This window comes from Perca fluviatilis, chromosome 5 (genome assembly GCF_010015445.1).
Source record: "Perca fluviatilis chromosome 5, GENO_Pfluv_1.0, whole genome shotgun sequence".
Lineage (NCBI taxonomy): Eukaryota > Metazoa > Chordata > Actinopteri > Perciformes > Percidae > Perca > Perca fluviatilis.
Window position 1 is genome coordinate 35255133 of NC_053116.1, and position 69489 is coordinate 35324621.

General features: G+C 41.0%; 8 protein-coding genes across 16 annotated transcripts in view; 2 read left to right on the forward strand and 6 right to left on the reverse strand.

Moving 5' to 3' along the window:
• Positions 1-7831: 7831 nt before the first annotated feature.
• Positions 7832-10941, reverse strand: crebzf (CREB/ATF bZIP transcription factor). 2 transcript variants are annotated; one of them, XM_039800689.1, is made up of 4 exons: positions 10763-10941; positions 8884-9721; positions 8621-8695; positions 7832-8233 (listed from the first exon to the last, which is right to left on the reverse strand). In XM_039800689.1, exons 2-3 carry the CDS (start codon positions 9663-9665, stop codon positions 8686-8688), a joined length of 792 nt encoding a protein of 263 aa, XP_039656623.1. In that variant the 5' UTR covers positions 9666-9721; positions 10763-10941; the 3' UTR covers positions 7832-8233; positions 8621-8685. The 2 variants fall into 2 exon arrangements, with proteins under 2 accessions (XP_039656623.1, XP_039656624.1); XM_039800690.1 differs by having other exon boundaries at positions 8621-9721.
• A 627-nt stretch (positions 10942-11568) lies between these two features.
• las1l (LAS1 like ribosome biogenesis factor) lies at positions 11569-14297 on the reverse strand. Its single transcript, XM_039800657.1, has one exon. It carries the CDS (start codon positions 14088-14090, stop codon positions 12384-12386), a length of 1707 nt encoding a protein of 568 aa, XP_039656591.1. The 5' UTR covers positions 14091-14297; the 3' UTR covers positions 11569-12383.
• A 466-nt stretch (positions 14298-14763) lies between these two features.
• Positions 14764-22722, reverse strand: LOC120559165 (tumor necrosis factor receptor superfamily member 14-like). Of its 8 annotated transcripts, none has more exons than XR_005639223.1 (9): positions 22562-22722; positions 22325-22417; positions 19236-19361; positions 17995-18153; positions 16658-16742; positions 16146-16291; positions 15984-16003; positions 15440-15543; positions 14766-15225 (listed from the first exon to the last, which is right to left on the reverse strand). XR_005639223.1 is itself a non-coding variant. In XM_039800699.1 (8 exons), exons 1-7 carry the CDS (start codon positions 22584-22586, stop codon positions 15449-15451), a joined length of 729 nt encoding a protein of 242 aa, XP_039656633.1. In that variant the 5' UTR covers positions 22587-22722; the 3' UTR covers positions 14764-15225; positions 15440-15448. The 8 variants fall into 8 exon arrangements, 5 of the variants coding, with proteins under 5 accessions (XP_039656633.1, XP_039656634.1, XP_039656632.1 ...); XR_005639224.1 differs by having other exon boundaries at positions 14768-15118; positions 15444-15543; XR_005639222.1 differs by having other exon boundaries at positions 14768-15225; positions 15444-15543.
• Positions 22723-23524: 802 nt separating this feature from the next.
• On the forward strand, positions 23525-30080 carry haus7 (HAUS augmin-like complex, subunit 7). Its single transcript, XM_039800675.1, has 10 exons — positions 23525-23541; positions 24450-24628; positions 26376-26491; positions 26592-26662; positions 26853-26914; positions 27030-27220; positions 27961-28072; positions 28376-28588; positions 28703-28814; positions 29308-30080. The coding sequence occupies exons 2-10, from the start codon at positions 24479-24481 to the stop codon at positions 29367-29369; spliced, it is 1089 nt and encodes a 362-aa protein (XP_039656609.1). The 5' UTR covers positions 23525-23541; positions 24450-24478; the 3' UTR covers positions 29370-30080.
• Positions 30081-31227: 1147 nt separating this feature from the next.
• Positions 31228-32078, reverse strand: mrpl49 (mitochondrial ribosomal protein L49). The gene has a single exon (XM_039800711.1). The coding sequence runs from the start codon at positions 32041-32043 to the stop codon at positions 31501-31503; it is 543 nt and encodes a 180-aa protein (XP_039656645.1). The 5' UTR covers positions 32044-32078; the 3' UTR covers positions 31228-31500.
• A 2774-nt stretch (positions 32079-34852) lies between these two features.
• si:dkey-93l1.9 (uncharacterized protein LOC562339 homolog) lies at positions 34853-41458 on the forward strand. Its single transcript, XM_039800712.1, has 4 exons — positions 34853-35022; positions 38884-39145; positions 39647-39782; positions 39861-41458. The coding sequence occupies exons 1-4, from the start codon at positions 34966-34968 to the stop codon at positions 39937-39939; spliced, it is 534 nt and encodes a 177-aa protein (XP_039656646.1). The 5' UTR covers positions 34853-34965; the 3' UTR covers positions 39940-41458.
• A 1905-nt stretch (positions 41459-43363) lies between these two features.
• Positions 43364-48883, reverse strand: emd (emerin (Emery-Dreifuss muscular dystrophy)). Its single transcript, XM_039800713.1, has 7 exons — positions 48587-48883; positions 47785-47863; positions 46176-46271; positions 44060-44100; positions 43936-43958; positions 43805-43864; positions 43364-43718 (listed from the first exon to the last, which is right to left on the reverse strand). Exons 2-7 carry the CDS (start codon positions 47861-47863, stop codon positions 43526-43528), a joined length of 492 nt encoding a protein of 163 aa, XP_039656647.1. The 5' UTR covers positions 48587-48883; the 3' UTR covers positions 43364-43525.
• A 7178-nt stretch (positions 48884-56061) lies between these two features.
• flna (filamin A, alpha (actin binding protein 280)) overlaps positions 56062-69489 on the reverse strand; it is a 73036-nt gene continuing 59608 nt past the window's right edge. Inside the window, exons 35-46 of the mRNA XM_039800461.1 lie at positions 68684-68824; positions 68458-68586; positions 67820-67998; positions 65988-66135; positions 64590-64856; positions 64222-64359; positions 63163-63278; positions 61520-61652; positions 60113-60289; positions 58853-59071; positions 58543-58740; positions 56062-57814 (exon numbers count right to left, since the gene is read on the reverse strand). Of these exons, the coding sequence (XP_039656395.1) occupies positions 57630-57814; positions 58543-58740; positions 58853-59071; positions 60113-60289; positions 61520-61652; positions 63163-63278; positions 64222-64359; positions 64590-64856; positions 65988-66135; positions 67820-67998; positions 68458-68586; positions 68684-68824 (2030 nt within the window). The 3' untranslated portion in view covers positions 56062-57629. The remainder of the gene's footprint in view (positions 57815-58542; positions 58741-58852; positions 59072-60112; positions 60290-61519; positions 61653-63162; positions 63279-64221; positions 64360-64589; positions 64857-65987; positions 66136-67819; positions 67999-68457; positions 68587-68683; positions 68825-69489) is intronic.

The window sequence follows — 69489 nt, forward strand, 5'->3', positions numbered from 1 at the left end:
TAGCGATTGGTTATGGCAGATCCAGAGTGGCTCTGGGCAGATCCAATAGTTTTAAACTTCAACAGAGTGCCCGCCTTCAAGGAAGTTACAGTTTTTTCCGATTGCTAAACGACAGTGGGCACAACTGGAGTCACGTGTGCAGAACTCTAACTACAGTCTGCACAGCAGCAGTTCATGTGGACCAAACTCTAGTTCATTTTTCATTGCTTGAACACATTTTTCAAAACTCTACACACTTATCCCATGACTTTAACCACAACGTGCACAACACTGTAGATTTACAGCACTTTGTTCAAATGCTAACACACTGCTGTCAAAACTGTTAACCACACATTCAAAACAGAATAGATTTCAGTCTGGTGCCTATCAAACACTGCTGATTGCAATTTTAGCTGAAAGCCTAAACAGGTGTCTTGTTTTAGACTAGTTAGTGAACATATATGGTATTTATACAGAGAAAGCTCAGAAAGTCTTTTTTTGTATACAAACACCAAATAAGAATGAAACAATTCTACACTGTACTGTTTGAGAGAAACAGGTAAAAGAGCAAAGATACCAACATGTCCAGGTAAGATGTCTGAGGTTATGTACACAGCTATAAAAAAAAGTGAAAAACACAATATCTTTACGATAGTAAAACTGCATTCTTACTGTTTTTCAGAATGTAATGGAGGTGAAAGCAATAGAAACACCACATTCATTTGTAGTTAGAGATGATGCAGATATCCAATGTGATGAAGAAAACTTGCCACATGATGCTAGAGAGAGGCAGGATTAGTCACACTATTCGTTGGTACTGTTATGTACCTTTAGTTTTTTTTCCCCAGTAATTCCCTAAATTACTAGAGACAAAATACTTTATTGAAGAAAACTGCTGATTTTCATTCCTTCTTGTTTACCTTATGTAAAAATTGGTATGCTATACAATCTATATTTTTTCCTTAAATAAACTGTTGAGTAGTGTCAAGTCACTCAAATTGTTCAAACTGTAAAGATGAGAAAGTTTGTAATTTCTGTATTGGTGTTTGATGCTAGTGTTTTTACCCTCAGTGTGTTCTGAGTGACAGTGTGTGTTATCTCAGTGAGGCCTGTGCATAGTGTTTGAGACGTGTGTTAAGAGTTGTGTTGCTTTGAATGAGTTTTGCAGGTGATGTGAACTGTTCAGCTCAGGTGACTGGTGGTAGTGCAGACTGTAGTTTGAGTTTTGCACATGTGACTCCAGTTGTGCCCACTGTCGTTTAGCAATTGAAAAAAACTGTAACACTTGTTAATGGAGAGTGGCCAGACTCTCTGAACAAATGAAATGGACCAGAGTCTGGTAGGACCAGGCTAATGGACCAGAGTCTGGTAGGACCAGGCTAATGTACCAGTCTGGTAGGACCAGGTTAGTGTACCAGAGTCTGGTAGGACCAGGCTAGTGTACCAGAGTCTGGTAGGACCAGGCTAATGGACCAGAGTATGGTAGGACCAGGCTAATGTACCAGAGTCTGGTAGGACCAGGCTAATGGACCAGAGTCTGGTAGGACCAGGCTAGTGTACCAGAGTCTGGTAGGACCAGGCTAATGGACCAGAGTCTGGTAGGACCAGGCTAACGCTCCACCACTCATAAGGCCCGTACGCACAGCTGTGGGTATTTATATATCACATGTAGGATATCTGCAAACCATCATCGCGATAACATTTCAATTAAAGTAATTTCTGTCAGAAGGATGAATGATTAATTTTTAGCACTCAGAAACAGACCTTGTAAAAGTGCTTCACAATTCAGAATAAAACCCAACGATCATAAACAGGCAGGTGACGCTCAAATATAAATAAAAACAAAATTATATATTCATCACTCAAGTAATTCAAAATTAAGTTTATAAATGCCTCATTGAAGTTTTACAGAACGATGTACACAAAAACCATACAATCAGTGAAATTGTCCAACAACGTTTTACGATAAGGTTAAATCTCTCACCTTAGAGTTTACGTTCACCGTACGTCACCCGCAGCCATCTCTTGAAAACCGGGTCTGAAGTCTTCTGCCTGAGACGCGCACAATCTTTCTAAAAATGTGTAACTATTTTATTAAGTTTGTGTTTATGGTGTATGCACATAGACATTTTTTGGGTTTCCGGGTATGCAAGTTTTATAGTTTTTACACAATGGACATTTTGACTTATAGCAAACGATGGCTCTGTATTGAAATGTCCCAGTGAGGAGTTATGGATCCCACGCAGCTTCCAGGCAAGTCCCGCCCTACGAAGCTGCCCAAAGTTGCGTGGGTTCCATAGTAACGCTGCAGGGAGCCATGACCCTGAGACAGCTAAATGGAACTCAGCCATATTGGTATTGCTTAAACCTGCGATAACATGCAACGGTGTTACAGTAGCAGGCAGTGGCACCCCCAGACAGTTCTTATAAGAGAGGCCACTGAAAATCTTGGTGTGGCACACCAAAACCCATAACTGAATTTCAGGAATTACATTACATCATTTAGCTGATGCTTTTATCCAAAGCTACTTACAATTACTACATACAGCAGAGGCCACACGCCTCTGGAGAAACTAGGGGTTAAGTGTCTTGCTCAGGGACACATTGGTTGATGTATCGCAGTGGAAATCGAACCAAGCGCTCCCACACCAAAGGCATGCGTCATATCCACTGCGCCATCACCACCCACGTTTGTGTATATGTCATAATCAGGGTTCAAAGTTAACCTTTTCGTCCACCAGCCAAATGGCTAGTGAATATTCACTTTTTATCAGCCACTTAATAGATTACCATTGTTTTTTGGCTGGTTAATGAAGCAAATCTACTAGCCAATTGGATATTTTACCACCATTTGACTGGTAAATGGTGCTAATTTTGAACACTGGTCATAATATGCAATATATGTTGAAAACAATATCAATATGAGAGTTAAGGAATCGCATACTGATATACTTTGGTCTCTTAATTTACAGTTATAAGAGAAATCTGCCACTTTTTATGTGGACGTCCAATCAGCGTTGATGGTAAACGTAGTTGGTTGAAGCATTATACCGCGTTTCGGAACTGCAAAATCGGTTCCTCTTCCTGCATCCAGCGACGTAGTTGGAGGCAAGAAAGAACTACAGGGTATTCAGTTAGATAGATGCCACTCAAAAACAGAACTTCCTTGTTCTCTTTACTTGTAATGCAAACTAGCTATGTTTCCAACGGCAGAAATGGCATCCCAAAATATGAGTGCAGAGGACGTTATGGACAAGGATACATTTCAGTGTTTGGGCTGACTCTGATCTATTCGAGCCAGAGTATACAACTGAAGAAATGCAGCAGAGAGAGAGCGAGGCAGTGGCGGGAAGGAAACAGCCGAAGAGGAGCCTCCATCCCTCACGCCCTCATCTCCAACACCAATATTTTGATTTTTAATATGCATGAAAGTTTTACTCCTCACTTGGACAGGTGTGCTGGAGACCTTTTCAGGATCCCCAAGATAAACTGTAAAAGAACAACCAAGACCGACCAGCAGGGCCGAGACGGCAGATGAGTATTTTTGTCGCCCAACGCTATTTTTGTCGAGTTGCTGGTTAGCAAAATACTTGGCAAATTTAAACTGGGAATTTATCGTGAAACGTAGGACACCAGAGGTGACAAAAGCCTAAGCGTGTTTCCAAAATTTTTATTTTGTACCTTACACACAACTACTGTGTACTAAAGGGGATCACTGCTGGACTTCACCTGCCTCATTTTATACCAATGGCCTTAACCATCGGCAACGTGAAGACCAGTGCAGCTACAGCTACAGTCAGGACTAATGCCGCACACAACAACCAATTCACTTTTCATGATAATATACATGCAGCGTGTTTGTCAAGTGGCGATGTATGATATACCTTTTAGGCTTACTGTAGTAGTTAGGCCTCCTGCACACTGGCTGCGTGGCGTGTCCGTTTTTATTTCGGCTCCTATGTTAACAGGTTAGAGCTTTCACGCTGCCTCCGTGACACTCACGTCTCAGGCGCGGCGCCGACACGCAAGCGTGTTGGAAGCGTTTCCAGGCAAAATAGAATAGGAAAAGATATATATGTCATTTTGACACAAATACATTTAATAAATGACATTTTGATGTTTGAAAGTCTCTAGGTTTTGACATAAATGTAATTAAAAAAAATAATTATCGATTTTCAAACATTGCACCTGTCAATACAGAACGAAATATCCTGGAGCCTATTTTGCCGTCAATACTGCCGACGTTGTCTTTGCTGTAATCAAATCAGAATATATTTATGTTTAACGTGGTATTTCATTTTATCAATGGGAAACATACATGTGTACAGACAAGGCTAGCAGCAGCGGCGCCGCGTCAGACATGTTTCTGGTGCGTAAAGACAGAAAAATCCATGCAGCCGTCACGCGACACAAACGCCACGCAGCCAGTGTGAAGCCGGCCTTACAGTGTTTGGGCACACACAAACACTTTTCTTGTCCACTGACTTTTTAAAATAGAAATGAAAATCCATTTAGTTCATTTTTGCGTATCGGCGCCACATATAAGTGTTTGCTCCGCTCCACAGAGTAGCAGGAGTCATTCGCTGAGTAGACCGCCAAGACGATGGCGGAGGATTTGGTGTCAAAGTTAAAAGCAAAAGTGCAGAATCCCATCATTTATATTTATAAAACAGCCCAATTTGTTGAAGTGCTCCTATTATGTTAATTTTCAGGTTCATAATTGTATTTAGAGGTTATATCAGAACAGGTTTACATGGTTTAATTTTCAAAAAACACGATATTTTTGTTGTACTGCACATTGCTGCAGCTCCTCTTTTCACCCGGTGTGTCGAGCTCTCTGTTTCAGCAGAGTATGAGGGCGTGCCACGCTAGTAGCTAGGCGAGCATTTTAACGTGCGTTACAAATTGACCCACGTCCGTCTCTGAAGTAAAGGCTGGACTACAGTAGAGCTGTTTGGAGCAGTTGGTGAACAGTGTTTTCTGTTGGAGATGGTAAGTCCCTTTGGGGCGGACTTTGGGGCTTTTTCCCTTTGTAAACCTATAACATGCACAAAAATATATATATATAACACAATAAAGGAAAGAGGAAAAGCCAAAAAGCATAATATGAGCACTTATTTATATACAGTGTGTGATTAACATGGATGCCTAAGGGAAGCGGGCAGCGCTTCAGGGCACTTTCCACCTCCTGGCTCAACCCAGCAGGTTACCAAAATGACCTGCGGAGCAAAAGCTCGACTGGAGGCCAGGCACGGCCGTGGTTTATGGAGTAATCAACACCGGTCTTGTCACAAGTTTATTACCAAGTGGGAAAATGTCCTCACCGTGGCATCCCTAGTACTTAGACGGTCGGCACGCATGCAGCTAAGCAATGTACCGATGTGGACGGGGTAAACAGCCAATTGTATTTTAGCCACCTAAATAAATATATTAGCTTAAAGCTGGAGTAGGCATTTTACAGTTAGCGCCGTTGAGCAAAAATTCCATAATCTTTCAGCATATTGTAATTCAAGTGGTCTGAGAGAAGACTAGACTGCTGCATCTCCTCCGGTCCGTTCTCAGCTTTAGTTAATCTAGCCGCCACAGGACACTTTGGCCAATCACAGGTCATTTCAGAGACACGTTCCTATCGACTGTTCTGAGAATCCAGACGCGCACGCACGTTCCGTCCATGAACGTTCCGTTTACCGTAGCCAAAGGCTCACGGTCGCAGCTTATTCATGGCAAAACTGTTAGATACGGATATTTGCTGTGAAAACCGTATGGAGAGCTGGTCTGAGGGGTTAGCCTTTAACCCAGCGCTAACACCAGCTCGTTGGTCGCGTTTCCGTTTCCTTTCACACGGCCTCCGACGTCTCCTCGTTCAGATGGCAGCAGCAGCCTTCTAAAAGGACCCGAAGCTGAGGCAGCCACCTGAACCAAGGACACAACGGACGCTGCGGGAGAGGAAAAACGCGGTAGACCAGCCAGATGTTTAGCCTTCTGCTAACCCTAGCTCACAGCTGCAGCTAAGTTCATGTTAATGTAGCTAGACTAGAGCCTCAAATCACAGTAGGTCATCTTAAAAAGGTTACTTTAAAAGATGAAAAGTTTTAAGCCGGGGCAATAAGCCTGTTCTCGCCTGATGGGGGGGGGGGGTGGAGGTGGGCTAGATAGAGCTGCAAAAAGAGATCTCACATTATTTGAAATTCTGCCATTTGTTTTTTTTAATTTTAACTCCTGCAACTTTAAGTGTGATATATTTAGAACATTATCCACTGCTTTGCCTAGCTGTCGACAGCCCTTTCCAACAGGGAACTGAAATATCTATGCTCTCTTCGAAATCCTCTCCTCTAAAATTACGGTTTTGTCGAAGGCGTCTGGCGGCACTGACGAGAGCAAAGTTGGGTAGACCGGCTTTAGTTCCTTGTCCAAAAAGGCTATAATTTAAATTTAGAGTGCACTTATGCTAATAATGATTTTATATAATTTTTTTTTGGTGTCTAAAATAGGTTTAGCTGCTGCCTCCGTCCACAGCAGTACATTGCTTAGCTTCCGATTTGGTACTCATGTGTGCTTCTCCGAACTTGGGGTGAGGCAATTGTCATCTACTGTAGCCAATACACCGACTGTGGATAAGTACCTCATACAACCCCCACTTCAAAATATCCAAACTATCCCTCTAAGCAGTCTGACCCAGGCCCATGAAAAACACCCACCCAATATTAATAGTAGACATTTTTCACTGCACACATTTTGTCTCGTCATAGTAGTAAACACACAGGTGCATTTAATAACACTGATGGCTGTATTCGTCTTAAAAAGGAACACGCCGACTTATTGGGATTTTAGCTTATTCACCGTATCCCCCAGAGTTAGGTAAGTCCATACACACCCTTCTCATTTCCGTTTGTGTCGTAACTCTGACGCCCCCACCGCTAGCCTAGCTTAGCACAGATCCTGGAGGTAACCGGCTCCATCTAGCCTACTGCTCCCAATAAGTGACAAAATAATGCCAAAATTTTCCTATTTACATGTTGTGATTTGTACAGTCACAGCGGGAACAAATAAAGTCACATGAGACACAGCCATCTTCTAACCGTAGACATACTGGGAACTATATTCTCAGAAGGCGAAGCACTGCTACTTCTGCTATTTGGGCGGAGTGATTTGCTCGCCTTCTGAGAATATAGTTCCCAGTATGTCTACGGTTAGAAGATGGCTGGGTCTCATGTGACCTTGTTATTTGTTCCCGCTGTGACTATACAAATCGTTATTTTGTCACTTGCTGGGAGCAGTAGGCTAGATGGAGCCGGTTACCTCCAGGATCTGTGCTGTGCTAGGCTAGCGGTGGGGGCGTCAGACAGAGTTACAACGAGATGAGAAGGGTGTGTATGGACTTACCTAACTCTGGGGGATACGGGGAATAAGCTAAAGTCCCAATAAGTTGGCGTGTTCCTTTAAGGGAGGTCCTGGAACTGTTCATGTTGGCTTCCTGAAATAGCTTACTGGGACACTTAATGGAACTGAGCCATCGTTAATGTTAAATTTCACCTGTGCTTTTCCTACCACGACATGTCAAAATGTCTGCTGTGAAAAAGGTCTATCATAAAATTTAAAAACAAAAAAGCTATGTGGTCTATGGTTTGAAGTAAATGGGCTAAAACATGGGCAGGATGATTAATCCCTGTGGGCAGGCTGCGTGCTTTGTACTTCCATCAATTGAGGCCTCGGTCATTTTGTTTAGACAACCTTTACCAGACTTGACCCAACTGTTCAGGAAAAGTAAGACCATTATCGGCAGAGCTTGCTGTTTAGAAAGAGAAAAAGAGATGCATTAATATCAACAGTACAGAACAAGACACAGTAAATATTTGTAACTCAAACATAATGAAAATATGATTTATTTGTCCAACATCAAGGCCATTTGCCTCAAACAAAATGTATTCAAAGTTATATACAAATTTACATTTAATTACACAAAACTGGCAATTTCACCACTTATTCAGATAACTTTGGATGCATTTAAAGAATACATTCCAATATATCAAGACATGATGAGACTATTAAGCCTCCGATAGCATCTCTAGTAATGGAGCAGTAGCAGTCAAGCACAACAATGCATGAGTTACACTGACAAGAGCTACAGATGTTGTGGAGTATTGGTAAAATATAATTACGTATACCATTTGTTACCGATACTACCTTTAAAAAAATACCAGGCCACGTTGGCAGCAGCTTGTCCAGCCTCTTCCCCTTCCACCAGCAGAATCCACTTTAGCATAAAGAAAAATAGGTGGCGCTAAATGAAAGCATTCTTTTGTACAATGGTGCTGGTTCACAAAGAGATCAACTCTAACCCAGTCTTATCTTTAGCTTTTTAGCATTTCCAATTTGACTGCTGAGTCAAGATCAATCTTTGTGGAGCTTCACCTTCATCTTAACATCGTAGAATTTAGGATACTTTGATTGAACTCTTTGTAAAATGTTAACTAAAATCAAATCATTTCCTATAACAAACTATTAACAGAAAAAATTGACAAAGTTCTCAAAATCCACTAACTGGGATTTTCTTTTTTAAATAAAAAAATAAAGTTACTAAGGTCGCTGCTGAATGCCTCAAGCCTGTAAAAAAAAAAGTCTTTTCTTGTCTGATCCTTACCATGGAGTCAAGCGGGTAAAGATGTTCAGAAAGCCACTCATCCCGCATGGTGGATCAACCATTACCTAGAAGAAACTGTCAACAAGGTTTAGCAGTAACGTGTATTCAATCCATCATTTCACAAAATACACATGCACATTGAGCAGTTCTTAGGTAATCTTAACTAATTCAACAGTGTTCATCCAACCCTCAAGAAGTTCAGTACAGAGTCATAGCAAGTTCAGTCTCAAAATCTGAAAACAGAGATAAGTACTTGACCCTACATTTTGAGTGATGTGCTTGCACTCTCTGCACACTTGGTGCAGAACTCCACTGAGACGTGGTTCTTGTCCACATGCAGACACACGCCACCGGCTGTCTCTTTCTCCTCCACTTTCACACGCTTCCTGGGTAAGGCATAGTCATGGTCGTTCGAGTGGGGCCCCTGGAAAAGCGAAGAAGATAATTTCATCCCATTCACACCGCTCAGCCTGGACAAGAGCTGGGCTAACATGCTCTCATTGGCCAGCACAGCTCTCAGGTACCTGGTCTCATCTTCCAACTCTTCCACTCTCTTAGTCAGCTGAGAATTTTCCTGTTTGAGCACGTTGTTTTCCGACGACAGGACGCCAACTTTCTTCTCCAAGCTGTCTACATATTCTTTCTTCCTGAGACGATTCAATCTGGCAGCGATGGCATTTTTGTTGATCATGTGACTTGACTGGTTTTTCCTGTTGTTAATCTTCGAGTCGGATGACATTCTCTCTGGAGATGAGGCTGTTGAAACATCGATCTCGGAATCTTGGTCTTTGGCATCGCACACGCCAAGATCCGCCAACTCAATACCGAAGAGCGAGGAGGTAGCATCCCTTTCAAGTGTCCATTTTAAGTCTTCAATTCCAAACAGGTCATCTAGCTCAATTCCAGCGGTGTTAATATCGTCAGCTGGAAACCCCTCATATGGACATGGGAGATCTTCGACAGTTTCCACAGCATCTACCACTTCAACCTCCTGAGGATGCAACTCTGCGTTATTCACAACGCGCCCTCTTCTTCTGGTAATCATCGTGGCTTGACAGTGGGGTAAGTAAGCTGTCCCGAAGACTACTTTTGATTCCTCACCTGTTAAGACAACAAATATATGTTGTTAGTTTGAAATCTCGCAGCAATTAACTACTTCATTTTTCAAGGAAATGTTAGTCCCTTTAGTACAGTAAAGGTTTTTAACTACAAACCTAAGTGCTTTTCACCATTTCATAACTAACTAAGCAAGAAGCTATACATTTTCACTGTGGACTCCAGACAAATCAATAGCTCAGTGTGGACAGAGGGGTATAAGTATGTGCCATACTTGACACTTAATGATTGTTACGTTAAACATTTCTGCAATAAAGCAGGCTCTTTTGATTTGGTATAGTTAAACTTTGTAACCAGTTAGCTAGACACAGTTGGTGTAAAGTTTTCAATGCAGTAAACGTGTAACAATATCCAAAATGCCAGAGTTATTGAAAAAAAAAAACACACACACACTTTATACCGTGCAATCTATTTAGTTTGCTCCTAACATCCTCCATTTTCTTAAGGCGCAGAAGGTGTGTGTTGGCTAAACGTATTACCAACGTAACTGACTTCTTGTTGAAGCCAGGTCCAATAGCGTTAGCTTAACATTACCTACGTTAGCACTAGCTAGCTATACGATGCTTTACAATGAATGCTCTATAATGCGCCCTGTCACACATGTACCTAAAGAAACATAATTCCCCCCACTGTTGCAATACTTAGCAAATGTATTAGTCCAATCGACAAAGGATGACATCTGATATTCGGCACATTAGCTTTACTCACAAGGCCTTGATTGTCTAAGCAGCACATCTGCTTTAGCATCCAGCTAGTTTAGCGATTTGTCTAACGTTAATTTAAGTCAATCTGCTGGGTGTTGTGGTGCATCCAAACAAAAAGTCGAACATCTAGCTAACTCACCCACGGCGGCATTGTTAATCTTATTCAGCTGGGTAACGTTACCTATTTAGCTAACTAGCAAGTGCGCGCTCTGTTTGGGTTAAAGCTAACCCAGCTAACGTTGACTAAAGCCATGAGGCGTTAAACCAGAACCAAGAAATGACGCAGCATCTTTTAACGGCACTTCTTCAACCAACAACTTACCGTCGTGTTTGAAAAATAAATGCAATAAAAAAAAATAAAGCAACAGCGTCACACGATGAAACTGTGCTGGTTACTGAATCCTTGTTCAACCGCGTACAGCTAGAAAATGAAAAGACAATGGCGCGGTGTACTGAAGGCGACTGCGAGACGAAGAACCATAGAGAACAAGGACGACCTGCGTAGACACTTCCGGACACAATATTCAAAATAAAAGTCCTACTCAACATTGCTCAGGGGACAACTTCTTTTCAATATGGCGCACTTATTTTTACAGTCTATATAGCGCAGTCATAATGACCAGACAAATCAACACCACTCTGACACAGTCTCAAAAGAAATTACAAATTTTAAGCTTCATAATAGGGTTTTAATTCTTACATGACGTGTTACATTTTATACAGGTGTTTCTATTTTTAGGTCACTGTGTAAATATTCTAAGAAGCTATACGGTTATATTGTGCTTTATGATTGTATTTTTTTCATTTGTACTCTGTCCTAATCCCACTAAGTTGGCTAAAGTGATATAAGTAGAAAGGTTATCTTATTTTTGTATGTTACGTTCTCTTTTACCGTTCAGGTGAAGTCTGTAAATGTGGATTCATTATGCTTTCCTGCTGAATTGGCTTAGCAGGCACTAACAGAACAAACACTTGTGCTGCCTTGAGTCCGAACGCCCTCGTGAACAGTGTCTGCTCAACATGCCACAATTAGCCAGTCTCCACATTAGACATCCTTTCCAAACAAATATGCTGCCATTCAGCTCCATAAACCTTACAATAAAAAATAAAAGAATACAAACGCATTCCTTCAGTAGAAAAATGTTTTATTGAACATAAGTGCGCAAAAGCAAATGTGTAACTCAAAACCACCTTGTGCTTACAACAATATCCTCTCTGCAAAGGTTTTCAACTGAAAGGCACCTACTCCAATACACTTTGTAGGGACCTGACGACAGTAATAACGGTGCAAGTTCACTTGCATAACAGGTGAAAGAAATGAAAAATGTACACCATCATAATGAATCAACCATATCCAAATTCTATCCAATTTTTCCCTTGTCATGTGCAGTATATGAGGTTTCATAGGATGTGTTAAATCTCAGCACATGTTCCACCAATTGGAAATATTGTAGACAGCATACAACATGAAGGGTTTTACAAATAAATGCTTTACATTAGGGCTGCAACTAACAATTGTTTTCTATATCAATAATTCTTCTGATTCTTTTTTCAAATTAATTTATGAATTGTTTTGTCTGCAAAATGTCAGAAACTTGTGAATTATTATTAATTTTTTTTTAAAGGTCACCTTGCGCTCTGGGAAATTATAATGGGCATTTTTCAGTAGTTACTGACCTTTTATGAATCGAGAAAATAATTTGTAATAAAAAATAAGTATTAGTTGCTATCCTAAATTATATGAAACGGAAAAATCAGCAAATCCTCACATTAAAGATGCTGGAACCAGTTATGTTTGGCATTCTTGCCTGATAAATGTAAGCTGCTTGACACATTTGTTATATCCTGCAACAAACTGTTAAGAATTGAAGTTTACATATTTTGTTTCTGTTTTTCAATGAGTTCAACAATGTGCCAGAGGCTAAAGGACTATATTTCACAACTCAAAAAAGTTGCAGTCCAGATTTAAGCTTATTAACATCGCTGTGGTTCCAAAGAAGGCCATCAGCTGTTCTCACTGGTGCTCCTGGGACATTGTGTGTTGCGTTACTCTCCAACTCCACCGGCTGGTCAAAGACAGTCATTGTTGAGTAGTTCTCCACCATGAGACACGAAGGGTCATCGGACTGACCGGGGACTTTACCAAGAGGGTAGTTCTTCCACAAAACCTTATCGCTGCACAGCTGCCACGGAGAACCTCGAAGCAATCTGGCTTTTTCGGCGTGAGCATCTGCCCAACTGTACTCCTGGGAGGACTCGCTCCTCTCCGCTACAGCCGTGGGACGGCGCCGTGAATGCTGCAGCTTCTCATGCAAACTCTCCAGCGTGTATATGGGCTGCTGTTTCTGCGCCGGTGAAGTATCACATTCTGAATGTGAAGACTGTGTGTAGATGGAGCAGAGCTGGAACAGCCTCTGTCGGGTTTCCAGAGGGAGAGGATGCTCCATGTCATCCAGGATTAACTGGAGCAAGTGAGGCGTGCTGATACAGGGAGCATCCAGGCATGCCGAGAGAAGCTGCTGCCACCTCAGCTGGATGCGGTTCACAAAGATCCTGTCCTTCATCCTGGCCTTCTTCTGTCCCTTTGTTTCAAAATGGTATTCAAATTTGTTGCCGTTACAGAGGATGAGCTCTGCGATCCAACCAGAAAGGTAGAAAGCCCTGTGATTATTCTGCTCTTTGGCGAGCACTTTCAGTTCACCAAACAGCTTCTCCAGAAGGAGATGGATAAAGGCAGGCGAGTTGAGCATCTTCAGCAGGGGAAGCCAGAAACGCAGGAAGGTTTGAGCGAGTCTGGGTTCGGTGGGACTGGCGTTGTCAGAAGTATCGCAGCCTAACGTTTCCAGTTGTTCAACGGTAGGAACTAGAAATCCATCCTCCAGCAACACATCAACCAGCAGATTACTGGACTGCAGAGCGAACTGCTTGATCTCCCCTAGTAGCCAGCTCATGTCTGCAAAGGGGGCTGGCCACAAGTTCTTCTCTTTGTCTTCAGGAATCCCATCAAAAGCCTGGTACTGCTCCTTCTCAAAAGATATCAGGAGTTCCCGTGCATTCTTGTAGGCCTCCATTTCTTTTTGCCTGGCAAGGAGCTCGTCCCCTTGGCGTTTTAGGTCACTCTCTTCGTCCTCTCCATCCGACTCGGATTCCCAGTCCTCATTAGGCCCACCTCCCAACTGCCTGGACCAGTACTCCTGCTGGAGCCACTCTAGGACCACCTTGCATCCCTTTCGACACCATTTTAAGGTAGGAAGCTTCCTGTGTGTGAAATCGTGCCTCAGGTCCACGACCCACTCTGGGATGTTTAACTTCCCAGCCAGCCGCCTCAGTGGGCGGGCTGTTCTGCCCTGTTGCCGCTCGGTGATCAGATTGACGAACCTCACCAGCCCTGCTCCATAAAGCAAGACCAGATCATCTCCGTCCAGCTGCCCGGACCGGTCCAGCACCTGGCACCTCACCAGGTCCGCTGTGCAGTCCACTGCCACAGGAGTGCTGTTGGCGTACCTGCCTCTCCAAGCCGATATCCTCTGCAGCGCGTACCTCTGTAAGGCCGAGTCCTTCGAGTAAAGATACTCCAGAACTTGGTCCCACTCAGCTTTGTTGGCCCACGCCACCACATGGCGTTTTTTCTCGGAGCTCTTTTTCTTCATTTTAACGGCGCAAGAGGCGTACGGTCGACTCGACGTTAACACCGTGTACACATAACGCTGTTAAATAAAACGCCGATAAATTACTCTCTCTCTTCTGACACGCACTCAATTCAAACTGGAACTAAAATAGCTTTATGTCGCAGCGTTTGGAGCCACCCAAAAACCCTCTACCGATGGTATCGCATCCCGGAAATGACGTTGACGTCCTTCTTCTTCTCTTTAAGGTACATCGGCAGCTGGCCGCCTTAGTGTTACTTTACTGCCCTCTTCTGGAGTCAGTTACCTCCTACAGCGTCTGCACAGTTTCAGAATCAGTCCTGTTGTCATTCGGAAACTACTGAAGAGGAATAGGGCCACTGGTGAAAAATGTATTTGAGTTCAGAAGTCTATGTTTAAATTCAGAATTCTGAGAATTAAGTCAGAACTGAAATATATTTTTCACCAGTGGCCCTAATCCTCTTCCATAGGAAACTGACCATGTCAGGGGTTTCCAAACTTTGAAGTGAAGGACCCCTTCATTTACACCTATGAGGCCAAGGACCCCCCTTTGATAAGATGTCATCCCAGCCCCCAGAAAATGTTTCAAACTTCAGAATCAGAATAAGGTTTTATTGCCACAATATAAGTACACTTACGGTATTTGACTTGGTGAAAGGTGCATACATAAACAAATGTATTAAACATTAATATTAAGTAAACAACACATACAGAAAAACAAATATATACATACAAAGTAACTGTTGCATAAGAAAAAAAAGGTTAAATGGGTTGAATGTAAAATTTGCAAAGAATATATGGGCAGTTGTAACAGTCCAGGATGAAGGTTAGTGCAAAGTGGAGTGACTAGGGATGGGGGGGTTAAGAGTCAGTGGGGGCCAGGGGCCTTGTTGGTGAGTCTTACTGCTGGGGGGAAGAAACTGTTTTTCGGTGTGAGCTTTTGGTCCTGATGGAGCGCAGCCTCCTGCCAGAGGGGGGAGGTTGTGGGGTGAGAGGGATCAGCTAAAATCTTTCCTGGAGGCATACAGGTCCTGGAAAGATGGCAGATTGCAGCCAATCACCCTCTCAGCAGAGTGGATGATGCGCTGCAGTCTGCCCTTGTCCTTAACTTTTTGATGACAATGCAAGGTAACTTCAACTGTTCGAATACAGAGGCAATTCAAAGTGTTACACAAAGGGAACACATACATTAGAAAAGTCAAAAACACTAAAATATTAAAATTAGATTTTACAAGATGTGTGTAGCCTAGATTAGGCTCAGCTGCCTGGGTAGTTGTAAACTTTTGTTAATAATATTTTTATTTAATGTTAAAACATACAACACACAACATGAAAAAATCCCTCTACCTCACTTACTTGATCTAGCAGTATCGGTTAACTATACGGTAATCTCCACAAGCAAGCAATGTCAGACCACGAGCCTCTTTTATGCGCTGATACGGTTGTGGGTGTAGTTCTGTAGAAAAAAAATACTTCCTTTAAAAAACTGTTCCCAACCAGGTCTGTGGATTATCTCTATTAATGAGGTCATGATTTCTGGAAAGAGGCAGAGCTGTTGATTTTTGCAGCACAAGCAGAGTGCCATCTAGTTCAATTATATTGGAGAGAAGGCAGACATTTCTACGGCCGATGTCTCCAACACTAAGCAACTTGCACCAAAACAATCTAGATTGATAAATACCACAGTACAGGTACAGGAGGAAAAATATGTATTTTTAGATTTTGGTGTGAACTGTTGGGATAAATGGAATTTAAATTTCAAGCACAAACTGAGTCACCTATCTACAGTACTGGAGTCTATGTAGGTGGAGAAAAAGAAATTAAAATGACATTAACACGTTTGTATGTAGAATTTCATGGAGTGCAAAATTTGACAAACAGATATGGAGAACTTACTGTTATTTTAGTTAGTCTGCCTGAAATCCAAAAGCAAGAAAAAAAAGTATTAGCTAAAAAGTATTAGCTAAAAACCATTAGCGGCCCTCCACTGGAGGCAATGGAGAGGAAAAGATGTTTTATATTTGGCAGTTAAATTAGGTATGCAAAACAAGCACTAACCTGTGATCACAAGCACAGCGAGTATTAATGCGGATGTGAATAATGATAAAGGTATATAAAGGCAATAACGCTGTCTTGAAGCAGTTCCACAGACAACATCAGTGCTCGTGCTTCCTTCTGTGACCTGTACTTGGGTATCTAAGCAACTGTTGGAAAAGAGTAACGAAAGACAGATTAAGTACTTTGTGTGTTTCATATGACAACATTGAAGTGTCATCATAATCTTAAAAGTACAAAGTGGGTAATGTCTAACTAATTAAAAACAAATCAACATTAAAAGTAACACTTTCAAAACACCTCTATTGTAAGTTACTTATGTTTTGTGAAATTTGGTTAAAATGAGACTCGGGGATTGGAAATGTTTGGACTCTCCCGCCGATGGGAAGGATCGGTTCAATCACAGAGGACATTTGAAACCATAAAACTCAACTACTTATCAACAACTCAATTTCATGCTACACGGCAGGAAAAACACTTTTTTACAACTAATTCCTCAATAAACAATGTCTTACATAGTCCAATCGGTGCAATTCACACCATCCTTTGAAAAATAGCCTGGCTGACACTGTTCACACACTGTGTCCTTTGTCCTGGTTCCTAAGAGAAACAGACACAAGAGAGAGTCATTACACAGGAACCCAACATCTAGTGATCCATCATTAATCACACTCCAATCAGTGCCTTCATTTAGCGTTGTTACACGCACAACAGTATCTCAGTTATCATCAGGGTGTGTGTTTATCAAGCTGGTCAGTGCAGGAAATGGAATGGAAATTGATTTGAAACACACAAATGAACGCACAAATAAACATCAAACTTGTAATGCAAGAGAATATGTCTTGGGCCAGGTTATAGCAACAATTGCTAATTTCCACCTGTAGTCCCTGGGCAGGTATGACAATTATAAAAATAACAATTTTTAAAAGAAATTTAACAGGACTATAGATGACGTGGTGTCCATAGTAATTAAAAAAAAAAGCTGTTTAGCAAAAACTGGGGCACCAGCAGCCCACTCGCCCGCCCCCCCCCCATCAGTCCTAACGGGCCCAAACTAGATCTCAACTCCTTTTGAGTTGAGATATAAGTAAATGTAGTTAACTTTCAGGAGGGTTAATTAGACGTTGATAAGTATGGGCCCAGGTGGGCGCCGGGATGGCTCAGTTGGTAGAGCGGGCGCCCATATACAGAGGTTTACTCATGGACGCAACGGGCCCAGGTTTAACTCTGACCTGCGGCCCTTTGCTGCATATCATTCCCCCCCCTCTCCCCTTTCATGTCTTCAGCTGTCCTGTTAAAAATAAAGGCTGAAAATGCCCCATAAAATAATCTTAAAAAAAAAAAAAAGTACGGGCCCAGGTCACCATGTCCTGGTTTCAGAAACCTGAATATGCTAGCTGGAGAACTCAAACAGAAACTGGAAGAGGTTTCTGTTCATGTGTGCTGATGCAACTCAAGTTATAGAGTAGTAAGAAAAAATCTGATACTTGATGTGATAATGGTCTGTGTGCTGAAAAAAAGAAAAAGTCAAAATCTGACAGATAATAAACTCAATTGTCACTCTCGTCTTACATTTCTGATGATCAGATGGAAAGGCTAAAAGCAACAGAGTCCAGGCCACCGGAAATGAAACTGGCACAGAAATGACTAATCTGCTGGATTTGGAGGAGTCAAAGACGTGCGTGAGAAACCAGGATACTGTTAGCACCATGTATACACAGAGCTGAATAACCAGACTACAGTGTGTGCCATTTAAATGCCGTACCCTGAATGTGATCAAACTCAAGATAAGACTCCAAACCAGGATAGTAGTGTGCATGTAAACTTACTATCAGACGTGAATCTTTCTTACCAAGTTCTTTTATCCTCTCACCAGGTGTACACTGTGTATGTTTTTGTGCCAAACTACATCCTGTATCATCCATCAACTCTTTGCAGAAACACCCACTTGAAACATCACAGACTGTGTTCGTTGTTGCTGTGCACTCCTGTTTGACAAAGAGACCATGACCTAAGAGCAAACAGAAATAAAGTAATTATACTATTGTTATTCATACATTTAAACATTTCATGCACGCTTAAATATTATTTGAAATAATGTGATTATGTGCTTCTCGGTTGACTGCAATTAAGGGAAAAATTCCAGATACATAAGACATTTTTAGCATACATGTGAATATGCATAAGCAACTGCCAGGGCAGAATACATAAGCAGGTAAATCCATTATATAAACACATTCAACACAGTATGACACAGACTTTAAGCAACCACAACAACTGGTGATATGAAGTTAACTCAGCCTTTGCTTTTTCTTGGCCAAAGTTCAGTTAGGATAACAATGAACCATACTGCTTCAAAAGCCTAAACTGAAGCAACTTGAACTGGGGGGGTGGCAGCAGCTCAGTCCGTACGGAGTTGGGTGGGGAACTGGAGGGTCGCAGGTTCTGTACGGACCAAAGTATGGAGTGTGGACTGGTAGCTTGAGAGATGCCAGCTCACCTCCTGGGCACTGCCCATGTGCTCTTGGGCAAGACCTGCCCCCACTGCTAAAAATAAATCCTAAAGGAAAAACTGTACCCACCGCTAAAAATCCAGCACACAAGACTTGGACCTTAGATAAGATAAAAATTTGGGTGTTGCCACAGCACAAGACAGATAGAGAAGAACATGACAAAGTAAAAGAAAAATAAGAATGAAATAAGATAAGTGTCCTATGTCTGTTCTCCTTTAGTGTTTTATCTTTTGTTTATTTGACTGTATTAGATTTTATTTCTTTGACTGTGAAGCACTTTGTGACTGGTGTCTGGGAAAGGTGCTATATAAATAAACTTAGCTTGCTTTAATCATACTCTAAGAACCAATACAAGAACTAACCTTAAAAATAATCCAGTAATTACTCCTTTAGAACAGGTTCCCAACCTTAACTGGTATTGGATTTGGGAAGCATCCCTATTTGTAACATTTGGTAAAATGTTGTCATATATCCTAATTCCTTTAAACCTTGTCCACGTTACTGCAACTTACTTGTCAAAATTAAACTCGATTTGGAGATTGTCAATAAGAAAGAAAGAATGAATTCATTATGGACATACCTTGGTCACAGACGATGCAGGGGATACAGTTACTCAGGCCGTTGGGTTTGTTCATAAAAGTCCCATTTACACAGGAGCTGCACCGTGTGCCTGACTTTAGTGTACAGTCTCTTCTAACAACTGTACCTGATTGGAAATAACAAACACAAAAAAGAAGTTAAGAGACTGTAACAATCTTGTTTCCGGTGTTTATTGTGCTAGTGTATAACAATGCCCACATCACGGACGAGAGGGCAGCTTAATATTCACTTTATGATCAGTTTAGCTAATGATTTGAGGGGGTGAAAGAATGATAATATAGGGTATTTCACACTGTTAAGGTCTCCTAATAGGGTATGTAACATTGGTTGGGCTGAAAATGTCCCAGTTGCTATTCTTTGGGACCTTATGCATCCCTGTGGAATGTCTCTATTTGGAAGGACAGCTTTTCTTCCAAATATGGTATGCTCGTGAATATTTAGATAAGCTGTGCGCCGATTGGTTGAGGAACCACATACATTGGAGACAAGACAGCAGGTCTCATATTTCAGACACTGCAACTTTATACATTGTTTGTCTGCAATTTCTTTATTAAATTCACTTCTGAGACTGTTTTATGTGAGAAATCAACTATATAAAGCTAAAAAATAGGCCGTTTTACAAAAATGTATGGCTAATTGCACATTTGGTAAGACGTGTTTGACTTCAAGAGCTCCAGACAGTCTGATGAGAAAGCTGGAGACTGCTGGGCTCCATACCCAGGGGAAAGTCACCGTTTCTGGGTTACTGGACTACCGAGGCTCAGGGCGCCGCAGAGCTGGTCGGCTGCTAGCTGCCGGCATAACTATTGTATATTTACAGTTTGAATTTTGTCACGGCATGTATATCACAGCTACCCTAAAGGTCTTAACAAAGCTAACACTTGTCTGATTTCAATTTAAGGCATTTTTGTGAATTTGAGGGGTCTCCTTAGGAGGAGTTGCTAGCTAGGCTATGTGTCCCATTTAATCCTATGAGAAAAGATCGCCGCTACACTTTGGGAATAACTATAGTATATTTACAATTTCGTCACACAGTCAGACAAAATTTGCAATTAGCCATCAATTTTCGTAAAACGGCCAATATTTGACCTCTACATAGTTGATTTCTCGCATAAAAAAGTCTCAGTAGTGAATTTAGTAATAAAATAGCAGATGAACAATGTATACAATTTCTGAGATCTGCGCAACCTAGATTCAGAAGACTAACTGATCTCAGGTCAGTTGTGTAGCCTATGTAAATGTTGGGGCGTGACAAATATATAGACTACAGCCAAATAAAGAGGAGCTGCCGAGTTGACGTCAACTCGGTGGTTCGTTGAGATTTGCCTGTTTTCAGAGGCCGTTTTAAATAGTGAGATTTGCAGAGGAAAGAGGTGTCAATGGGATTTTGAAGTTTTATGTATGTCCTATTTACCCACCAATCTGTCGTTATTCAACTATGACAGGGTAAAATCAGTTTTGCATTCTATCACCCCTTTAACATGCTCTCACTGACTTCAGCTGTTTAAATACGTTCCCATCCAGCCCAGTATCTAAATACAGTAACTACAACACTATCCAAGTGACTGCATTTGGTTCAATTTAAAGACTTTTGTATGCAAAAAGAAAGAGCATATCACATCATTGTACTAAGAAGGAATCAAAGGGATGATGATGAATAATTTTATTTTGGTTAACATACATAAAGGAAATAATTATTGCCACCGTAGCTAATGCGAAAGATATGTTGCCTATCCTATAATACCCAGAAAATCACCCAGAAATCCAACAAAACTAAATGAAACTAAATACTTGAGTACAATCCTAGTAATTAACCAATGACTTCATAACCCTGAATTATTTTAGATTTTAAAGATTTTTTGAAACTCAACAGAGACGTATACACAGTTTCAACTCATCATTAAGTTCAATCCATAATTTAACCCCAAAAACTGAAACACATCTAAATTTTACATTAGTCCTCACTGAACCAGTTTCAAAGACAGAGAACCGTCTTAAATTATAATTACTAGGGGTGCACGATTCAGAAAATGTCCCAATTCAATTTGATATAAATTTTTAGGCTCAAGATTCGATTCAAAATTGATTTTCGATTTAAAAACGATTCTCGATTTAAAAAAACGATTCACAGTATGTAAATGTAGTTACTTTTCCCATGTGATTGCACTAGACATACAGTTTAAAATAAAAAATATGAATTGAGTTTTGGAATTCTATGAATCGATTTTGAATCGGTAGAGCTTGAATCGCGATTCGAATGTGAATCAATTTTTTTGCACACCCCTAATAATTACCTTCTCTTAATTAAAAATAAATTAATTAATGAATACAGACAGAAAGGCCATTGTTCACAACTCGAAAAAATATTTCTAAAGTTTTTTTTTAAATTGACAAGATCTTGAAATTTCAAGATGCTGGAACTTGTAAAAAATGACACCCAGTCCGAAGAGATGTGGTATTTACCCAGGCCCTGGTATAATGTTGGTTAAAAGGGAAATGTTAACGTTACTTTAAGTCAAGTCAAATATATTTATAAAGCACATTTTAAATATTTCATATATAACACCTGAAATTAAACATCATATTAGGAGGAAAAAGCAAGCATTCCGGAGGTCTGCAGAGACCTGTCTAGTCATTACCGTGTGACCCAATACAGGACAGAATAATAATTGACCCTAATGCTGTCACCACAGTTTTTAATAAGCTGAATAGTAAAAAGGCCAATGGGCCTGGTGGTATTTCACCCTTTGTTCTTCAAACATTTTCGAACGAGCTGACTCCAGCTTGGAGCCCTCTATTCCAGCTCTCGATACATGTACCATCTCTACTATTTGGAAGACATCTGTTGTCATTCCTGTGCCTAAAAAATATATATAGTGCTGTAACGTTACAGACCAAAGCAGGTAGCTAAAATCACACACATAAGGAACATACACACATATTCCACACGGCTTTTAGGCACAAATAAACAGCTCATATGCACAAATAAACCGAGATCAGCCACATCTCACATTCAAACGCTAGTTGCCAATACAAGTGTATTTCGTGCTTAGTAGTAGTGTAGGCTACCTTCGTTGCACATCGGACAGCACTTCCCATCCCTTGATACATATTCCTTTGGAAGACAGCCCAGCCCTGGGGTCATGAAGGCGGCGACATACCCTGTTACATAAATAATCGGTGTTAGTTTCACTTTTTTAGCTATAAAGTTATAGGCCTACCAACCGCCTGCACTATGCTAGGCTAGGCTAATGTAAGTTAAACCCAGTAACGTTACAAGGCTTCCGTCTACAGTTAGATACTTACCCAAGACCACCAATGTCGAATGCATTATAACGCGGACTATTACATAGTTTTATTAAATATAGCTAATACTGTATTTTTTTTAGAATAAAATTGTAAACAACTAAATTAATTCAACAGCAGTAGGAAATCCCCTAAAAAACTGTGTCACATGGGTAAAAACAATGGAATGACACACCCAATAGGATTTCTAGATTTAGATTTTTTAAATTTCTTTATTTAAAAGGGATACCGCACATTAATTAACATGAGTAGCCTACAGAGTCCAACATGTAAACACACAGAGACACTACTTCAGCGATAAAGACAAACACATTATGGCAGCATATTTGATTAGTCAATGACCAATGTTTTATGGATTTGGAGAAGGATTTAATAGATGTGATGTTCCTTAGTTCTGTGGGTATGGTAATCTATGGGCTCGAAAGGAAAAAGCTGACTGTCCAAAACTGATTTTTCTACATGCTCAACCTGTATGGAATGCCATTTTACTCAATATGCATATGAAATACATCCTGAAATAAATAAATTAGGCAATAAATATATAAATACATGTAAATATAAATATATAAATGACTCAATATAGTTCAATAAATAAATATGTTTTACTTCTTTTATTTCAGGAGACTTTTATTTTAAAGATCTAAATGTATTTATTTCAGGGGACTTTAATTTCATAAGCCCACATTTGTTCATCTCCCTCTCTTTTTATTTCCACTTCTTACAGTCAAATGAAGGGTTGTGGCTATCTCACAGAGTCAGACTAAAAGCAACAGCTATTAGCCTGGAATCGCCAGCATATCACTATCTGCCAGAGGAAATAAAAAAAACATGAGTTTGGCAGATTTGTCTGGTTTCCAGGCTAACTAGCTAGTGCAGTCTCACCGCTGAGACTGCTTTGCAAGGAGGAGAGCGGGTGACGACTCAGGCAAGTTCTGCAGTCGGACGACACCCAGCGCCGGGGGCCGGGTCGCAACAGGCTGGTAATACTCCAATAGGCCTACAGCAATTCTGCGATAATCAATATATTACTATACAATCCTATAATGATACATCACGATATCGGCCTATAACTAACAGAACTGACAGCTGCAACCAAGATCTTGGTGCCATCCTAATCCAAGGAAACATGCTGGGCGAAAAAAAAACATTAGGACTCCGGGGAGTAAACTCCCAGAGCTAGGTTAGTAACAAGCATTTCTGGATCTCCTCACTCCCTAACTATAAGCTTGATCAAAGAGGAGCGTTTTCAGTTTATTCTTAAATGTGGTGATGGAGTCTTTTCTTAGTTCTTGTCAGAACACGCGCTGCAGCATTCTGGATCAGCTGGAGAGTCTTAAGGGACTTATTTGAGCTGATAAGGAATTACAGTAGTCCAGCCTGGAAGTAACGAATGCATGGATTAGTTTTTCAGCATCTTTTTTTGAGACAGCTGATATTCCTAATTTTGGCAATGTTACAAAGATGAAAAAAGACTGTTCTTGACGTTTGTTTTAGATGGGCGTTAAAGGATATATCCTGATCAAGATTTAAATGCCTATGAAAAGATTAAGTGCAGGTTTTCTCTCTTCATTCACTGCAAGTCTAAACTGTTAACAAATTCTGCAGCACACGTTTTTCAGCCTGTAAATTGAAATTACACGCTGGCTGGGACAGCTGTTATTTTCCTCCAACTGCTGTCCGCCATCCCGTCGAAAACCTCTATATAAAATATAATTTTTTTTATATTTTATATGTAATATATCCATCTGTATATTGATATACAGATAGATATATGACGTGTATATATATATATCAAATCACTTGATAATGTATCCCTCTATTTTTCAATTCACATGGATTTTCATCACCTCATTTTTAATTTTTTCATTTTTGTTCCTTCCACCTCGAGTCCACACTCCAAGTCAGTGGGGGGCGATAATGCACCCGGAAGTTGTTTGCCAACCACCATTAATTTCAAGTGAAGAAGAACAAACCACCACAACAGAAGAAGAAGAGCGACTCGTTCTGCAGATGGCTGGTGCTTTGAAAGAAAAACAACTTGTGAAACATGTTTATGCTGCGTTGCAGGTAAAAGAAGTTCAAGTTATAGGGACACATTTTAGTTCAATCATAGCGCGTGCTTTGCGGACGTTTGGTTAATTTTGTTTAATTATCATAAAGGAACACTTCTGCTCCTCTTATTTTTGGGCTGCTAACTTAGCCATAACATAATGTTAGCACTTCATACGTTCCTGCGGGATCCGTTCACAAAGCATAAATCATAACGATAATTTAAAGCTGTTACCCAGCAGCGGGTTATATATCCGAAGATGACTGCATTACAACCAAATATATTTTCATTTTGAGGACGTGATGGTGAACAGACCTGTGTATGGTATTAAAACAGTCTCATAAGGATTTGCAACTTGTTAAACCCAATTCTTATAACAACGATATCTAGGGCTGCTCCCTCTTAGTCGACTAATTGGTTGCTTTGGTCTTAGTCAACTTAGATTTCTTTAGTCCATTAGTCATGTTTTATGCTTTTTTTCATGCTGAATGACTTATTTCCAAGAAACGTACCAGCACATCTCTGGTAAACACTAGAATTAAAGTGGTGCTTTTGCATGACTCTTTGCGGAGAAACTCAGATTTACAGATCTGTCAATTTAAATCAACTAATCGATTAGTCGCTACAATTGAATGAGTGTTAGTCAACTAAGAATTTCTTCAATCAAGCACAGCTCTAATGATATCACATCTGAACGTGACATTAAGTCTAATACATTGGGTAACAATAAATGTGAATTTTGTCAAATTGAAGAAGAAACTATTGTACATTCATTCTGGGTGTGTCGGTATTCTGTGGAGTTCTGGGAGAAAATTTTAAACTATTTCAATATTCAAAAGAATCACGGTATTAAATTGGAAGCAAAATATGTTATTCTTAATTATGATAACAAAAACAAAACAATACATAGGATTATCAACCTATTAATTCTACAAGGGAAATTTCATATCCATAAAGCGAACTTTTCTAAATCTCGGCCAGCTTTTACTCACTTCAGAATTGAATTTCGGAATTTTTTTAGTCTATCCAAATCATTAATAAGTAAAGTATTTATATAGCTGATGTACTGGAAGAGTTTGTCAAGGAAATGTGATTATATAGCCTACATTTCATGTCACCTTTTCTTTGTGTTGTAGATTAGATTAGATAATACTTTATTCATCCCACAATGGGGAAATTCACAGGTATTCTCTGTATTTTGTATTGTTTTCTTTTTATAATTCTTTTTTTTTGTCTTTATTTCTTCTTGAATTTTATTTATATTTTTTTATCATTAAGTAAGGTTGTAAAGTTCTTTGGATGGGAATGAATATATTTTTGTTATGTTTTGTAGGTATGATGCCGAAATGTTTAAACACTGTATAACATATTTGTAAAGTTTGTGATAATAAATAAATAATACAGTGGGTAAGGGCGCCATCAGATAATAATACTGAACAATATTTAACAAAGACAATACTAAAGATACACTCTTAGGGTTTTATTATTTCTGCAATTTGAAAAAAATATTGTTTGAATATATTATTATCATTTTGGTAAATATTTGTCAAAAAATGGTATACAGTACATCCAAAACATTCAGCACTCTACCTGAACTAAAACCTTGATGACTCTTCATATATACATGGCATAAGGAAAGGTTTTTCACATGAACAATTGTTATTCTCACTGTCCCTTGGCATGTATTTCTGCAATAAAAGAGTAATGGACTACATCAAATCGTCTTAAAATTGAATATCCTGTCTGTGTTGTGTTTTTGTTGAGGCTGCGTCCTGTCCCTTGGTGGAAGGTCTGTACCTACAGGAAGCAGACAGCATGCTGCAGTTGCTGTGTACTCCCTCTCAGCACCGCACCGACATACTGGCATGGATCTGCAGCAGGTAGAATAAGCGACACAGAACCCTGTTCTCATTCATCAAACATAATTCGTATACATATAAAGTGAATCCCTCTGCCCTGTCTTGTCCTGTCGCTTTACAGTATCAACCCAAACTTTGCCAATTCCAAGACGATAGCAATGGGATTCAAAGGCCCAGATGTTTTAACCAAAGGTAATGTTGTTGTCTGTCAAAGGCTAACTTTCCTACACAGCACACGCTTCACAGTCTTGCATGTCTTTTGATAGACACCTAATGGAAGAGAATGTAATAACCTCATTGTGTGCATATGCAATAGTTCCATTTTGTACCCCTTTAGTCTAAAACAATCCCTCATGCTGCTGTGGTGTTTTTGTACAAACAGAAATGGCTGTCCTTGGGCAGGAGCTGATGCTGTGCAAAGCAGATGACCTGGACCTGATCAGGGTGAGAGGTTGCATTAAATTAGTGTAGCTGTAATCTATTTATATATAAAGATATGCATCGTCACAATAAAATGACAGAAAATGTCCTGTTTTGTCTGTCAAAACCATTGATCCAGGGTGATGCGAGTCCTTACTCACAGCTTCGGTTCCTCGAGCAGCTTTTAACTTTAATACCTGGCTGCAAGGAGTCTGCTGTGCACAGGGCGGATCAAGAGATGCTACTGAACGAGCTCTTCGCCGCCGAGAATCTGCCCAACTTCACACAAATGCTCAAACCCACACTCGACCCGTGGCCTGCACACATAAAGTATGTATGCTGTCTTTAATTATCCTGTTGCACACATATTTTGGGCCCTATCTTGCACCCGGCGCAGCGCAAAGCCTGATGCATGTGTCTTTGCTAGTTTAAGACCGACGCAGTTGTCAATTTCCCGTCCACGCTCGCATCGTTTAAATAGAAAATGCACCTTGGCCCATCTGCGCGCCCATGGGCGTGCTGGTCTTACAGGGAGGTGGGTTCAGGTGCATTCTTGGCGTATTGCTATCTTGAGGCATCGCACCATTGACCAACAAAAACCTGGTCTAAAGTCAATAACGCAGTTATTTTAATGTTACACACACACAGGGACGCGTAGCAGCACACACACATGCAAAAGATTAAAAACAAAAATATTACAATGTGAAATAGTATTATGATATGATCTGCTCGCGCGCTTTCACTTCACGCACCAACAGATCAGTTTCTTCTCCTGAATATCTCTCTTTCCTGCTCAGCAAATCCTCCATCATAATAGCAATGCGCCAAGGTCCAAACGCGCCTGGCTTTTAAAGGGAATGGGAGATGACACTCTGGTTTATTGCATGTTACGCCCAAAACACACCTATGATTTAATGAAGACACTAAGTACAACCCTTTTGAACCATGCGCCCGGACCATTTTTTCTGCCATTAAACTACCAAAAGTGGATTCGTACACACCCTAAAAGAAGTTTGGTTCCCTGTTGTTGCCTTCTCCAACCCCTCTTACTGCTTCTCCTTACTTCGCAGGGCTTTACACATAGCCAACAAGTCATCCTGTAAGCCAAGTAGAGAAGGGGCTGCTGATGTTGCCGCCCTTCTACAGCTGACTCAGTCAACACTGGAGCAGCTGAAGTCAGAGGTATGGTGTTCATGTGGCCGTCGGTGATGCCTGCAGCATTATAGAGCCTTTAATTATAGAGCCTTTAATGCTGAAACAGGGTGTCCATGCTAAATTACTACAGTGTGAATTAAAACTGTTTGTCACACACTCAAAGGTATTTTCCTAACGTTCTTCGGATCAGTAATGGTTCTTTAAATAGCGGTATTATGATGCACAAGCACCAAGCCCATAGGTTTGGCTGGACGTGGCGGAATGTCACTGTAGTAATGGTCGCTCTCTGTTTTCTGTGTTCTTCTCTTCCTACACTCTTGTTCTCCTCAGTGTGAATTCCTGAGCAGTGAGGCTCAGAGTCCCGGCGTCCTCTCTCCGAGCTCGTTGCGTGTGGCGGCGTGCGACCTCCAGGTGTTGATGGCTACTTTCAGCCATGTTTTTGAAACCGACTTGAGATCTTACTGCAGCAGAGATCCCCCCAGCTTCAGCACAGAGACCGACGTCTTCCAGAGAATACACCAACTACTGCTGGCCTTCATCACGGTACTCCCACATGTCGTAAACGGGTGCAAGAATCAGTCTCAACACAAGCCCGACCTGTAGAAGGAAAAAAAAAAAAACTCACCCTTTCTCTCTTGCGTGTGTCTTGTTTCTCAGGAGCTGGAAATGCTTAAGGAAGTATCAGAAGCTTCAGTATCCATGAACGAGGACGTAAACAAGCTACAAACACAGCCTCGCTACTGGAGCCGAGGAGATAAGCGTAACTTACGTAAGTGCAACGTGACATCATGACTTTGCGTAAACATACACGCCACTTTCTTAAGCCAAGTGGTGTGTTATCTGTACGTATTTTGAGCTATCCACGTGTATGTTTACGCCGAAGCACGGGACGTTGCATTTGGAGCTATCCGCGGGACAAGATCCCCGGTCTCCTGGGTGAAAGTCCTGTGTTTGACCCATCCACCACCCCGACCAACCTCCCTACGCGGATTTTCGCCCTTCCGTACTACTCGCTATGGCGTAAAATGCCACGCGATCGCAAGGTAATGTAAGTCAGTGGAGGCCAAGGCGTCGATAAACACTCTAAAAAGCGAGTATGCATATTGATAACACGCCAAAATGGCATACGAATTAGCATGTCATACATACGCCACTTAATGAGATCAGTCTGGTAAGTGAATATTCTCTTTCACATGCACACTCGCATTGGTTTCTCGCACATTGGTAAATCTTTGTTTCCTGCTTTTTTTTTTTTTTTCCAGCCGACCAATTGGAGGAACTTACGAGGCGAATTAGAGACTTTTCTTCCCTGCTTCATTCCTGATGGCATCCTTAACACCATGCAGTGCACGCACACGCTGTCCAAAAACATCAAATGTTGACAAAAAAGTCCTTAACAGAATGCAGTAATAATGGGAGAGTCTGATCTATTGTTGTTACAATTTTAAAGTTTGTTGTTTGATTTTACAAAGGTTAAACAGTCAACGGCATCAGTTGCTCTGAAACATTTTAGCAGAACTCATCTTTGTGTATCTGTGTGTATGTCATAGAACTAAAACTGTTTATTACTCTTAACTTCAGTAGGACTGAGATGTCGGGCAGGTTTTTTGTAATCATTCACATAATACTAAAAACACTTTATTCCATGTAGTTAACATGGATTTTTTTTTTTAAGATTATTTTTGGGCATTTCCGCCTTTTAATGGATAGGAAAGCTAGATATGAAAGGGGAGAGAGAGAGGGAAGACATGCAGGAAATTGTCACAGGTCAGACTCGAACCCTGGACCTTCTGCGTCTAGGAATAAACCTCTATATATGTGCGCCTGCTCTACCAACTGAGCTAACCCGGCCACAGTTGACATGAATTTCTATACAGTAATAGGCAGAAGGGTTTGTTTTGTTGATAAATGTTATTGTGTAATCAGAATTCAACGTTCCTCCTTTTTGTTTTTTCACCCCTACTTGTATTGTCCTTTGCAGTACTCCAAATGTTCATATTATATTGCTGAATAAATTGAAATGTTTTAAACTTCAGTGGTAACAGGTTTGATATTGCGAAGTTTCATTTATTGTGCTTTTTTTGATTTATCTTTTAGGGCTGCAGCAATTAGTTTTGATAGACAGAAAATGTTGATAGGCGATCAATCATTTCAGGTTGTTTCATTACAAACAAGTTAAACATTCACTGGTCCATGTGAGGATTTGCTGCTCCTCTGCGGTCTTGTATTAGAGCTGCAAAGATCTATCGATTAGTTTAACTATTCAGTTAATTGTCAACTATTTTGATAATTGGTTAGAGTATTTCTTATGAAAAAAAAAAAAAGGAAAATTCTCTTTTTCCAGCTTGTTAAATGTGAACATGTTCCAGTTTCTTCTCTCCTCTGACAGTAAACAGAATATCTTTGAGTTGTGGACAAAACAAGACATTTGAGGACGTCATCTTGGGCTTTGGGAAACACTGATCCACATTTTTTACCATTTTGCATCCTATCGACAACTATTCGATTAATCGAGAAAATAATTGACAATGAAAATAGTAAGTTGCAGCCCTATTTTGTATCATTTAAAATATATGGATAAAACAAAACTAGCAATTTAATTACATCACACTGGCCTGTGCAGAAGAGCCAAACCGTCTCAGATGGAGACAACAACTTAACTGCACGCCGTTAGGTTTAACACAATCTTAACAGCTTCTGACAGATGGTGAAAAAGCTGGTGTCTTGCGTAGGGCTGCACAATTAATCGCAATTCGAAATCGCAATATGGACTAGTGCAATATCCAAATCGGGGGGCGCAATATTTGTTAATGGCAAAATATGTCTAACCGTTCTGAATTAAGTATTGTGGTGCTGCAGAGATGTCCCAGCCTACAAATCCTATCCTACAGACTAAAGAGAAAAAAAAATCTTTGTTTGGTACAGATCCTCGCAAAAGAATCACACTATAATGATTTTAATTTCTTTCCATGTTAATAATTTTCAATGAAAATGAGAAGGATACAAAAACGATCATTCCCCTCCAATATCGTGAATCATATCGCAATCGCAACATTAAAATAATCGCAATTACCGGTAGATATTTTCCTCATATCGTGCAGCCCTAGTCTTGTTGTGTATACCATGACATCTTTTCCTGCATCTCTCACTGGTTCAACGGAGTAAAAAAAATCATTAACAGGAAGTGGGCTATGCTTTTATATTTAATGTGCCATCATTACATTATTACATACACGTATGTACACCGGTTGATCCCATAACTAACATATCTGGTGTCCAAAGAAAGTTCAATAAACTGGCAGTAATCAAAGCTGTCCATCCATGTGGATTGAAATAGGGTTTAAAGTACTGCAGGCCAATGTTTCCAGGGGTTGAACTGCCAGCGGTGGTCCTCTCCATCTCCCCCCTTCACACGGACAGCTCTGCCCCCTGAGCGTGATTGAGGAGCCCCGCAGTCAGAAGCCTTTGCCGGCCAGCCATTCCTTCAGCTCGGTATCGAAGTGACCTTTGACCTTTAACGTCATGGTGACCTCGTTGACCTGTGTGGGCAGCTCTTTCCCCGTCACCTCCTTAAGAAATTGCTTCACGTCCTTCTCCAGGGCCCAGATGTCCCCCTCCACTTTCCGTACGAGCGTCGTCCTGCGGCTGCCGTGGGTCAGGTCCGAGTAAACCGGGATGTTGTGCATGCGGGAGCGGCGGATCATGTAGGGCAGAGGCGGCGGGGAGTCTGCCGGAGGGGTCCAGCCAGACGGGGTAGGACCGGCGTGCTTGGGCGGAGCGGGGACCCGTGACGGCGGGATGAGCCGCTCTACGAACTTGTATTCGTCCGTAGATTCTGACAGGCCTATAATGGCCCTCTTGTTTTCTTCTGGAGCAGCGTTACAAACAAACCTAAGCCCGACAGCCGCGGCAGGACGTGCCGGGCTGAGAGCTCCTCGCAGCAGCCCGCGGAGCACGGCGGACCGAAGGGTAAAGCAGGCCGCCATGTTGTTTAGCATGTAAAGCAGCCGGACCGGAAACAGTGAAGAACTTCTTCTACTTCTTCTTCTGGCTTTCCGGCAGACTAGAAGTCTTGCTGCCTCTCACAGGACAGTTTAAGTAACATTCGAAAGTATTGTCAAATTCAGTGGAGTTAGTCCTGTAGCAGAGATCAAATCCATGACGGCTTCCACTATCTCAAATTGATATTCAGGTGGATTTAGTAAGGATCTCAATGTCATGTTCTGTATTCCCATGATGTGACATAGCGCAGTGAACAACTGTTCTCTTTCATTTTTGTATTGAAGACAGTCCAAAAGTACATGGTGAACATTTAGTTTCTGTTTGTAGATTCCACAAAGTCCATCCTCATGCTTGCCCCTCTTTGCTAGATCCCCATGCAAGTCCACAATGCCCGAGTCTCAGCCTTGTCATTATTACGGAGTGTCTTCTTTCTTTGCCCAAATAGCACTGCTCTGCCTGTAGCTACCCTATTTTGAATTGAAAAATAATGACGACCCCTCTTTTCCTTTTCCCACTTCCTTTGACACACTGCTGTAACATTTTTCTTAATGACAGACCGGCATTCAGATATCCCAACACATACCCTTAAATCAATGTCTCTTTTCAGTGCCATTTTAGCTGCCTTATCTGCTATCTCATTCCCATCTACCCCAACATGGGCAGGCACCCAAAAAAACAACAACACCAATCCTCCAGCCTTCTCGATCTTATACACCACAGCCATCACTTCCATAATAAGGTCTGGCCTGGCTCCCCAATTGCTTCCTATCAGAGTTTTTAAAACTGAGGCCGAATCTGAACATATAAACACTTCTTGGCAGCACTTCTTCCACCCACTGTAGTGCCCAAATTATAGCTATTAGCTCTGTTGTATGCACTGATACCCCCTCAGACAGTCGTTTGAGCTGTACAATTTCAAGTTGAGGAATATAAAAAGCAAAGCCCGACTTCCCAGTTTGTATTTAGTGAAGAACTTACTGTTCCGGCTCATTTTGCCAAATGGTTCCAGAAGATTTATGTAATTTATTCTGGTCTTGTCATGGGTGTATTAAGAGAATGAGTCTTATCCCCACACCTGTATTTGTTTTTGTTTGTTTCAAGATGTCTATGTACATTTATTTCCCAATATATTAGAAATGTATTGTTTGGCTTTTCTTACTCCTCCATATGAATACTATATCATCAATTAGATATTACTTGCAAGATCAAATTTCATATTCATAAATCATTTCCTGTTAATGCAACCTATGTTTTATATGTTTACCAATGCTGTTTGTTAAAAATAAATAAAAATGAAACTTCCTGTAGCTTCTTCTTCTTTTTCTGAATTTCAGGCAGACTGGATGCCTCACGGCACATTGCTGTCTCTTACAGGTCAGGATTAAATTGGAGTTTAAAACTATTTTATTTCTGTGTAATCCTGATTCTCGGTGGGATTAAGCAGGCTCTTCATTGTCACTGTCTTTCTGTCTTTGTTCCCAAGTGTGATAATGCAGCAACCTCTCTCTTTCTTCCACATAACAGAACATGAGTAGATGTTTCCCAGTTTGTTGTTTTCTGCAGGTTCCACACAGTCCAGTCTCATGTTTGGGAATTATGTCTAAAATAAGGCCCTAAGGCCTGACAAATCTGACTCCAATGTATTCAAATGAGGTTCCCCAGCCTGCCTATGGTCCCCCAGTGGCTAGAAATGGTGATAGGTGTAAACCGAGCCCTGGGTATCCTGCTCTGCCTTTGAGAAAATGAAAGCTCAGATGGGCTGATCTGGAATCCTCCCCCTTTCTCTGCTTTGCCCGCCCAGAGAATTTGGTCCACCCATGAGAGAGAGACATCATGGCTTTCAAACGAGCAAAGTGGCAGTTGGTCAAGGCCACACCCCCACCCTCCGCACCTTCTTACATTGGATTTAAGTTTACCAGAACACAAGGATCAATCTGAGACGAAGAGGTCAGTTAAACACAATTGTGGTTTCACAAAACAGAGACTTGTTTCCCTAGCAACAGACATCAAGTCAGAAGCTCGGTCCACCAAGTTGTCTTCCGAATTATGAGCTCCGATCTGTTCTCTCCCTCTCTCCCTTTAAGTTTTTATCCTATCCTCTAGACAGAAACTATTATCTTTCACAAACACACACACCAAGGTCGGGGCCTCTGTGTAGTGCAACTTCCTTTCCTAATCTCTTAACTTTAACTGTCTTTTAATTAATTATTATTAAATTGTCTTTTCCTGTTCTTCTGCTTATCTGTCTGGTACACAATGCATTCTTATGGCATAAAAGCCTAAACTATTTTTATGACTTAACCTTAACTTTCTGTTTAACCACTTCCTCAAGGACTAACACAGCTCTTTTGCATCACAATGCAATTTTAACTGTCAGCAACTTTTATTCTACAGTATCTTTACTGAGTTCCATGTTTTAGCCCACAGTGTCCCAGTTCCAGTCAAGTCATAGCAGCTGCATGCCTTTTCTCTCTCCCCAATTAAAAAAGTTAATTCTTTACACTATTTTGATGAGAGAACTAGTGATGTCTATTTCACTTTCTTATAGCCTTACATGTAACTCTCAACTTTTTATATTCTGTTGCTTTGTTCTCTGTTGGCCACTTTCTCAGGGCTCTGTAGGCACGGTTCCTATCTCTTGCTGCTTTATCACATGCTTTATTCCAACACAGTTGCAATGTAATTAAAGCCTCTCTAAAAAGTTAAACTGAAGAGAATGACACATAGTGGGAGGGATCTTCCTAATGTCCCTAGACTGGAGGAGTTTCCTGACTTGTTGGGCCTGTCTACTTCCTCAACGTTCTCTGGAGCTATACAACAGTGAGCTCTGAGACTACACATCTCAGCTCATATTCCCCCCATCAGCAGCAGACAAACAATTTCCCGATCGCTGCTGTGCCGTTATCAAAGAGGGGAGAATGGCGCACAGACTGAATGGAGAGGACATACCTCTGGATAAACTGGGTGACATAGAGGTAAGTGACACAGACACACAAACCCTCTCCCATTACCATTCTGTTTTGTTCCGTTTCTGTTCTGCTCTATTTTGTTCTCTAAAACAGTGATGCCAAACCAACCCAAACAAACTACCCTTCATTAAGTGCCATGAATAGATCAATGGCAAACATGTTGCATTTGCTTTTATTGTATTCAGATGTGAATTATATCCCAGCTCCTTTCATTTAATCTTTAACCCTCTGAGGGCGAAAGACGCGTCCAAATGATGTTTGGCAAAACCCCTACTCAAAAAGTGATATTCCAAAATTTCATTTTAGACATTTATTTTTACAGGCAAGTCATTAAGAACAGGTTCTTATTTACAATGACGGCCTGACAATTGGCATAGCCACTTAGGGAAAGGGAAGGAGGGCTAGATAATAAATTTATTAGAAATACATACATTTTAGAAATTACATAAAATACAACCTAAGACTTTGGTAAACTAATTTCAGGAACGGAAAATATTTGTACAACACATCATAAGTTAAGGTTTGTTTTCAAAAGAGAGTTGAGGACTTTCAAACAGCCAACATCAACGTTTCATCTTCAGTGCCAAATTATCTCTTTACACATTGTTTAAAAAAATTCGGGAGCCACTATATGAACATTTTGATATGAAACACATCAGTTATATGCAAATACCTTTCAAAAGGTGAATTTAAGAAGATATGTGAAAATGCCCTTAGACTAAATAAATCTGTAAATAACTTTACACAGTTTTTGCCTTAATAAATTCATTATATTTACATTCATTAAGGATGTAACTGTAAATTGTTGGCAGTTAGATATTAGAGCTAAAAGGATTCAGAAATGGCTGAAAGCACTGACGTTTACTTTAAAAAGATGATTATCCAAGTATCGAGTGTTTATCATGTGTTCCTATTGCACACCAGAAGCTGGTGGAGGTCACTGGTAATACAGGGATGTCATTTACTTAATTTTCTTTGGCCTAAAGTTATCACACTTATTGGACTAAAATATATTTTTATATATTGCAGTAGGTGGAGAAACATGTTTATTTTTTCCTATTATCAACCAAATTACATGTCAACTTTGACCCATTGCACCCACTTTGGGTCCCACAGTGGTTGCCAAACTTTTTTGGCTTGTGACCCCTTAAAACAAAACAGTGTCTACTGTTGAACCCCAATAGACATTTTCCACGGCAGACGTGTTGACATGTCATAGTAGGAAAAGCACAGGTGTATTCAAAACCATTAATGATGGCTGCATCCCACTTAGGGGAGGCCCTGGTATTGTGCATGCTGACTCACTGAAATAGCTTACTGGGACACTTCATGGAACTGAGCCATCGTTAAGGTTATCAATTTCAGCCATGCTTCTCCTACTATGACAAGTCAAAATGTCTGCTGTGAAAAAGGTCCATTAATTAATAGGTGGCATGTTTAGCAGCCATGATCAGTTAAACCAAAGAGTGATTTACTCCTTGTTTTGTGGAATAATTATAGAAGGCTCCAAACGCCTAGAATTATCCAGCATTTCAAAAAAAGGGAAAGATTAAATAAAAAAAGTCTAAAAAAGAGGAACCTCCGTTAAAATGCCCAACAGAACCCCATGTGAAATCAGCGTTTCCATCCATAGTCGTCAGCTGTGCGTTGAGATGAATGAAAGCTGTGTGTGTCTCAGAGAGAGTTGCACCCAGGTGTGACATCTCGTCTATGCTACAGGACTGAACAAATCCCTGAGAAAAAAAGCCTTTTTTCCACTGATGTGGTTTAAACAAACAGACCAGTCTCTCTCTCTCAGTGGGCAGAGACAGATGAAGGTAGGGACAGAACTGTGACCAGGAGGATTTTTCTACCCAGAAGAACAATTTAACCAAATGTGCTGATTTTTATTTCATCACTGTTTGCTGTCCTGGCTTGTAAATGGTAGAATGAGCTCCCCATTGACATCAGGATGCCCGAAAGCCTACACATCTTCCGTCGCAGGCTAAAAAACACATCTCTTCCGACTACACCTTGGATGTTAAAACAACAATTTACAGTTGCACGTTCATATGGCTCTTTGTAGTTTGGCTTATTTAAAGCTAATGTACTTGCACTTACTTCTTGCTGTCTGGAGTTGGTTCCTTCAAGGTTAAAGGCACTTAATTGGAAGTGGCTTTAGATAAAAGCATCAGCTAAATGATGTAATGTAATGTAATAAAAAAAAAACATGCTTCAGAAGGAGATGTGTCATTTTGGAGGAGTCAGTGGGGGAAATGTGTGGTTGTCAGCAGGGGTCACTATACTATCATCAACCAACGGATACAAGATGGTAGCTGGAAAATACTTCTTGTAGACATAACAAACTGAGATTGGTCAATGTCTACGAGAAGTATTTTCCATGGATGGTAAAATGAACTCTAGTGCGATTCAACCGCAGGTGTGAAAGCCCCCTAATACCTGCTTTACAACAGTGCCGCTTAGTGTTCAAAGCTGCACATAGAGCTAGAACGCAACAGTCATTCATTCCAATTTTTCAATAAAATGCACTGCTATTCTATTTGTCCACTGGGGGTGGTTCTGTCATAAGAGTAGGCCCAATGCTGGAAACGTTATTATAGATCCCAAGTGCTTGACACAACACTGTCAAGCGTAGGCTACTGTTCATGCAGGAGCCACGGGTGGAAAATGCCTTTGTCAAAAAGGTGTGTCAAGCACTGTGCTTGGTTTGCTCACAGCACCTAAAGGAATATAATATTCAGCACCACTATCATCATGGCAATGATTTTACTGTCTGGCCCACTTAAGATCAAATTTGGCTGCATGTGGACTAAAATGAGTCTGACACTCCTGCAGGAAAGGACTATACGACCTATGTCGTTGTATGGTTTGGAGGACTTGTTGTCTCCTGTCACCTACAGAGTCAGTTTTAGTTCGCTCTCCCTGCACCAGGCAAGCACGTATCAGTTCACGGGACTAATCGTCAGATTTCTAGAGTTGTAGAAAGAGAACGCTCCACAGCGTGTTGCGTCTTGTTGCCATTCTTTCTCTCTCTCTCTCTCTCTCTCTCTCTTTGGCCCAGGTGAGTTATCACCTGCTGCTCTGCCACTCCCACGTCTCCTTTGACAACCTGAGTACATAGAGAGCATGGGAACAAAACACATAACACCTCTCTGGGTTTGTGACACATTGACTTGGACACATGTACGGAGAGCAATCAGACCTGTGCAGTATGCAGGGGTATAAATATAGACAGCGCATGACCGTGGGTGGGGGGGCCCCCGGGCCCTGCAACAATGTTTTGGGCAAAGTACGGCCCCTCGTAAGCGATTAAGATTGCCAGCTTGGAAACACGCCTGTGCTCAAAGCAGGAAGAACTGACGTTGATGTTGTGTGTAATAAGGACGCTGGAGGAGAGGTTTTAAGCCGCAGCTCACTTTACTTTCTGAGAACAGGAGCTTTTCCTTTCAGACCAACACAACTGTCACTTACGCATGCGCCAAGGCGTTACCAAACGAACACAGGTTACATCGTCCTGGACGGACATAACAGTTGAATGAAAAAAGGTGCCATTTCAAAAGTCAAACCCATCTCCATTGTGTTTTATGTATTATTTTGGTAAAATACTCAGTTAACCTGATGCACCACATGCACACAACATAACTTTGTAAACACAGAACCATCTTACCATCATTGGAAACTGTTTGGAAAATGGTGGGCACTTGCCAAAAAAAACTAACTAGCATGCACTAGGGCCCGTCATACCTTATGTCACTGGACCTGTGACAGAGAACAAAAGAATAACACTATTTCACAATCACTTTATCCTTTACTGCCAATGTGGATCTGTATGTAAAATAGCACCTGCGTGACTTTGTTCTTTAACAGGTCCTGAAACCTAATGTACCCTCTGAACACCCGCAGGCACACACCCCCTCTAGAAACTGCCCCATGAACTTGAATCACTACGCCACTAAGAAGAGCGCGGCTCAGAGCATGCTGGACGTTGCCCTGCTGATGGCCAACTCGTCTCAGCTGAAGACCGTTCTCTATGTGGGGCCTCATTACCGTTTCTACATCCCCCTCCTTGTCCTGCTGTCTCTGTCCATCACTTTACAGGTCTTGGTGGGGCTGCTGCTCGTATTTATTGGCAAGTGACCCAGACTTTTTGTTTCTCCATCTTTCTTGCACTCTTAATACCTTTGCTCTTGGAATCTTTACGTTGGGAAGGTGAGAAGAATCAAAGCAGGGAACATTGGTGCATTTGTTCTCCTCAGGACTTTTTCTGCCAACTTTATTAAGATCCTTTCTTTACTAAATCAACTTGTCAGACTCACCGTCCTACAGTTAGTAGTCGGATACTTCACTCTTCTGTGATTTGTAATATAAAAACATATTTGACATTTAAATTTGTATCTACAAGTGTGTAGACTATATCAGCTGTGTTTGGTACCGACATTTCATTTAATTTTTAATCATCTTTTTTTGTAATCCGTAACTAAACAGAACTTTCTTCTCTAAATCCAACATCAGTTTCCTTAAATAAAACCAAGTTCCAATTATTTTTTTCCCTTCCTCTCTTTATGTCTTTGCTCATCAGCTTTTCATGTAGCTCATTAAGTTTTGCTGTTGTGCGATTCTGTGCCAGCAGTGAAGTATGATCTGAACGACGAGAGTAAACACGCCAAGTTGAACAGGATGAACAACGTAGCGACAGTGCTTGTCTTCTTCACCGTCCTCATCAACATCTTCATCACAGCGCTTGGATATGAGGAAAATGCTGTCAGGTAGGCCATTACAGAAAACACATTCACAGTAGGCTCTCTTACTGTTGTAAACTCACCTCACCTTGTTTTTTTAACCAGGTCATCAGGGTCACCGGTGATGTCAGAGCCTCCGCTTTCCCTTCTGCCCTCCGACCTGAACATGGCTGTTGGCATTTAGACTGTCTTTGGACCAAAATAAGACTTTCTTTGTCCACCTTTTATCTCAAAGCCTTGAAATCTAAAGGGTTATGGCGGGACAGCAGCCTTTTTTCTAACGTCTGTATTGGCTCCCTGCAGTGAAGGAGAACTCGAGTCCTGGACTCTGACTCGAGTCGCTATTCTCTGGACTCGTGACTCGATTTGGACTTGGATGACTTAGACTTAAGGATTTATGAAATTGGGCTTGAGCATTCATGAAATAGGATTTGGAAGTTGGATGAAGTTTCTGACTACTTTTATGTGTAATAGGCAGTGATGGAGTACTCAAATCTGACTCGAGTCGCTATTCTCTGGACTCGAACTCAGGTAATGGTGACTCGACTCAGACTCTTCTTTGGTGACTCTGACTTGAACACTGGGGACTTGAGACTTGATTCGGACTTAACAGTTGGTGACTCGACTACAGCACTGGCTCCCTGTTCAAATTCTGACTGGTTTGTGCAAAGATTCACCAGCTGGAACAAACCTTTAATTCCTTAATGGATTTAATAGATTTACCATGAAAGACTTTTGTGAATGCAGGCTGAGACTTATACAACCTCTGGCTCACCAAGTAAATGTAGATGAACTGCATTTATATAGCGCTTTTCTAGTCTTAACCACTACTCAAAACGACGTACACATGGGCGCCATTCACCACGGCGCCCTATTCATACACTGGTGGCCGAGATTGCCATACAAGGTCTCCTCAGATAAACATTCATGCACATTCAGACACCGATGGCACAGCATCAGGAGCAATTTGGGGTTCAGTGTCTCGCCCAAGGACACTTCGACATGTAGACTGCCAGGGATCGAACCACTGACCCTGATTGGTAGACGACCGCTCTACCACCTGAGCCTCATCCTCACTGACTATCGACCACAACCTCAACTCAGAATCACAGCTGTTGAATTAAACTTGTGACGCCGTAGGACTACCAGTTTTGGCTTGTGTCTGTCTCTTTCAGATACCTGGAGCCAGGCGTTGTAAACATTCAGGGCCCAAACACTAGCAGGGAGGTAGGGGGGTGGGGGGCATGCTTTATTTACAGCAGCTATATGCACTATTTTTCAAGCCATTTGACAAAATAATGCCTAAAAATTTGTACATGATTTAGGAAAAACAAGATAGATGCCAAGGAAAAGAATGATCCTGTAGACCTGTCTTCATCATTCTGAAACCAGAACACAATACATGTTAAGGATTTTCACTCCTGACACCTAAAGACAGGCAAAAATGGTCTGATGTTACTATTTTTGAATTATATAACATAAGTTGGAATTTGGTGTTAACAGCATTGAGTAGAGTTCACAGAATTAATGTCAATATTTCACAGTAACAGAGCTTTTGCTCTGTTGGTTTGCCGGTCCAGTCAGAGAGACTGAGATAAATGACAGACAGATTCCCTACTTTTAAAGTGCTCAAATTATGCTTTTTCCCTTCCCTTATTGTTATATATCTTTTTTGTGCAAGTTATTTACAAAGTGAAAAAGTCCAAAGTCCACCTCAAAGGGATTTACCATCTCCAACAGAAAACACTGTTCACCAACTGCTCCAAACAGCTCTATTGTAGTCCAGCCTTTACTTCAGAGACGAACGTGGGTCACTTTGTAACACACATAATGCTCGCCTAGCTGCTAGCGTGGCACGCCCTCATACTCCGCTTCTGACTGGCTAGTAGTCCTTACCTAGGTACTGCGCATGTGCGACTCCCAACAAATATGGAATAGAAGTGAGATGCCTCACTCTGTAGCTAAAACAGAGAGCTCAACACACAGGGGGAAAAGAGGAGCTGCAGAAATGTGCAGTACAACAAAATTATGGTGATTTTTGAAAATTAAACCATGTTAACCTATTCTGATACAACCTCTAAATACAATAATGAACCTGAAAATGAGCATAATAGGAGCACTTTAAGAAAGCATTCGGGGCTAGAGCCCCAGAAGTCGCCCCCTCGCTTTGCCCCTGTTCCACTGCACTGTATTTTAGTTTTTTGCTAAACTATTTTAAGCCTCTATGTTGTAAATATAACAGCACTTCTGTTCCAATGTCAGGAGGATGATGGAATTAAGCTTAAGGTTTGTAATAAAATAAATCAATTATTTGACAGTGTTTGTTAATATTTAACTCTCATGTTCACATTAACATTTTTTTGTATCTCCAATGTATTGTTTTAAAGAAAGGAAGGAAATCAAAGGAGCTGGGGACATTTTTTCATTTATTAAAAAAAAAAAAAAAAAAACATTTAGACAACAGCCTTTGGTTATAGATGTGATTTGGAGGACAGCTTGGAAATATGAAAGACAGCCTCAGTTCACAAAGCGGTTGTACTGCATGACATCATCATGTAATCATGTATATCCCAAAAATAAGAACAAATCACATACAGTATGTTAGAAAACAGCTGCATAAAAGAAATCAGATACACAAAACTCTGCAAAGATAGAAAACAAAGTGCAACATTTCATGCAAAAAAGCAAAGAAATGAAAAGGAGAGTGCTAGCATTATTATTATTATTTTTTTCTTGAACAGACCACAACCATTTCTTTATCTCCTCGGCTACAAGGCACATGGTGTTCGTCTGTTTCAAAGTTATTTAGCCTAAACATTTTTGACTGCTTTGGTTTTTTTCTGGAAAGTGCCTCTTGCCACAACTATGAAAAGATCAACAACCCAACCTTTTTATTTTATTTGTATATGGAAATAACACCACAAGATTCAGAAATACAATACTTTAAAGTTACATGATCAAGGGACATTATTTCAACCTCCAATCTCAAGGTTGTTTCCTAATATTTTTATATTTATTAATTATAAAACAAAACCCCACCTATCGGAGAGGGAGTGTGTGTGTGTGTGTGTGTGTGTGTGTGTGTGGGGGGGGTGGTGGAATATAAAGGTTGGGGAAACTGCTGACACAGATGAATAAGATATATTAGATACACAGTCTATAATGTGTCTGGTTTTGTTAATTTTACTGATTTGGTGACATGAAGAAATATAAAAAACAGCAAACATTTAAAGGTTTATACAGTCCTTCCAGAAAAATGCAGTTTTTTTGTGATTGTTGCGGGCCAAAATCCTTGATTATGCGGCACGTTTTCTTAAAAAATGCGATGGAATATGCTATATATGATATTTATGCAATTGTATGCGATGAAATTGCAGGAACTTGCAAAAATTGCGGTTTGATGAAAAAGAGAAAAAAAGTGATTCCCCCAACACCCTGCTTTTTGATGATGTTCACGTCGCGTAATTACGTCACTTCCTAATGTTCCCATGGCAACAGGGGAAAATGGCTGCTCGTGTGAAGTAAACGCAACATTTTCCAACTTTCTGTTAAGATATATGTGACTTTTTTTGCAACGAAAATGCGGGGATTATGAAATCATGCAAGCCCCGCATATTTTGTGCAGAAATCTGCAATTTATGTGGCGTATTTGAAAAAAGACTTTGGCTGATTATGCATTGAATTATGCGATCGCATAATCGCATTTTTCTGGAGTGACTGTTTATAAGATATTTGTATTGGAATGAGGAAAAAAAAAACTGATTATCTTTTTATTGAATCGCAAAAGGATTTTCTATATCGTTCAGACGGCAGTAGGAGTAGTAGAGGAAAGCTGCTAACACGGCTAACAGCAGCAGCAGCCGTATCACCTTCCACAGGCTCCAGCCTCCAGACTTTCTGACCAGCTCCCCGGATCGTATTGTGCTGTGATTGGCTGCTCTGTTTGTGCTCTGGATAGGGGGCCTGAAGCACGGGATGGAAGATCATATTTAGAGCAGGTGATGAACTCGTTTGCTCAAACACGCCACTAGTTTATAGTACAGACTCACTCTGTGCCTTGGTCCGATTCCTTGGCTTCATCTGGCTCAACGTTGCCTCTTCGTTTCAGCCTGAATGGAAGAAAATTTTATATAGTCAAAGTTGGTGTGTGTGTGTGTGTGTGTGTTAAAACTGCACTTACATGTCCGAATACACCGCTTGAACCTGTGAAAATGAAAGCAGGATAGTTAGTGAGATTATTTACAGTTAGAGAGCAGAAAAATTTGGCACGAACACAGAGGGATAAGCGGACAATCAGGTCTCACCGGACTGGACTGGTGGTACGTGATGTAGGTAATTTCCTCCGCTGCAAAGAAAAAAAAAAAAGACATTAGCACGGCCCGGTGGCTCAATTGTTAGCACTCACAGAAAGTTTGGGCAGGGCCCTTCTGTTTGGAGTTTCTGTTTGGAGTGGGTTTCCTCTGGGTGCTCCGGGTTTCCTCCCGCCATAAACACATGAATGCTACGTAATTATGACTACAGTTGAAAATTAGCCGGCTGGCTAACACTGGCACATTTACATAAATGTTGATTAATGTGCATTGTCCTAATAAAATAAATAAATCGTAGCACATTTTGGACCTCCTTGACATACAGTAAACACCTTTATTTTTTATTCAGGTTCACTGAGAGGAAGCCTCTCTTTTTTGCAGGAACGCCCTGATCACATTCACACAGTTCCACATTCATAGCTGGAAGCTGCCCGGTACAACCACAGTCTGATCTGCTGGCCACTGAGCAGCTCCCCTGGAGCAGATGGAGGTTAAGGGCCTTGCTCAAGGGCACCTCAGTGGTGGTAATGAGGGAGGGACAAGCGCTGCTCTTTCACTTTCCCCACCCAGATTTTATCCTGTCGGTCTGGGGATTAAACTGACGACCTCCCGGTCACAAGCTCTAACCTTTAGGCCACCACTGCCCCCATTTATTGACTGTCTATTCCTTTTTAAGAATATGATGATAGATAGATAGAAGATGATAATAATAATAGAAATAAAGTGTTCATTCAGAATGAACACCAGTTGGCAGGTCCTCAGGCCTGGATTGTTACCATGCATGAGAACTTTTAAGCCAGATTGGAAAATGTACATTTGCGTTACATTCACTTCGAACTGCAAAATGCACAAAATGGCCGCCACACTGCCCTCTGGCCCAAAAATACTTTTCCCCCATAGACTTACATGGAGAAAGAGACATCTGTGAATCAGTGGATACATATGTTGGGCGTCACAACGCCCGCGAAATAACTCGTTCCACTATCAGAATTTGATCCATTCTGTCCAATAAGATTTGGAAAGTCTAGAAGAGCCGCACAATTAAATCATTTAATCCCTACTGAAGTTAGCGGAGCGCTAGTCGGTATCCTTGATGTTCCACTTCCAGGATTGCTCCGGTGCCGCAGGAAATTCCGCCAGATGCATGTTTTTCCCCGATGTCCGTTTCCTTCTCCTTTCTTTGTGTTGTTCTTCTAAACTCCGGTGGATTTGTGAGGACTATGGTTAACTGCTCCTCAGATCTCTGCAGGGTAAATCCAGACAGCTAGCTAGACTATCTGTCCAATCTGAGTTTTCTGTTGCACAACTTTTCTTTTTACAGCGGCTCCGTGCTTGAGCTATGTTACTGGTTACTGGTTGCACGGCGTTCATCGTTGGACTGGTCGTGACTGTTTTCCTAAGATGGCACCCGCCTGTATACGTGAACGTTACAGTCTATATAAACTATCTTTTTAATAAACTGTCTGTACGCTTACAAAGTTCTCAATGCTTGGGTTTACATGTAGGGACCATCATTATGCTACCGTAGAAGTGTGGTGCTATTTTGAGCCTTGTTAGTGGTATAGAAATTGCGATTTCTTTTTACTTTACCCGTGCCCTGATGACCAGCTTTATTAGCTAATTAGCGGTTTGCGCTAAAACTGGTCACATTCGATTAGCATGAAAACATATCCCAGAGAACGGTCGACTTGGTACACATGTGTTATTAACCCCTAGGTTCATTTTGCGCCGGATTTGTCCTTTAACTTTATTACCATGAAAAGGCTCAAACCAATTAATCGATTATCTAACTAATTGGCGATAAATTTAATCGTTGACAACTGATCTATTATTCGATTATTCTTTGAAGCTCTAGTTCAGAACCATGGGCAGTAAATAGCAATCACAGCATTTTGGAACCCAACACCACAAACAAGCACAACAAGCTATTAAGTATATATATATATATATATATATATATATATATATATATATATATATATATATATATATATATATATATATATAGCAGAATTTAGGCATAAGTGAATAATAACAAGGACATTTTTAGACCCACAAATGAACAATCATAAAGTGCCTAAAAAGTGACCGAGACTGAAGAGCATCCTACCTTCCTCTCTGTAGTAGGTCTTATCAGGCGAGGATTGCACTGGAGCGCTCTTCATCACCTTTTCAAGCTTCTTCTCGTACAGCTTTCGAGTAGTGTCTATGTTGACACAAACACATTAACAGGGCTTCATTATGCACGATGCAAAGATGGCGGCACGCACGGACGCAGGGGCTTGGTGCTCTCTGAGACTACTGTGTTTTTTATGTGCTGCAGCTTGGTTTGCTTGCACATTACACTGCACTTTATTGTTTGTGTTCTTGGAAATTGTATGTCTTTAATTGTTGTAATTTTCTTTTTAACAGTCTTCTGTTTGTTGGAGGGAATTTGGAAATATAACATGGACTTTCATTTAGTGAAAAGTTAAAACAAATCAAAACAAAACTGGTGTATTATGAAAATAGGTTAGGGGTTTGATTCTATTTAATCTCATTCTATACCCTTATCTATTATATATTATTATAGTAATAAAACAGATGCTTATTAAAAAAAGACATTGGAGTACAAAGTAGCAAACAGACAAATGTAAAGAACTAGAGCAAATGGCTGTGTGATGTATAAAATCATGAAGGCATTTTTATTTATTTATTTCATTAAATATATATTTTAACTTTTCTTTTCTTTCTCTATTTTTACGATAACAATTCTCACTCTTACAGCTTCACCTATTAAAACTAGAGCCCGACCGATAAAGGATTTTTAAGGCCGAAATCGATACAAATATTTGGTGATTTAAAAATCAGATATTCCAATATTATATATTTTTTAAATCCATAAACACGTAACGAAACATAAACAGATTTCCCTAACATTATAATATATAATAATTATAACATTATAACAGAACAGAGGAACATAAAAATATATTAAAGTTCTGATAAATAAAATGTATAAAAATACAAACCTAAGATATGAAACTTAAAGTCCTTTAAACAAAAAACAAAAACAAAACTATGCAACGCCAACACTCAGAACATGGTTGAAGGGTGTTTCGCCTGTTTTTATTATAAATATTCATTTATCGGCCATTATAAATGCCGATACCGATAGTTTGGAAAATATATTATGGATAATATCGGCCCGCCGATATCTAATTAAAATATAAAGTGGCAGTAATGAGCAGTAATGGCATTTCTTGGAGCCATAATGTAACTTTGTTTTTTGTTTTGTTTATTAGCACGTTGGTGACATGAATATGTATGCAGTTTTGTGTTTGATCACTGGGTGGAGTATTGTCACTGGAAATGCATAAAGGTAAACAACAGCCAGAGGTACATGGGTTTCATTTGTATTTAATTGGAAAGCAGAATGAAACTGACCTGAAATGAAATGGACTATACTTAATACCTGTACTACGGTGAGCATGCCGTCATTGAATGATTGAGTCACAGCACTCAAATTTATTTAATGTACTGGTTGATTGACAGCCCAGAACACGCGGCAGAGAAATTTCTCCCTTGTAGGGGAAATTTCTTGTTGAATTTCTTGTAGAGAAATTTCTCCCTTGTAGGGGAAATTTCTCATTTCTCATTAGGCATTGGCCTAATGTAGGTCTGGTTAAAAGAATCTACTACATTATTAATGAGGTAGTTAATGTGTGCACTTTTCTTACCGACTATGGGTCCATGTTTGATGTCATATTTAGCAAGCAACTTGCTGATCTCCTCATTACTTTTCTCACTCAAAGCCATCTGCAGATAGATAGATAGATAGATAGATAGATAGATAGATAAGAATCAGAAAAGGATTTATTGCCAAGTAAGTAACACTTACAATAAATTTGCCTTGGCCGACGGTGCATACATAAGCATATTAAACATTAACATGAAATAAACAAACAATAAATAGGCCTACAGAAACAAATACATACATACATGTACATATGACTGTTTAACATTAGGAAAGAAAAAAAGAGTCTGTGTGGATTAGTGCAGTATATAGGCCTAGCCTATGATAGTAGCCTGTAAATGAATAAAAGTAGCCTAACAGCTTGTACATAGATAAGAGCAGCCTAACAGCCTGCAGAGAGTAAAAAGGGAGGAGACTCGTGCAGTATGCTGCCCGCCATGCTCCGAACCAGCAGGAAAACGTCAAATTGAAAAAAGCTCTGGGCGCAAACTCCAGCGGACGGTTGAAAAAAAAAAAAAAATAGGCTAAACGCAGAATTGTGAAAGTCAAAGCAAATACTTTGTCGCCAGACCCCAGCCCCCCTTTGTTACATGTTGCAACACTTGTATTGCTTTAATGCCTGGTTAAAAGAGCAGAGTAACGCAAAGAAATCAAACTTCGCAGTTTTTTTTTTTCTTTTTAAATCTCGCGCAAGCAACAACTCAACAAACGCAAGCGATAAAAAAAAAAGAGGAAATAATTATACATTTGTTGATGTGAAGTTCAAATAAGATTGTTTAACTTACCCTTGGAAAAGACAGACCAGTCCGGGGTTGCTGAGAGCCAGGACGAGGAGCAGGCTAGAGCAGCGAAGTGGGTGGAACTGGCGCCCATATCCGGACGACGCTCTCGGCACACCTACGGATACTACGAGCCATGCTACACGCCTACTCAAGTAGTGTTCTGCTGGCAGGCTTCTACATCCATGGCAGTGGTGTGATCTATCTCCAGGGTTTCCATACATACACCCGCTTAAAAATGTGCAATGATACGCAACATACACAGTTTTAGATCTTCAGATATTTGTATTCACAAATACAGGGTTGAGTAACATGAAGAGAGAGTAACAGAACATGCAGCGAGACTTTTCTCATCTTTCATCGACCCGCTCCTCGCTGAGCGCAGTGCGTAGCGACCGGGGGCCCCGATGCTCCGCCTACACTACCGCCAGGATCCTCCCTTCGCCGCACTATTTAAGACAAATATATGTAGCCTATTTTATTTTGTCCTCGTTGCTTTGGGGTCAACTTTTGTGATCCAGGCTTAGGTCCCTGATGTGAAAGCCCTCTTACTGATTTATATTATATTATATTATATATATATATATATATATATATATATATATATATATATATATATATATATATATATATATATATATATATATATATATATATACACTCACCTAAAGGATTATTAGGAACACCCCAGTAATACCGTGTTTGACCCCCTTTCGCCTTCAGAACTGCCTTAATTCTTCGTGGCATTGATTCAACAAGGTGCTGGAAGCATTCTTTAGAAATGTTGGCCCATATTGATAGGATAGCATCTTGCAGTTGATGGAGATTTGTGGGATGCACATCCAGGGCACAAAGCTCCCGTTCCACCACATCCCAAAGATGTTCTATTGGGTTGAGATCTGGTGACTGTGGGGGCCATTTTAGTACAGTGAACTCTTTGTCATGTTCAAGAAACCAATTTGAAATGATTGGAGCTTTGTGACATGGTGCATTAAGCTGCTGGAAGTAGCCATCAGAGGATGGGTACATGGTGGTCATAAAAGGATGGATATGGTCAGAAACAATGCTCAAGGCTGTGGCATTTAAACGATGCCCAATTGGTACTAAGAGGCCTAAAGTGTGCCAAGAAAACATCCCCCACACCATTACACCACCACCACCAGCCTGCCCATTGGTAACAAGGCATGACGGATCCATGTTCTCATTCTTTTTACGCCAAATTCTGACTCTACCATAGTGTTAATTTTGTCACCTATTTTTAATTTAGTCTTAGTCTTGTGCCAAAACATTTTGTTAGTCAAGTTTTAGTCGACTAAAAGTCTTGTCATTTTAGTCTAGTTTTAGTCAAAAGAGAACTCAAGGTATCTTAGTCAAGTTTTAGTCGACTAAAGTCTCGCCATTTTAGTCAAGTTTTAGTCAAAACATTTTAGTCTTTTTTTAAATAAATTATTTCTGATAACCATTTCAGTCAAATAGTTATAAAAATAAATAAATGCTATAAAGTTATATAAATATTGAGCCTCTTCCTTATTTCACCAGTAAACGACAAAAAGGATATTTTACAATAAAATAAATGCAGCACGAAACTGGCGAGGCGTATTTCAAGTGAACGCAACATGTTGTTTTTCAGACAACGGCAGCTGCAGGCTGTCGTACGTCTCGTGTTGGAAATAGAGACAAACCGTTTAGCTGTCAGCATTTTAACTGTGTTAAATCCAACTGCTAGCTAACGGTAGGCTAACGTTCACTGCTGCCAAGTGTAGTGTTAACTAGCGCCCCGTGCAGCGATGTTTCGGTTGACTCTAACGTCCGTTTAGGAGCATCAGAGAGAAGCGCAGGCTATTCGGTCCGGTAGATAACGGTCGTTAGGGCACCTGTCGGTGCCATAGCACCGGGTCTCGGTAACAGCTGAATATTCTATCTCATGATGAAAAAGTAGAGACGATTGTAGACGAAAATGAAGAGAGATTTTATCTTAGTTTTTATTTTATGCAAAACATTTTAGTCTCGTCTTTTTTCGTCAACAATAATGGATGCTAATTTAGTCTTAGTCAGCGTTTTTGGACATTGGCGCAGTCTCGTCATCGTCTCGTCTTAGTCATGGAAAAAAAGGTCGTTGACGAACATATTTAGTCTCGTCTCGTCTGAGACGAGGCGAGACTAAATATGTTAATGTTATTAATGTTGTATGTATAGGTACATACAACATTAATAACATTAATTTATGATAAATAACTGCAGCAACCAAGGATTCTTTATGAAATGCATTAATCCAGAATTATAATCATTTCTAAGTTACACGGTACCATTAAAACAACACTATTTTTTCTGCTGCCAGCAGGTGGGGCTAATGTATTCAACAAACCAATTTCTAAAGAAAAATATATTTTGCCATTTTAGAATCCTGTGGATTTTGTTATATATCGTCGCAACAACAATGGATTTATTTCATTCATGTTTTTTACGTGAAACATTTTGGGATTGAAGTGGAACATGTATTTGACATACTGTGTGGGACTAAACTTAATTTAGGCCTACAGAGATTTAAAAATAATAATAATTAAAAACACCAGTTCAGGAATGAGATGAGACTTCACTTTGAAATACTAGATGTGTAGGCAGCTTGTTTTAAAACCTTCCTCGCCACTTCCTGCAGGGTGTAAAGGGTTCTGACTCGTGTAGACTATAATTTCCAACATCATCATGCACGGCTAGCCAATGATGGCGATGCTCCTAGCCAGTGAAAAACAATTTATTCCACGGATATGATCGAAAATAAAGCGTATACCGTATGCAATGCTGGATTATCAAAAACTGACCCTGTGCCGAAATTGACTTTCAGTCTATAATCTGCCGTCAGAAACATTGTTGCTCCACATCCTTCACCGTTGAAGCTTAACAACAATCAGCACTGCTCCCAGTAGACCACATGGACAAAGCACACACACACCAGGACTGAAAAATGTGACTGGGCATTTTACTATTTATTCTCTTTAATTATATTTATTATTGTGTTTATCTGTGTCTTCTACTTTTCCTCTTATCCCTTGCTGCTGCAACAGTGTGAATTTCCCCATTGTGGGATTAATAAAGGATTTTGAATCTTGAATCTTAAAGGAATACGCCACCGTTTGTTGAAATAGGGCTTATCACGGTCTACCCTGGCTGTAGATAGGTGGGCCAACGCATTTTTTGTCTCAGTGCAAGTAATTAGGTTGTTTTTTTGTCTTTTGTTGGCTCACTTTTACTCACAACATGCTAACCGGCAACATAGGATTCCATTCACTATGCTAAGCTAACTAGCGGCGGCGCTGCCGGTGTTGCACCAGACTAAAACGATGCATGCACAAAAAATGCGTTGGCCCACCTATCTACAGGTAGGGGAGACCGTGATAAGCCCTATTTCAACAAACGGTGGCGTATCCCTTTAACTTCACCCTTGTGTTGTCTTCCCTCGACTATGGAAAACACACTTTTGTTGTCCCAATCTCAATGTTTTGATGCTTTTTTGTTGTTGTTGATGTTTTGTCACTTTTGATGTTTTTTTTTTTACACTTTTTCCCCCAACCTTCCATATTTCTGATATAAAAAAAACTTGGAAATGGGCCAAATTTGACCCGAGGATGGTGGCCGGGTTGGCTCAGTGGGTAGAGCAGGCACACATATACTGAGAGGTTTATGCCTCGATGCAGAGATCCAGAGTTGGAGTCCGACCTGTGACGATTTCACATGTCTGCATGTCTTCCCCCTCTCTCCCCTTTCCCACCTAGCTGTCCTAAAATTACTATTAAAGGCAGAAAAGCCCAAAAAATAATCATAAAAAAAGTGACCACAGGACAACACGAGGGTTAAACTAACTCCACCTAAAGAAACCAACTCCAAGTTGTCCAATAGCAGGACAGACTAGTGGAGCGCGAGTCTCAATAGGGCAAAACAAACACCAAAGCACATTGTGCAACATGACCATAAATTCTAATATTACATATTTTTAATGTCATAAAACTATTTACTTTTGCAACGGGAATAAATACAAACACTTTAAAACGATACAACATGGCTCATACAAGATAAACAACAGAAAAGAGAGCCATCAGGACAATGATCATCCACAATGCCTTGAAGACCTATTTTTAGACTTGAATTTATTTAAGCACTCCTGTTGCTCTCTTTTTTACATGTGTATCCTTGATGGTTTTGTATGAGTGTGTACTGTACAAACCAAGCAAAGTTAGAAAAAAATACTACTAGCTACTCCAACAAGTACTACTAGTAAAATAAATAAAGTTCCCCATCCGTTGACAACTTACTTTGAATCTCAAATTATTGTTACTAAATGTAGTTTCTTTCTAAGGCACCTAAACTTAGCCTCTTGAGCACATCGAGTTGGTCTCAATCATATACATAAACGACTTCATGTCCAAAGCTCTGCATAAACAATGCAGATGTATGCTTCCAATAGGATTCTCTCTCGAGGAAGAAAGTGACTCAGGCCTAATATGGAGTTGGAGTTTTCCAGGAAGGGCGTTGGCTGCAGACTGCAGTAATGCAGTACACTGTAATCTACACAGTTTCCACTCACTGGAAACTTCTGTGGATAGACACTTAAAATTACTGCCACCCTGCTTACTCTGTGCTTCATCAAAGTTACTCTGGAAGCACTGGAACACGCATCTGTCAAGCAAATTTTAAGGCTTATTATTAAATCAGTACTCAACACACACCACAGGCCAGGGGTGGAGTGAAGGGGGGGAGGGTTCTGGGGCTCTAGCACCGAATGTTTTCTCAGAAGTCCCGAATATTTTAAGGCAGTTACACACCAACCAGACGGCCAACCGTCGGCAGAAAAGCCAGTTGGACTGATCAGTCTCCCCGAGGTGGTCCAAAAAGTGTATCAGAACACACCGAAGAGACGAGACGTAATACGTCTCCATAACAGCAGGCGGCGCTAATCTGTATTGTTGCCCAAAAAATGAAAACCGGCAGCTGATTAGACGAACGCATCACGTGGCTTTGTTTTCTCCGGAAATTCAAAGCCAGACTGTCATGGCGGCTTGTTCAGAATACGATCTCATATTGTACTAAAATAGTTCACTGAAACGTGTTTCTGAAAACATTTTAAGAGAGGAATAGGCCGTGCAGTTGCTGAATCGGTCTTCATTTCAGATCCACAAAGGTCAGTTTAGATTTACTTCAGATTTTGAGAGACTCTAGTCATGCTCATTCCGCTCGCCATTTCCGGGTGAGTCCCGACTGCCCTGCCGCCGACTGAACACGTCAGGTCGGCCAAAATGAACGCCGACGGCCCCTCGGACGGACGACGGCGCGGAACACACCGAACAGACTCGAGTCACCGACCTCTCCAGACTGTCCGACGGCCGATTATCGGCCCGGTGTGTAGCTGCCTTTAGGCTAACATTACTGTCTTTCAGAGGCTGTAGCGGGCTCAATTTTAAAGCCATAGTGAAGAGTTGGTATCAAACGAAACTAGACGAGCTTAGGAATTCACTGATAACAATAAAATTGTTTTATACTATTATTTTAAAACTAATTCTATTTTTTCTATTTCTTATACTTTATGTATATATTTTTTCTCCTGTGTCTACTTAATGTGTATTTGTGTTATTCTGATGTTTGTAAATTCCTGTGCTAACTGCTGTAGCACAGGAATTTCCCCAGTGTGGGATTAATAAAGTCTATCTTATCTTATCGCTAAGGCTAAATTTTGTTTAGGGGGAAAAAGTGGCATGGCCATTTTTAAAGGGCTCCGTTGACCTCTCTCACCTCAAGATATCTGAATGAAAATGTGTTCCAGGGCTGCACAATTAATCACAATTTTATTGAAATCCCTATATGGACTAGTGCAATATCCAAACCCTACCCTACAGACTATCCTCGCAAAAATCACAATATAATAATTTTAATATTTTTCAATGAAAATGAAACTAAAGATACAAAAATTATCATTCCCTCCAATATTGTAAATCATATCACAATCGCAATATCAGTAAAATAATCGTAATTAGAAATTTCCCTCATATCTTGCAGCCCTATGGGTACCCACGAGTCTCCCCTTTACAGACATGCGTTATGCTAATTTCCGCGTAAGGAGGAAGGTTGGGGGTGGTGGACCGGGGTTCATGTCCCGTTTTAAAAATAAAACATTAGACTGAGTTTTTATATATATATATAAATAAAATGTGACCGTTACGTTCTCTGGTCTAGATATGAGGACGGAAAACTCTCCTGTGGGTCGTATTAAAAGGTGCTGTAGGTAGGATTATGAAGATCCAGGACTTAGCCAAAAAATTGGAACATCAACAACTTCTCAGTCCCTCCCCCCTTTTTGCTAAAGCCCAAAATGGTCTCCTAAGCCCCTCCCCCCACAAGGGAGAATGAATGTGTGTGCATGAGCAGTGATTGACACACAGTTAGACACCCCCCCTGGCCCTGATTGGTGCATCTGAACAGGGAGCGGTTTTTGCAAATCGCACTACAGGCTATAGGTGGTGCCAGAGGAGCTGGATTTTTTATTTTAAAGTGCCCATATCATGAAAAAAACACTTTTTCTGGGATTTGGAGTGTTTTGTTGTGTCTCTGGTGCTTCCACATGCACACAAACTTTGAAAAAAATCCATCCATGCTGTTTTGAGTGAGATACGAGTTTCTGAATGTGTCCTGCCTTCAGTCTCCTGGTGAGCGGTTCAAAATTGGCACGGCTTGTGACGTCACAAGCCGAAACGAGCTGGCTAACCGCAACCATTAGCTCGTAGCTACCTCGTTCTCAATAGCAAAGCACTGCTACAACACATACAAGTTCACCATAATCTACAAAATAACTACTTACATGTGCGCCCTCTTTTAGAAGTCTCCCAGCTAATCCTGCCTTGTAACTGACCGAAGTTGGAGAAACAGGCTTTCTTTTTCTGTATATGGAGCTAGCTAGCTGACATGATCTACATCTGAGCTACTGCACATGTTCGAGTGCAATCAAAGATAGTACAGAAGAAGAAAAGAGGTCTCACTCTGTAGCTAAAACAGAAACCAGGTGAAAAGAGGATCTGCAGCAGTGAGAGAGAGCTGTGCAGTACAACAACAATATGGTGTTTTTTGAAAATTAAACCATGTAAACCTATTCTGGTACAACCTTAAAATACAATTATGAACCTGAAAATGAGCATAATATGGGCGCTTTAAATGACCTGCTTCATGAAGTTCTACTGGAACATAGGGTCAGTTTCAGCAAATATGACAGAAAGTTAGTTTTACAAGTCGTACCTATAAACAAACCATATTGTCGTATGGTTTGGTGGACTTGTTGGGGAAAAATTTACCCTAGTTATGGGCTTAGCGCCGAATGTTTACATTTGTCTACATCACACTATAAGCGTTTTTGTATTTTGTCATGATTTAGCATCTTAATTTATCCATTCATTCAATGTGAACCAGAAAGTTTAAAGCTATAAAAACACACAGCAATTTGATTGACAGAAAAATACTTAGACAACTTTATTGTGTATCAAAATACTGTCTTACAAACACGTTTTAAAGCCTTTTTTTTAATATTTAGGACAAGATTCTCTTTTTGTTCTGAAAGATATACTATGCACAAAGCAAGCTGGAAGGGTAAAGGGAGGGGGTTGAGGGGGGAGGGGGGGGGAGATACAAACACTGAGCAGAAAACAAAGCAAATCATCTGTTCTCTTTTGTTTTTTATTTGGTCATCATGTTTTTAGGACGTGACAAACCACAACATCATCTTCAGCCCTTCTGTCCAGCACGACTTCAGAAACTTCCCTTTTTAAACCTTTTAAATCGATATGAAAAAAAGTTCCATATTTAAAGGTGAACCGCAACAAAACACATCGCATGTAACGTTGGTGTTATTCTTTCTGTATCAAAAGAGTTTTACAACCTAATGAATATGCAGGTCACATTAAAACACACACACAAAAAAAAAGCGGTTGTTTCCCAGCGGCGGTGTTGAGAGAGCACGTGCGACAAACCACGAGGAAGCTACTGTGAAATGTGTCTTTCTCCTCCCTGTTCACATAGGATGTGGCCTCATCTTTAAATCTTATGGAATCGTTCCCATATTCTAATCCGTATTACGGCTTTAAGAACAGCAGTGCCTAAAACTGGATCACACTAGCAGCAGGTAAAACAACTGGGTTGGTTAAAAAGCATCATGAAAACCACATGCTGAAGCGGACTGGAACAGTGCCGAGCATTTGTAGTTCTAAGTAACAGACGGAGCCGTTCTTTAGACTTTTAGTATACTGACAATTAAAGATCTCGCATCAAAGTGTGTCGTGGGGCATATAAACCCATTGCTCAGAAAGGAACATTGCTTGCGACACTCTTTGGTCCAAGTCCTGCGATTGTTCATATAAAACGAAATCCATTATTACTGTATGTTAAGTATGTAGCTCCTCCAGTGTAAACAGTAACCTTCCATCCAATGCTGGGCTCAGCGGGGCCAAAATTCGACTGCTGCTACACTAAGCTAACCTATCACTGTACACTAGTTCAGACAAATCTGCTCATGTCCACTTATGTGCATGACTAAAAGAATGTAACAAAAAAAAAAAAATGAAGGCCTAAGGCACAATTGTCCGGCTTACCATAATAATGAAAAAAAAGGTGCATCTTTTTCCTCCCTAAATTGACGACAGTTAGCAGAAGAATAAAACAAGACATGGAGCGAATATCCAGAAAGAGAGGAATACTGCATGTCTCCATGCATTCATCTTTGGGAGATTCTGGACTGGGTTACAGTGAATGGTGTTGCTTTTTTTTTTTTTTTTTAAATATTCACTTGTCTGAAAAACAGAGAGATCTGGCTGAGTGTAAACACTGATGTGACAGTTTTCTAGTTGGTTAAATAGTTATAAAATAAGACGCAAAAAAAAATAAAATAAAGACAAATGCCAGAAATCTTAATTTGTAACATGGGAGGGACTTGGACTTGTAAACAATGATCGGTTAGACTCTGGATAGAATTTCAGTTGTATTAAACAGTGGTATGTTTGCTGATTGTGGCGCCGGGCTTTTAGACAGTAATGTGGTAGGGGCTGCCAGGGATGTGTTCGTCTCCCCACTTCACCACCAGGATGTACTCGCCCTTCTCTTTCAGCTGGTAGCTGACGTTGTACATGCGGTTGCCCAAATGTTTCACTAGGATCTCCTCGCAGGGGACCTTGGGACCGTCCACACCAACCAGGAGCATGTTACGACCTGGGGGGGCGGGGGGGGGGGAGGTGGGCAGAGACGCAACACATGAGTATCTGCATCAATATATTATTAGCAAAGTTATAATAGTTTAGATTTACAGTTTACAAATGCGGCACAGTGCCATCTCATGTCAAGTTTGTTCAATTTCTGGGGTTCAATGTCACGAGAACTGGCAGAAAATCATGCTCTCTCCTTTTTTTTTTTTAGGACTGACATATTATAGCTAAACAAATTAAAACTGAAATGAACGTGATAGAATTTAAGCTTGTTTTTTTGCCAAAATGCACCTTGGGAGACAACTTAATTTACTTGACAACTTTAATTGACAACTTAACTTAATTAAACTACCCCTAAATGTACATGGGTTTGTACCTTTAACTTTTTATCAGAGAACCAGATATTGTTAATATTTTGGTTAAATACTGATAATATGCCTGGGAGAGTTTAATGCTGATTCAAGCCATGGAAAAGATTAAACTGTGAGTCAAAACAGTGTCTGTGTCAATACTGAATGGGACTTTTACTTCTGGAACCAGGTAATAGTTCCTCCCACTTCACAATTTATATGCATTCAAAACCTTGTTTCTGCTCTCTAAATGTCCCTTTGCATGCTCAGGATTTGAGCATGCAATATTATTATTATTATTCCATACACTGTACGATTGTTTGTAGACATATTTCTTGACAAAAAAAGCACAAAAAAATGCACTTCACATCACAGTCATACACACCTGCTTTGCTGCAGTCAACACTGAAGTTGTTCTTCTGACCGACGAAGCCCTTGGTCAGGCCCAGGCCCTTGGCGACGACCTTGCTGGCATCTGATTGGGTGGGAGCACCCTGCTGAGAGCAGCTGATGGCCCGGGTCACAGGGTCAACCATGACAGAAGAGGTTTCGTGCATACTGTGGCTGGACACTAGCTTGGAACCTGGAAGATGGAGACGAGGGAGTCTTCACATTCAGTTTTTAATCTTTTCCTTGATTTGTTGCATTTTTTGAAAGTCAAATCCTTTTGCCTAAAACATAAAGATCTTCCTCACCAGTGATCTTGGCTTTGAAGGGGCTTCCGCCGATGTGGTAAGGACCGCCATACTTGATGGAAATGAGATAGTTGCCAGGAGCCATTGGGGTGTAGGTGACCCTGTAGCCCTCGGGGCACTCCACGCAGTCCATCTTCACCTTGGAGGGCCCGTCGATGGTCACAGCCAAAGCTCCAGGGCCTGCCTTGCTCGTGTTCACCACAAATTCACATGCACTTCCTGGGAGGCAAAAAAATAAATAAATGAGACGGAACAGGAAGGACTGAGTTGAGGATGGGGACAAAATGTTTAGTGAGACCAGAAAAGACATTATAAGGGTTAGGCGCAGCACCCAAGCTGTTTTGGGCACCGCTAACTGAAGTAATGTAATGAAATGACTTTTCTCAGATCTCATGACTACAGTTTGTCCCCAGTGGACTTACAGTGGGTACGGAAAGTATTCAGACCCCTTTAAATGTTTCACTCTTTGATTCAATGCAGCCATTTGCTAAAATCAAAAAAGTTCATTTTACTTCTCATTAATGTACACTCAGCACCCCATCTTGACAGAAAAAAAACAGAAATGTAGATATTTTTGCAGATTTATTAAAAAAGAAAAACTGAAATATCACATGGTCAGCTGCTGCCGTGGTCCTGCTCGACGCCCTGCACTGCTACAACTATTATTTGTAGTCATAGTTCTATTATATGTATTGTTACTATAATTACCACTGCTCATCATACCAACTTCTATAATTATTATGAATCATATTTCTCTACATCTGTATATCTGTGTCTCTCGAGTCCTAACCGGCAGATGGCCGCCCACCAAGAGTCTGGTTCTGGCCGAGGTTTTTGCCTGTTTAAAAGAAGTTTTTCCTCGCCACGGTCACACCAAATGCTTGCTCTGGTGTGTGTGTGTGTGTGTGTGTGTGTGTGTGTGTGTGTGTGTGTGTGTGTGTGTGTGTGTGTGTGTGTAGGGGGGGTTTCGTCTGGACCTACTCTATCTGTAAAGTGTCTTGAGATAACTCCAGATGATGTGATAACTTTGAATTTAATAAATATGCTAAAAAATAATGGTCCAAAATGGAGTGAAATGGCAATTTTCTTTTTATGAAAAACATGACATTTCCCTGAGGGCGGACCCCAAACCCCCTCCGCCAAATAGGTGCACATAAGTCTTCCACAAACCTATGGAAAACACTGGATTGTTATGCTGAAATTCACTTCCATCCCGTTTGATTTTGTCCTGTTGTGTTGTGTAGAGGGGCAGTGTGTTACCTGTGGTGCCTCCCTCCAGTCCTGCTCCGTAGGCCGACACCATCCCAGGGTCTCCAGCCTGGCCCGTTTCTCCTACTCGGATCTTAAACGGACTACCAGGGATGTGACTTCCATTGAACTTCACATCAATGAGATAGAGACCGTTCTCTCTGGGGATGAACCGGACTGCGTACTTATCTAGACAAACAAACAGAGAGGCGAGGAAAGGTAAGGCACATGAAAATGTTTTTAAGATTTCCAGCAACAAGATCATGTTGTGACATCATTCCGGTGTGAGCAGGCTAAGGGTCCCGTTTTAACGGTCTAAGCGCACGGCGCAGGTGCGTTTAGGGCGTGTACGAATCCACTTTTGCTAGTTTAATGGCAGAAAAAAGGGTCCGTGCACCGGGCGCATGGTTCTAAAGGGTTGTACTTAGTGTCTTCATTAATTCATAGGTGTGTTTTGGGGCGTAACATGCAATCAACCAATCAGAGTGTCATCTCCCCTTCCCTTTAAAAGCCAGGCGTGTTTGGACCTTGGCGCATTGCTATTATGATGGAGGATATGCAAAGCAGGAAGGAGAGATATTCAGGAGAAAAAAATGATCTGCTCGTGCGTGAAGTTAAAAGCGCGTGAGCAGATCATATAATACGATTTCAAATTGTAATATTTTTTATTTTTAATCTTTTTTTTTTTGTCGTTTGTGTGCTGCTGCACACACTATGTGTGTGTGTAACAAGCATAGTGTGTGCGCGCGCTGGGCACCAGCCTAGGCACATTTTACTAATGCGCTGTTAAAATAACAATGAAATGCTGCTTTTTGTTGGTCAATGGCGCAATCACTTTCCGCTGCCTCAAGATAGCAATATGCCCGGAATGCACCTGAACACACCTCCCTGTAAGACCAGCACGCCCATGGGCGCAAAGATGGGCGCAGGCGCATTTGTTATTTAAGCGACGTGGGTGCTGGACGGGAAACTGACAACTGCGTCGGTCTTAAACTAGCAAAGACACTTTGGGCTTTGCACTGTGCCGGGTGCAAGATAGGGCCCTGAAGGTGTTTAGGTGAGTTCTGTTACTAGGGTTGCACAATATATTGCTTTTCTATCATCGCGATATCAACCGGCGCAATAAACACATCGCGAAAGGCTGCGACACTCAGACATTAAGACATTCAGAGATTCTTTGTGTTAGTTAGAAAGAAATATCAGTAGAAAACTGTACTTCACAATGTAACGGTCATTCTTTTGTTAGAGCTGCATTTTATATTCAATATGTTGTATTTTAGCAGAATACTGAAAGCAGCAGAAACTGAGTACACTTTAAAATGTATTCATTTATCACAAGTTCTATCGTTATCGCAATTCTCAACCACGCATATTTTCCTCATATCGTGCAGCCCTATTGGATACCATCGCCGTGGTTACCTTGGTCGATCTCGGTGACGCAGCATTCCTCCAGAGCTCCAGATGGGCTGTGGACCTTTGCATCGATCACGCCCTTCGCCCCGTTCAGGCTGACGGCGAACGATGCTGGCTGGTTCACCTTCAAACCCGACTCCTGCTCGACAACACATACTCACACACTCAACACTGCATCGCCATTATTTCACACCAACCACATGACCTCACCCCCCCCTGCTGAGCACGATCATCGGCAAACCGTTACTCAATACGGCCTACTTAATAGCACCATGATCACCACAGTATCATATCCATATACATTATGCTACTATTTAGCTTACCTGGAGGTTGCTAACAAGGCTAAAGAGGAGGGCTGTGCAGTGAAAAGGCAGAGAAAGCAGGTTTTTGTGTAAGTCACACAGAAACTGAAGAGAACAGAGAAAGAAAAAGTAACTTTTTTTGTGAGCCAGTTTCGACACTTAATAAATATATTTATAAGTGTGGCCGGGTTGGCTCAGTGGTAGAGCAGGCGCACATGTACTGAGAGGTTGATGCCTTGACACAGAGCTCCAGGGTTCGAATCCGACCTGTGACAATTTCCTGCATTTCTGCAATTTCCTTTCTCACCTAGCTGTCCTGCCAGAAATTAAAGGCGGAAAAGCCCATGATACATGATAATGTATTAAAGTCAGTGTTGTATGGAGGCCTATTACCAACAGAAAAAGAATAAAAATAGATGAAAAGTTATGCACGATAAAAATAAAAATACTCATGGTAAGTCCACATGATGGGCGGGGCCACACGGAATCTGCGGACGTAACAATTTTGCAGAACTTTTCACAGATTTTCAACAAATTTAAAAGAATGGAAATATCATATAACATCTACATCCCCAGGCAGAGAAACAGTCAACAGGCTAAATTCAGAAGATTTTTGTTCTGGATCACTGCTGAAAACGGTCATAAAAAAATCCACGGATTTTGATGACATGATTGATGTAATAATTATAATTTTGAATTAGTCATAATGTTTTCTTAGCATCTTGCAATTTTACTTACCACAAGTTTTTTTTTTTTTAATCCTGCATAACCTTAACTTTTTTCTTTTCTTTCTCTGTTAAAAGTGGGCTTCCACAGTTTTGCCTGTATTTGTGCGAGTGAGAACAAAGACAGAGGAAAAGTAGCCCATGTGAGACCTCTTTAACCCTTTAGCGCCCCGTATCACTTTTGGGAGTTGGGAGGCTGTTGGCAGCCTTTAGAATGAGGCACGAGAAACACACACAGTCCTCTAGTATCCCAGAAGCCCTTGCACTGCCTAACAATGCAGCAGCAGGTGCCTGTACCTCTGAACTCTCATCTTACGCAACTATAAGCATCCTGGCCTGCTAAACCAGTCGCTACTCTGCTCTGCTATATACGTTTTAAGTATACTCGACTTAAAACAAACTATTACACTTAACTCCACACTATCAAAGTTCTTATGAGCAGGAAATATTTGTCTATTGTGTAAAAAACAAAAAACTGAACTGTCATGATATTCTGTCCGCACTCCGACTGCTTTGATCTGATATATGACATACTCTGATCTGCTGCTGCTGCTGCGTTGTAGGCAGTGCACTGTGGCCTGGCGTGTGTGCACACGGATGTGTGTGTGTCTCAGAGCCTCACCTGAAGACTGGCAACAGTGAGGCGACGGGCGTCGTCTGACGGCGAGGCCACAGGGACCACGAAGGGGCTGTCGGGGATGTGCTCGTCGTTGAAGCGGATGGACACCTCGTAGTCTCCTACAGGAGAACGGATGTCAAGTCAGGAAGTCACAAAAATGTTCACACAAATGCAAAAAACAGTGGCAGGCATACAGTCAACAGCATACAGATATAGATTATAGTTTTTTTTTCAGGAGAGTAAAAGAGTATTAAAAACACCACCAAAGAGGAGACATTTACTGGATGTTTTTTTCTTCCCCCTGCTGCACATGCTTAAAGAGTAATTTCAGTTGTTTTCAACCTGGACTTTATTTTCCCATGCGTTGGTTTCTAAGTGACTAATGTGAACAAAAATCGTTGAAATTGGTCCAGTATTGAGCGAGAACGCTGCAACTGGCAGCCGTGAATCGGGCTGCAATGTAACCCTATGGGGCAAATGTGCATTGTCAATTTACGTCCACTAAAAGAGCTGTTTTTGCCACTGACTCAGATTGTTATTCTAAGTGTCTTGACAACATTCTGGAAAGGATCGGTGCAGAGATAGACCTTTGTGTTAAAGAGTAAGATCCTTTACTTTAAAACATGTATAGAGCCAGCATATTTTCACATGCAAATTGGTAAATTAAGGGGTTTATTTAAACCGAACCAGAGTGGTGTTTGTTGAAACAGTGGAAAGACGACTGTTAGTTAAGATAGTTTTATGTACTGTAGTTTCTGTCGACTTTGAATTCAGTTTGTTTTACTATGATGAGATTACTGTTTATTTAAATAGGGCCTTTCCATAATGTTGTCAGACACTTAGAACAATAATCTAAGCATGTCAGTGGCAAAACAAGCATTTTTTTGTGGTTGTAAATTAAGAGTGCGCAATTGCCCTATAACTTACAGCACATTGGAGCTTGTTTGGACGTAGCCGACTGCGGTGGTCTTGCTTAACCAGTCGTCAGTCTCATAGATACAAAAAAGACCAAAGTTACCCTTTAATTCTCATGCATAAACCTTTCCCTGTCTCTTCTCTCACCAGGCTCCTGCACGATGTAGGACACTCCACTGGAGCCGTCCTTGCGGTCCTCGAAGGCAATTTCAGCCTTGCTCGGCCCCTCCACAGCAATACTGAGACCTCCGGCACCAGCCTCCCTCGTCCAGATACTGAACTCCGCTACACACAACACAGGGGCCAAAACAGTCAGGTACACTGTATATATATCGCAGCACACGCACACAGCAAGGTAAGGCAGCTTTATTTGTATAGCACATTTCAGCAACAAGGCAATTTATAGTGCTTTACATAACACATTAAAGAGCAGTTAAGAACAATTAAGGAGATAGAATAACAAATAGAATAGCTAATAAGACACAAACTAATAATCCGGCAGCCACCACACCAACCTGGTACTCCAGCTTCTGCTCTCTCCAGGCCCGGCCCTCCAGCACGGACCTTATGAGCCCCGCCCTCTCCCAGGGGGCCCACGGTGAACTGGAACGGGCTCCCAGGCACATGCACGCCATTGTATTTCACACACACGGTGTGCACACCCGTCTCGGTGGGGACGAAGCGGATGCAGTAGGTGTTGTTCTCTCCCTCCATAATGTCGGCCTTGTGAACCTGGCCAGATGGGCTGGTGACCTGAGCCGTCATGTCCGCTATGCTGATCTCTGAAGAGACAGGCAGACAGACGTTTGAATAACTGAAGACACACCTGCAGAGAGACTACGTAACTTTGAACTTCCAATGACAATGAAACATAAAGTAAGTTTTTTTTTTATAAACACGGATGACGTGTATCCGTAACATGCTAAAATGTGGAAACGTAATCTTTATCTGGCAACACTGCTTGAATTACTAATCCTACATTTCCCATGAACGCAATGTTGTGACATTTCGTATAACCTTTGCATACGTAACTAGCGTGGCTAGTAACTTTAAAAATCTACTATCCATGTTATCAAAAAAGTTAATTTAAAGCCCTGCATACCAGACCATAGCCTGGATGCCAGCCGAACTTAGCCCCGCCCACAACATTTGTATATTGTTAAGTGAAGCCAAAACATCTGGTCCCCCCCCCCCAGGTGGCTGGCTGCAGTATAGATCATAAACCCTGCCCTCTCCATGTCAGCAGATGGGACATGGGCCAAACAAGAAAAATCTAATTACACATCAAATAAAGAGTTCCCAAAAAATTGTGTTTGTTAAAGTGTTAATTTTTCTGATAAGTTTGGTTTTTTATTAGTTATTTGATGCTATAAAAACAGGGTGAAACGTCACCATTGACAGCTGGGATTGACTCACGATTGGTCAGGCGGGTGTTTGGGCGGGACTTCGATACCACTGCTTCACCGCCCGATCACTACTACACTGACATACATTTTAAATAATTAATAAATTACAAGATGGCAGCGCCTGTATCCTGTATATTTGGGCTTTACTTTAGTACAGTGGGAGGAAGTGAGGATGTGTCGTCCATCTTTATATACACAGTCTATGGTCATACCAGACCACGTAAGACTGTAGCAGCAAGACCCCTGTGTGTAGGAGTGGGGTGTGTTTGCTTTTGAATTTAACTTTTCATTGTATGAGAGAAAGAATGTGTTTTTTTCTTCAAAAGTTACATGGTCTCACTTTAAGGTCGCACACAGACAATAGACAAAAGCAGTCTCTTCAAATCAGGAAGACCGGGGTTTTCCAAAGTAATCCCAACAGCAAAAGACTTCACATCTAACAAGGCACACCAACTGTGACACAATGTGAAGGTGGATTGCTACGACGCATCATAATGTCATTATCACCTGGGATCTTGAGGTTGAGGTCACACTGGCTGCCGACGTTGGCGACTGATGCTGCTCTCCTCTTCCTCGTGATGCTCTCCTTCATCCTGCCCTCCCCTGTTACCTTCACGGTGAATGCACTTCCTACACACACACACACACACACACACACACACAGTTTAGTAATTCAGAACAACATTGATTTGCTCTGTAATACCCGTTTTTTTGTTAAACTTTTGTCCATTTGGTTACCCACATATGTACACACACACACATACATATATACATACATATACACACACACACATATATATACACACACACACACACATATACACACACACACATATACATATATATATATATATATATATATATATATATATATATATATAAATATATACACACACACATATATATACATACATACATATATATACATACATATACATACATATATATAACATACACATACATACATACACATACATATATACATATACATACATACATACATACACACACACATATACACATAACACACACACAAACACACAGAACAGACAACACACAATAAAAAACACACACACACACTATTTTTTTTTTATTTTTTTTTTTTAACACAAAAAAACATACAGACAGAAACAGACACACAGCAGACACATAGACAGAAAAAAAAACAAACAAACATACACAACACACAATACCACACACACACACACACACACACACACACACACACACCAACAGACGAAACACAAAAAACACACACAATAATCCAGACACAATGACCAGAAACACAGAAAAAAACAGCCAGAAGGAGGAAACACATGGAAGAGCGCCCTGGACCAAGCGGAAGAACACACAGACAGGAAATACAACATATGAATCTATTATTCTACCTCTACCTAGAAGAGAGATTGACACACATGGAGTGAGGAGGCACACAGCACACAGACACAGGGATAACGGAAGTGCAAGACAAGACAGACAGAACAAAGGAGGAGGGTTTTTTGCTTTTTGGCGCTGGGTGTTGTTAGTTTGGGTTGCCCAGACCTGGGTCTGGCTGTACACAACAATACATGATGGAGAATGCACTGGAGAAACGACCAACGGAGATGACAAACACAGACAGCGGGAAAAAAAAAATACGCCGGAAGACCGGAGAAGAGACACGTTGAGCACATAACACAAAAATGAGAAAGCAGAGAGACAGGAGGATATAATTATTGAAGTATAGATCTAAAGAACCATAAAACCATTTCTAGCTAACCAATCAATCACTGTTGGGCCAATTTTTTAAAAAAATTTTGAAGGGGCCCCCGGGGCCACACACATTCCCCCACAAAGCGCAGGAGGCAGAGCTCCACCCCCCCCACCCACCCCCCCCCCCGCAAAAGGAGCTAACGGCCAAAGACAAACACACAGAAGCCGAGACAGAACAAATATATAAATAACGATGTCGTGTCACACCTCACATGGTGAGTAGGCTCAAAGATGGAGGGAATGCGGAGGGGTTAGGCCAGGCGGAAATGGTGGTGGAAACCCAGGCAGTGGAGACGGCATGGAGTTGGCCACAAACTTAAACATCCTCAGGAGTCACACCTGGGGACACAGCAGAGACAAGCACACTCAGAGAGAGGAAAAACAACGTGGGGGGGGGGTGGCAACCCCCCCCCTGGGAAATTGATGGTAAAGCACAGTAACAATAACTGAACATGCAACATCGCCACTTAGAGGAAACACCCTGAAATGGCACGCATGGGCCCACCAACAACAAGGTGATGATAGCGCAGCGCCTTAAGGGTAGCCATTATTTCCTGTTAATCATTGAGTATTTAAGATCATATGGTATTACCAGTAATCCTAGCAGAGAAGGGGCTGCCGGGGATGTGCTTGTCGTTGTATTTGACCAGGATGCTGTAGTCTCCAGGCAGGACGGGCAGGTAGGACACAGTGCACGTCCCATCCTGGTTGTCAACACAGCTGATGTCGGCCTTGGATGGACCCTCGATGGCCAGAGACAGACCGCCTACAAGGACATGATATGAACAAAGTGGTTCATATCTTTCTTTCTTTTCGGTCTGATGATTTCTTTCTTTTCTAAATCAATTTTTCCTTTATTTCTGTGTCATGCACACAAAATGCCCAACCCTCATTGGTTTTTAAAGAACTTTTTTAAAACTTTAATGCCAGTTGCAGTGTTCAAAGATTTCATTGCATTTCACAAAAATTTATGTCATTTTACAGGTCGTTCTTAAACAAAATATTGGTGAGCTGGTGAGTGTAGTTTTGTTAAAAACAAAATTAAGTGGTGTGTAAAATAACCTTTGCTACAATTTTGAGTACGTCATTATATGTTTGTCTTTGAAACGTGCAGGGGTGTAACGATGCAATCGATCTGGATCGATCAAATGTGTGATTTACGCCCCTAATCTACACAGGCGGCTGCATACAGTCAGATGTATTCTGCCATACGACTGCTACATACCCTCTCCAGCATCTTTGGTGTTAACAGTGAAGACAGCAGGCTTGTTGACAGTCCCATGGATCAGGCCTGGGCCATACGCACTGACATTACCACTGTTCATGTAGTCCACGTAGAACTGTAGGGGACTTCCTGTGAATGGAGAAGAAAGGAGAAGAATATCTCATGCACCTTCGGGGGTTACACATTTCCGCTGGATTTTCAAAACACATTGTGTCAGAAGTTGTACCAGGGATGTGGATGCCATCGTATTTGATGTCCATCTCGTGCAGACCGGCCTCAGTGGGAGCGTACTTGACCGTAACAGTGCCGTCCTTGTTGTCTGTGATGTCAGGCTTGGCCACGGTGCCCGATGGCATTCGGACTTCACCTTAAGCAGACGACAAAAACATATCGTACAGTGAGATACACGGTCACGGAAAACCTGGAAGAGTCCTCAAATCTCATTTCCCAGGCCTGTAAAAGTCACGGAATTAGTAAAATCCTTGAACGTTTTGGAAAAGTCATGGGATTTTGTTGTTTAATGAAATTACTTGTTCCGTAATCTTCCGCGGATAACCGTTCCACGTGTCACTACCCGATGTGAGTCGAGTGCAGATGTGAGTTGCGGATGCTCAGATTTAAAAAACGGTTTACGGCATAACGCCAAGGGATCGGGATCCGGCAAACGTTTTAGCTATCTATTGTGCTGTCGATTGTTTGATTGCTAACGTTCGCTCAAAACGCCATTCAAGTGACAGCCTTTGTTGTGTTGGATTGCTAACTTGTAGCCAGCAGTGAACAAACATCGTTATGTAGGTCCATTTTTATTGTACTGACATTACAGAAGTCTCTCATTTAGGTTCTTATAGGCTACTTCAGCCTCTAATCTAGAACTGACATCAGGGATCGTGCCGTGAAAATGTGATGCCTTAACGCTAAATAATAAATTACTGCTATGTAATGTACCTATGTCATTATTCTGTAGCTAACCGCAAAACACATCTGTGTGAAATCTGGTCTAGCCTACCTATAAAAAATACAAGTAAAAACGGT

What these genes read in the sequence shown, in the direction of transcription:
- crebzf (XM_039800689.1), bottom strand. Translation starts at nt 9,665, where the DNA reads ATGATTACCAGAAGAAGAGGGCGCGTTGTGAATAACGCAGAGTTGCAT.
- las1l (XM_039800657.1), bottom strand. Translation starts at nt 14,090, where the DNA reads ATGAAGAAAAAGAGCTCCGAGAAAAAACGCCATGTGGTGGCGTGGGCC.
- LOC120559165 (XM_039800697.1), bottom strand. Translation starts at nt 22,586, where the DNA reads ATGCATTCGACATTGGTGGTCTTGG. An exon ending in TGAGAGGATAAAAGAACTTG is followed by an intron (nt 16,743 to 17,994) that starts GTAAGAAAGATT and finishes TGTTTCTCTTAG; the next exon opens with GAACCAGGACAAAGGACACA. An exon ending in CGCTGTGCTTGTGATCACAG is followed by an intron (nt 16,004 to 16,145) that starts GTTAGTGCTTGT and finishes TTTGGATTTCAG; the next exon opens with GCAGACTAACTAAAATAACA.
- haus7 (XM_039800675.1), top strand. Translation starts at nt 24,479, where the DNA reads ATGCACCCGGAAGTTGTTTGCCAACCACCATTAATTTCAAGTGAAGAA. An exon ending in CCGTGGCCTGCACACATAAA is followed by an intron (nt 27,221 to 27,960) that starts GTATGTATGCTG and finishes CTTACTTCGCAG; the next exon opens with GGCTTTACACATAGCCAACA. An exon ending in AGGAGATAAGCGTAACTTAC is followed by an intron (nt 28,815 to 29,307) that starts GTAAGTGCAACG and finishes TTTTTTTTCCAG; the next exon opens with CCGACCAATTGGAGGAACTT.
- mrpl49 (XM_039800711.1), bottom strand. Translation starts at nt 32,043, where the DNA reads ATGCTAAACAACATGGCGGCCTGCTTTACCCTTCGGTCCGCCGTGCTC.
- si:dkey-93l1.9 (XM_039800712.1), top strand. Translation starts at nt 34,966, where the DNA reads ATGGCGCACAGACTGAATGGAGAGGACATACCTCTGGATAAACTGGGT. An exon ending in ATAAACTGGGTGACATAGAG is followed by an intron (nt 35,023 to 38,883) that starts GTAAGTGACACA and finishes GTTCTTTAACAG; the next exon opens with GTCCTGAAACCTAATGTACC. An exon ending in GCTGCTGCTCGTATTTATTG is followed by an intron (nt 39,146 to 39,646) that starts GCAAGTGACCCA and finishes CTGTGCCAGCAG; the next exon opens with TGAAGTATGATCTGAACGAC.
- emd (XM_039800713.1), bottom strand. Translation starts at nt 47,863, where the DNA reads ATGGCTTTGAGTGAGAAAAGTAATGAGGAGATCAGCAAGTTGCTTGCT. An exon ending in CGTACCACCAGTCCAGTCCG is followed by an intron (nt 43,959 to 44,059) that starts GTGAGACCTGAT and finishes TCATTTTCACAG; the next exon opens with GTTCAAGCGGTGTATTCGGA. An exon ending in CAAGCGGTGTATTCGGACAT is followed by an intron (nt 43,865 to 43,935) that starts GTAAGTGCAGTT and finishes TCTTCCATTCAG; the next exon opens with GCTGAAACGAAGAGGCAACG.